Source organism: Haliotis asinina, chromosome 12 (genome assembly GCF_037392515.1).
Source record: "Haliotis asinina isolate JCU_RB_2024 chromosome 12, JCU_Hal_asi_v2, whole genome shotgun sequence".
Classification (NCBI taxonomy): Eukaryota; Metazoa; Mollusca; class Gastropoda; order Lepetellida; family Haliotidae; genus Haliotis; species Haliotis asinina.
The window spans coordinates 6,008,229-6,080,317 of NC_090291.1; the positions used below are offsets into that span (position 1 = coordinate 6,008,229).

The 72,089-nt window shown below is 39.9% G+C and overlaps 5 protein-coding genes across 5 annotated transcripts; 4 read left to right on the forward strand and 1 right to left on the reverse strand.

Moving 5' to 3' along the window:
* Positions 1–2,158: 2,158 nt before the first annotated feature.
* LOC137258780 (gamma-glutamylcyclotransferase-like) lies at positions 2,159–5,464 on the forward strand. Its single transcript, XM_067796467.1, has 3 exons — positions 2,159–2,300; positions 4,549–4,691; positions 5,075–5,464. The coding sequence occupies exons 1-3, from the start codon at positions 2,187–2,189 to the stop codon at positions 5,340–5,342; spliced, it is 525 nt and encodes a 174-aa protein (XP_067652568.1). The 5' UTR covers positions 2,159–2,186; the 3' UTR covers positions 5,343–5,464.
* Positions 5,465–12,364: 6,900 nt separating this feature from the next.
* Positions 12,365–25,301, forward strand: LOC137258231 (gamma-glutamylcyclotransferase-like). The gene is made up of 3 exons (XM_067795824.1): positions 12,365–12,516; positions 21,620–21,765; positions 23,972–25,301. Exons 1-3 carry the CDS (start codon positions 12,412–12,414, stop codon positions 24,267–24,269), a joined length of 549 nt encoding a protein of 182 aa, XP_067651925.1. The 5' UTR covers positions 12,365–12,411; the 3' UTR covers positions 24,270–25,301.
* A 2,829-nt stretch (positions 25,302–28,130) lies between these two features.
* On the forward strand, positions 28,131–36,219 carry LOC137258696 (gamma-glutamylcyclotransferase-like). Its single transcript, XM_067796389.1, has 3 exons — positions 28,131–28,228; positions 30,629–30,781; positions 35,937–36,219. Exons 1-3 carry the CDS (start codon positions 28,131–28,133, stop codon positions 36,217–36,219), a joined length of 534 nt encoding a protein of 177 aa, XP_067652490.1.
* Positions 36,220–39,603: 3,384 nt separating this feature from the next.
* On the reverse strand, positions 39,604–50,443 carry LOC137258314 (AN1-type zinc finger protein 1-like). Its single transcript, XM_067795949.1, has 8 exons — positions 50,351–50,443; positions 49,226–49,268; positions 47,046–47,085; positions 45,557–45,684; positions 44,609–44,697; positions 42,408–42,598; positions 41,893–41,973; positions 39,604–39,798 (listed from the first exon to the last, which is right to left on the reverse strand). Exons 1-8 carry the CDS (start codon positions 50,406–50,408, stop codon positions 39,640–39,642), a joined length of 789 nt encoding a protein of 262 aa, XP_067652050.1. The 5' UTR covers positions 50,409–50,443; the 3' UTR covers positions 39,604–39,639.
* Positions 50,444–54,216: 3,773 nt separating this feature from the next.
* Positions 54,217–70,247, forward strand: LOC137258391 (mRNA (2'-O-methyladenosine-N(6)-)-methyltransferase-like). The gene is made up of 14 exons (XM_067796054.1): positions 54,217–54,411; positions 55,439–55,793; positions 56,122–56,333; positions 57,979–58,133; positions 58,315–58,546; positions 60,271–60,370; positions 61,052–61,214; positions 61,826–62,001; positions 63,353–63,439; positions 63,971–64,155; positions 66,904–66,997; positions 67,846–67,946; positions 68,765–68,839; positions 69,431–70,247. Exons 2-14 carry the CDS (start codon positions 55,497–55,499, stop codon positions 69,567–69,569), a joined length of 2,016 nt encoding a protein of 671 aa, XP_067652155.1. The 5' UTR covers positions 54,217–54,411; positions 55,439–55,496; the 3' UTR covers positions 69,570–70,247.
* The last annotated feature ends 1,842 nt before the right edge of the window (positions 70,248–72,089 follow it).

Here is a 72,089-nt window from a genome sequence, read left to right on the forward strand (position 1 = left end):
AACATGCCAGGTGAGAGCACCAGGAGCGGCTTGAGATGGTCGAGGACGACAGTCCTGAAGCTTGTTAACATGCCAGGTGAGAGCATCAGGAGCGGCTGAAGGTAGTTGAGGACAACAGCCCTGTTGTCCTGTGATATGCCAGGTGAGGTTTTGATGCTGTGGCAAAACAAAACGACGTGGTGGTGGGATCTTCTCTAAATCCTCGCAGTAGTGAGTGAATGAGTGAGTTTGGTTTGACGCCGCTTTTAGCCATATTCAAGCGATATCACGGCGGGGGACACCAGATAAATGGGCCTCACACATTGCTTTAACCACTAGGCTACCCCACCGCCCCCAGTCCTCGCAGTAACCGGAAGAGGTGTAGCCGAGGCGGTGGAGGTTGTTGGAGACGCAGTCTTTAAGACGATGTGCGGGTTTAAACAGACCGGTATGAGCATCTTGCTTGCTTGACATTACTGGTCCGGTGGACGAATGCATTGCTTTTAGCACGCACACACAGACACACTTACCCCCTCGAGCGCTCGAGATCTCACTCTTTAACCCGTGATAATCCTAGTTAGGACTGATCTTCAGTAACCCATGCTTGTTACGGTTAATAAATTGTCGTGACAAAAAGTATAAGAATTCCCTTTGAATCAGCAAAATATACCACAGGCAAGTCTGAAACATTCAATAATATATTGAGCAAACAATAAGTAAGTTACAATGAATCACAATACCGATTTCTAGTACAATGCAGTTGAGCCACAAGTGTAAGGTAATGAGTCACAAATATCAAATATTAATTCACCATTTTGGCATGTACTGCGACAGCAGATATATTAACTGAAGTTTGTTTCCACAGTGAGCAGTCAGGCACGGAGTGTCAGTCTTGAATGTAGATTATGTTGTTGACAATCACACGCTGGCACACAACCCCAGTATAATTGCGAGTGTAAGTCCATGTGTGCACGTCAACACAACAACCAGCCTTTATAGACACTGAGACAGTGTTTGAGGCATTCGAGCAAATCGTGGCTGCAACACTATTCAATTAGAACTTTCAATCAGAACTTTCAGTTAGAACATTCAATTAGAAGTAAACAATAGATTGCCAAGGGCAGGTCACTTGAGCGCTATCAAAAAGGCCTGCTGCTACTATTAAACATATATGATACGAAATGTGATCCTCTCAAGACATTAACAGGATCGAGTGGTCCGTATTGCTGACTTAGTTGACACATATTATCGTATCCTAGTTGCGCAGATCGATGCGCATGCTGTTGATCACTAGATTGTCTGGTCCGGATTCGATTATTTACAGACCACCGTCTATATATTGCTGAGTGCGACGTAAAACTGATTTCTCCTCCTCCCCGTCCCCGTCTCTCTCTCTTTCTCTCTCTCTCTCTCTCACACACACACACACAACACACGCACAAAGTGAAGTTTTGTGTAACACTGTTATCACCCTGCTTATATGTGGTAGATCATAAACTGCTAAGACGTGAAAATGTTGCAGGGGCATTATACGAGTCATGTCTTACATGTGGGTCAAGCTGTCTTAAATGTGGGTCAAGCTGTAAACAGCTATCTCGGAAGGAGCTATAAGTGCATGCTTTGAATTCCAACTATAACCGAATCTTAGAGCGTTTTGTCAACCAGTCTATACCAAAAACACGCACAATGGACGCTGTCATAAATCGCGAACGTTGGGAATACTAACAGAAGATGAGACTATTTAATATCATGACAAAAATATCTTAGCAAAACCCACATTATCACAGCGATCGTGAAAACAGGATTGTTGGGGACCGAACACATAAATAATCCGGCTATATCACGGAGGTTAATAAACAAAAGCGTTATAGAAAAGGGTTATGCTTTTGCTTATTTGAAATATTTTTATAAATGTAAAATATGAATGAAATAATTTTCGGCGATCATTTCTTTACACCCAATTCCATAATAAAACTTAAGTCACAATCTGCCCATTCAGTGATCCTCAGATGTATGTCCATAGGATATCTTATCTTATGTTGACCCATATTATAAGAAAGGGCTCACATGTTTCATACATGCTTTAGGGCGAACGAAATCGTTCTCATCACTGTAAGGAGGCGTAGAAACCCAACACACGCCGCCAGGTGGCTCCCGCATAGTACGTCTTGATAGTGTCGACAGTGCAGTCTGGGACGGACGCTGTCATGTCGACCGGGAGATTCCTGCACTTCGCCTACGCCAGCAATATGCTGAAGGAACGCATGCTATGCTACAACCCCACAGCCCTAAAGATATTTCGAGGTCCAGCCAAGCTAGAGGTAAGAACCAAGTTCTGTACGAAATAATATTACGGTATATGCTTTTGAAGACATGTAGGACGCATTCCTTTCCATTGTTTAATTAACAAAGCTTTCAGAAATTCATGTAAACGCTCCGATTTTGTGCTAATACTTTCCATGAAAGGGGAGGTGGGGGTGTTGGGGGTGGGTTGGGGTGGGGGTGGGGGTGGGGGCGCAAAATTCGAAATTTACAGAGGAAAAAATTGTGTTGCCGTACATTCCATTGAGAAAACCGGATTGTAAGTTGTTCTAATCATCTTAAACGATTGGTCACCTTAGGAAAGGCAACGTGCACATGGCAGGATGGTACAACACAGATCGATTCAAAATTCAGTAATTAGCAGAGTAGAAGTTTCACACTTTCAGAACGACTACGAAATTGTGGTCAAAATGCCTCTCAAACTGACATTAGTTTCGGAGAGCTACAGGTTTTGGAATGAGTTGTACACCGTTTGTCTTCAGATAACAAGAAACACCCTCGCGGCATTCCTCAAAATTCACAAACACGAATGAATCTTGCTAGCTTGTCTATCTCTCCAATACGAGAGAGTGGGGCGAGCATAACGTTTTCCAGATGTGTCAAGGCAAAATGAATGGATTTGTCTCGGTGTTGTAGTGTATTCGACAGAGCCATACACAGAATGTCGGCAAAACCCGCCACTCTATGTGTGGGACTTTATTTGTAGGTTTGTAATGACCATTTATTGCTGGGGTAGAACTTTGCTTGTAGGTTTGTGCTGACCTTAGGTTGCTGGGATGGGACTCTAGGTGTTGGTTTGCGATGACCTTAGGATGCTGGGATGGGACTTTAGGAGTGGGTTTGGGAAGAGTATTTATTGCTGGGATGGGACTTCATTTGTAGGTTTGTGATGACCTTAGGATGCTGGAATGGGACTTTAGGAGTGGGTTTATGATGACCTTAGGATGCTGGGATGGGACTTTAGGAGTGGGTTTGGGAAGAGTATTTATTGCTGGGATGGGACTTCATTTGTAGGTTTGTGATGACCTTAGGATGCTGGAATGGGACTTTAGGAGTGGGTTTATGATGACCTTAGGATGCTGGGGTGGGACTTTAGGAGTGGGTTTGTGATGACCTTAGGATGCTGGGATGGGACTTTAGGAGTGGGTTTGTGATGACCTTAGGATGCTGGGATGGGACTTTAGGAGTGGGTTTGGGATGAGTATTTATTGCTGGGATGGGACTTCATTTGTAGGTTTGTGATGACCTTAGGATGCTGGAATGGGACTTTAGGAGTGGGTTTATGATGACCTTAGGATGCTGGGGTGGGACTTTAGGAGTGGGTTTGTGATGACCTTAGGATGCTGGGATGGGACTTTAGGAGTGGGTTTGTGATGACCTTAGGATGCTGGGATGGGACTTTAGGAGTGGGTTTGTGATGACCTTAGTATGCTGGGGTGGGACTTTAGGAGTGGGTTTGTGATGACCTTAGGATGCTGGGATGGGACTTTAGGAGTGGGTTTGGGATGAGTATTTATTATTGGGGTAGGACTTAAGATGTAGGTTTGTGATGACCTTTGCTTGCTGGGATGGGTTTGGGATGACCTGAGATGACCTTTCTATAGGCATAACTTTCTGATGTCTTTTGGTTGCTCAGGCCGGAAATTGGGACATTAGCTTTGTGATGGATGTTTGTTGCTGTTGTTTGCCTTTAGCTGTTGATAGACAATCACTGTCAGTTTGAAATGAAGTTCAGACAGGTTCAAGTGTGTACCACTTCAAACGAATGAGTCTGTAGGTCATGCAACTTACTTTCAGGGATTTATTCCCAATTGTTCAGATCTCACTTGCCTCACTTGTATTGTTAAATTTGCGTACTATAGTCCGTGTCCACATCAGGACGCTTTTGGTAGATTTATTGTATCGACTGATCCCGTTTTGAAACATCCAAAAAGCAATGCAGATGAGTCGCAATTCTTTATGCACTCAGTAAAGTGTATATGTTAGTTCAACATATAGCGGTGTAGTTTTTCATTCAGAGATGTTCACAAATAGTTGACATTATTAGCAATGTGAGTGATATCCCCATTTATTCTCTATTGTATTACTGATCACTACATTCCGGGGCACCCGCACAATAAGTGAACTAGGTAGATAATTTTATAGATATACAACTGATAATTCTATGGATATGCGGTTTCAGGTCCTTTGCTCGCATTGTTTGTAACAGAAAAAAGTACAGACTTTTGAAATGTTCCAAAATTCCAGAATTACCGTCTTGCGTTTTGCCGTGATTGGCCTTTACCAGGAGTTTGGCATGGACCAACTGCTAATCTCCGAAAGTCGCCGGGCAGCCATGTTTGGGGGGTGATCTGGGAGCTGGAAGACAAGGTCAAGGCCGAGTTGGACAGGTAATCAGCATGTCTAAAATTAAATGTTCATCAAACGTCAATAAATACGGTCAACATAAAACCTGACGCACATGTGGGATATTTCCGTAAATCTTTACATCAAAGAATAGAAACTTTTAAACAAAAATCGTCACTTTTGTAGCTTCTGATACAGTGACATAGTAGTATATTTGGCGTAGGAGAAGATGTCTCTCTTCATTTCTTGAAGGTGGCCTTGTTCTTCTCAGGCATTACGCAAATTGACAGCATCACGGGTGAATTCCGTATCGCACAGACAAGTACTCATTTACTAAAGTTATGATATCTTTAGCAAAAACACGTTTTGAAATCTTATTTAGTCGACTGTAATTTCCTCACGTGTTACCCATTCGTATTTTCCCCAGCCAGGAACATACTCACCAAGGCCTTGACCTTGAGGTGACTGACCTTCGGGGTAACAAGTTCACCTGCTACGCGTTTGCTATGCGTGAAAGTCAAGGTCAGGAGGAGCCTCCTTCGCCGCAGTATAAGGACGTGATAGTGCGTGGGGGTCAACAGAGCGAACTTCCGGGGGAGTATATTCAGACTTTAAAGGATCTGCCAGACAACGGGTTTACGGGGCGTGTTGCCGTGTATGAAGACGTCCTAGCGATTCTCAAAGGGAAGTTTTGACTGTATTCAAATGCAGACTCCGCAATAGATTTAGTAAACGTTTGTTTAAGGCTTTATACTAATAAAACGGAGAATGACAACTGTAAAAATCTTTGGAATAGGTCAATATATAGTCTTAGACAGGTGTATTGTCCTTTTCTTTGTACAGACCTCGGACTGAAATGTCCCGCTTTCATACCAAATTGCCCTTGGTTTGGTACCTCCTGATTTCTTGGCGCAGATCAGAAGAGTGCCCGGGTTATCCATCGGGAGCACAGCCCTTCTGGAACTCACTTTGGATAATGCAGAAGACTGCAGTATTGTGAAGTCTCCATATGCTTCGGAGTGTTCGTAGATGATTCGACTTGACAGCACTCACATTCGCTGTCTGGACTGGATGAAGAGGGAGAAAGAGCAACGGTCTGATGATGAACCTAACTAGCCAGGATCACCCGGATCCTCTCTGTGGCATTATATTTTGACATTAACTCGATGCGCCTAGTGGCTGCAAGAGCTGTATGATCCCCAGGGAGTTGAGAGTTATAAGAATGACATCCAATGATCCAGGGAAAAACAAAGCGCTTTTGCGCGGCTGAGCTGGGTATTGAAGAACAATGCAAAGTCGGCCAAATATTAGCATGTTAAATGATAAAATAATAATTAATACGTAAACTAATACAAATGAGATAAAATGATAAATGTATTATTACTCTCGTGCATACACAAGCAGTAATATGCAAAACTTGTGTATTATGTACTCTTAAAATGCTATCAAATGTATGAAAAACTCAAATAGACCATTACTCATACAAAACGTGTGACGAATTCAGGCAACAGAAAAAAATATCTGGTAGTCATGACTACGGCAGCTAATGGCGGCTACACACTGTCGCCCATACAAGTCAACTTGAATAGTAATGACAAGTGTATACAGATCCATGTCACCTATATTGGTCCACTTGATAAAATTTCCATAGACTTACATGCTATTTCACAGTAACATAAATAATTTTCATGAAGTGACTTTAGGACGGATCTTAGTAAAATTTGTCAGGCAAATGTAAATTAAATCATCTCTGCTTTGAACACATAAGTTTCAATTCACGTTTCCGACCACCATCTAAGCATTCACATCACATCTATCAACCTACATTTTGTTCCCCAATGCACAATCCTGTTGGCTGCCATGTTAAATGAGTTCTCGCCACTGTGCACATATTGTTTAACTTGTTGCCATTCGAGAAATAAGCAACGGAAAATTAAACAGATACAATACAACTAGATATTTGTATAGCGCCGCCATCCAGTTACTTCAACTGCTCAAGGGCGCTTTTTTCCTCTCGATCATTGAATGTCCATAACAACGGCACACCGTATTTTCAATCTCAACTTCCTGGGGATCATACAAGTCTTGCAGCCTCGCCAGGTGCACCGAGTTAATGTGGCTTCCCCATCCTTACGAGGTACCCATTCACAGCTGGGTGGACTGGGACACATAGTCACAACACTTTGTCCATGTTTACTGCACGTTGCTGTACCCGCAACTAGGTGTTTGTACGTATTCGTGTGGCCACCATCTGGTCATCTACCAACATATTCGTGGGTTCGTTTGGGTGCACAGGGTTGTGTACGGCACACTAGGGGTTGTGACAATACTGAAAGAGTCTGCACACAAAGTTGACTCCAAGGTTTTTACACTCGGTCACAGGTGGGCTGGATCCCGACACTTCAACCTCGCTGTATCACTAGCCTGGTGCCTTAGCCCACCCCGCTCCCCTCAATACAATCAGTCACTGGATTGTCTACTCCATACACGATAATTTACAGACCGCAGTCATACCGTTGGAATATTGAACAGTAAGACATTCTAAACGCAATCTCAAAATATTAAAAAAGCTAAAAATATTAACACTACGGAGTGCACCGTATTGCCATCGCGTCGTACCCTTGCTTAAGAAAAATGGTATCACCCATGTAACGAGTCTTGACAATATCGCCAATATCCTCTGCTTCATCAATATCTGTTTAAGCAATAATATTTAAAAGTTGTAAAATAGTGTTCATCTAAGTGATCTGATAAGAATATTTTACCAGAAAGATGGCATACATAAAATTTATTTTAAAGATTTATTAAATTTTGTATCACGTGATGACTGTAACCACTAGCGGGATGCTTCTATTGGAAACTAGTTTATTGAACATAGTGTACATTGCACTGATTGTGTAAAGGATGAACTGTCTTATGCTACAAGAACCGCAGAAATCATATCTGCAGTAGACAATGCTGAACTAAATATGTCACCAGCCGACGACGGTATCTCCACCGAATTTTATAAAAACTTAAGGATATGAAAGCACCCTTCCTTGGTTAATCCTTTTACAAATATTGTGTTTATGTCATTCCCAGGCGCATGGACTACTACTGCTATCATAAATAATACCTACATGAAAAGACAACAGGCCCCCCTAAGTAACTGAAGGAATTACAGCAAATTTGAAGGTGCGTTTTGTTTTTAGTTTAGTTTTAGTTTTTAGTTGTTTTTAGATATAACATCATTTTTTTGTAAAATGTGTTTAAATTTGTCAATTGCACTTCAAAGCAAGAAAGATTATGGCTCATAAACTTCTTCATGGCGCACGTTCATGATGTTCGTAATCATCGGCACGACTTCGATGTTCAGATGTAAACAATCTCCAGGGGCATGACTTGTGACACTCTTCTGCAGTGACAATCTTTTCCTAAAAACATAAGCTATTGCCCCGACAACACATCATACCTAAACGCATTCAACAAGGGTGGTCAAAGATGGATAAGTATAAAAACGTAATAGTAGGAACTAAAAACAAAACGCACCGAGACGGGTGCTTCTTCCAACGACGCCATGTTTTGCTGCGTGAGTTTCCGCTTGCGACCGAAAAATCTCCGGAGATGGCCGAGCATGTTTCCAGTATTACCGACATTGCTTCCGATAGGGCCGATGGGTTTCTGTTATTACCGTTAAACTACCGATATCGCTGCAATTGTTTCGCGAGTGGGCTGCGTTTGTTTACATTTGAGATGCAATTCCTTCAAATTTGCTGTAATTCCTTCAATTACTTAGGGGGGCCTGGACAAGTAATCATGAAAATGGTAACTATAGGGACAGGGAAGGAAGGAATTATAAATCGTCATTTAGCAGTTGACAACATATTTTCATTCTTCAGTCTATTCTTCAAAAGCATATAATTACCAAAAGCAAATGGCATATTCTTCTGTGCTTTCGTACATTTTAGGAAGCGTCCGACATAACTTACGTTATCTTCTTTTAAGGAATGGTTTGAATGGAAAAATGTTTCGTGTTCTTCAACATTTACATGACAACATGAAGTCTGCTGTATTTGTCAGTGAAGGGAGAGAACTATCTGATTATTTTGATTGTTCAACTGGTGTTAGACAAGGATGTATAGTATTCCCAGAAATTATTGAGAATCATGTTGCGTCATGTAACTCATTACGTTTATTAACTTCTGGCGTTTTACTTACATAAACATGTTAAAACATCATCCTTTTACAGTCTCAGTCTTGTTTTAGTACTTTGTTAGACCTCCTCGCTCAGCAATGCAAGCCTGAATACACCTAGGCACACTACCCATCAAAGTTTTTAGGTAATCGTGTGACAGGGTATCCCAATATTTGACAACCTCGGCCTTCATATCTTCAATATTTCTCAGTCCCTTTTGGTTCATGCTGTCCTTCATGACTCCCCACACATTCTCAATTGGGTTTAGGTCTGGGCTGTAACTGGGCCAGTCTAAAACTTGAACATTTTCGCCCGACAACCACTGTTTTGTGTAGCGCGCAGTGTGTTTTGGGTCATTATCATGCTGGAAAATCCAATCATCTTCATACAATGTTTGTGCTGTCGGAAGAAGGTGACCATTTAGAATGTCAACGTATCTTTCTTTTGTCAAGTTTCCCGTGAAAACACACAATGGCGTCACTCCGCGAGCCGATATGCCACCCCACATGTGAAACTTCGGGCTATGTTTTGGTCGCTGGTAGATAGGTTTGACAGTATCTTTGGTCCAAATTTTCACACAATTAGGGAAAAGCCAAACAGAACTTTCATCCGAAAAGAAAACATTATCCCAATCTTGATTTTCATGAGCCCGACACCAGTTTAAACGTTTTTCCTTTTGTGCATCTTTCATCAACGGCGAGGGAATTCCACGTTTTTTCACCCAATTAAGTCTCTGTAATTCCTGCCTAACTGTTTCATTGCATACCTGAGGACTTCCTCTGCTAATCATTTCATTTCTGATGTTCTCAACACTTTTCAATTTGCCCCTACTCACAATCTGCCCAAGTCTTCGGCGATCCACAACACTGAATTTCCTAGGCCGACCTGCCCCTGCTTTGTGCTCTATCCCGGTTCCTGTGTGAATATTCTTCAAAGTTCTGTATACTGTAGACAGAGGAATACCATGTCTACAAGCTAACACTTTAGCATCAGCCTCACCCCTTTCAAAATCATCTAGAATGAGCTTTCTTTTCTCTCTTGCTGTAAATTCTGCCATGTCAACACAGGATGCCGTCTGCTCAGACAAGGGAGATAACTCTTGACGTAATGAGCTGCCTTTTAAGCCTTCAAGAGTTGTCTCCCTTATTTAGTATGCTTAGTGCATAGTGAAAGCCCTTTTTCCAATCTTAGCATCATTAGAAAAAAACCCAAAGATTTTCTCAATAATTTCTGGGAACACTGTACACTTAGTTCCATGTTGTTCAGCATATTAATCAAAGTATGGGCCAAGCCGTTCATTCATTAGGGGTGACAAGCATGCCTCAGTTAATTAGTGGGCTATTTTTATCTGCATTTTGGGAGGTCTGCGTTTTGGGAGTAAATCAACCCTGCTTGGAGATGAATGGGACATAAATATACAGTTAATATGACATGAGATGTATATTTTTCACCCGATTTGTTCCATTGCCCATCCCATTCGAATCCCAAATCTGAATTGTATGTATGTATGTATGTATGTATGTATGTATGTATGTATGTATGTACGTATGTATGTATGTATGTATGTATGTATGTATGTATGTATGTATGTATGTATGTATGTATGTGTGTATGTGCTTGCAGGTAGGTAGGTACGTAGGAACGTAACTATGCTCTTTGCACCTTCACCTGTCAAACGATTCTATCCTCACGATGCCGTGACACACACACACTGTGGATTCAACAGTCAAAAATCGATTAGGTCACAAAAACAAGATGGCCGAACACAGTCTGCTCAACACCCAAACCCCCACTATACAACAAGTAACAAACTAACCCATATCATTTCAAAAGGAGCCCAAGGGAGACTAGAGACCTGAAATCTTGACTTGCTTCATTTAAGGTCCATTGCAGGTAAGTATAAGACTTGCTGCCTACACAACAACACAAGCTCGAACATACTTGCAGCACTGGAGTGTACACACCGATCAACGTTATCCGCCCGTCTGTTCGTATACCGTAAATCTTACACTAGACCCCTGTGTACTTGGTTTTCATCTGATTCAGCTGGAGGTAGTGTTTTTTCTCTGACTGTCCAGCAGAAACAAGAAAGGAGAAACACACACTTAAGTGTCGCACATTCCATTGTTTACATTACAACAATAAATAACACTTGACAGGCTGTGTCCAACACGTAATGCCAGACCTTACAATATATACCATTGGTAACGACCTAACGTCAAAGCCAGATGTCAGGCCAAGCATGACTTGCATTACCACTCACCAACATTGCGTAAACTTAATCTCCGAAAGTATGTGCTGTTGCCTATTCTACTTGTTTGCAAACAATACAAGCTGTATCGAAACGTCGCTTCACCTGAATAAAGTTGCTCATCCATAACGTTTGCCCTTATCTATATTCTTTTATGTTATTTTAACATTTACCGTTACTGAATCCAACATTCGACTTCACCCAAATGTATTACTCATTTACATCTTCACAATTTCTATAACTTGGGCTTACGTGTAAAGGCGTGTATCGCCTTTGTATGGACTTGCAGAAATATCAGGTATTTGTGTAGCAAATATACAGGAAATATACAGGACTTATCTATTCTGATGTCTATTCGAGTTTAGATTTTGGTGTTTGTATTTTAGTATGTTAGAAAATATAATGGGCATCATATAAAGTTGGATTCTTCACTGTAAACCTTTTTGATGAGGTTGTAATTACAAGTGAAAAGCACGCACTATCCAGTCAAATTAGCTGACCTACGCAACACCAGAATCTACTTCTTTCCTGTTAAAACAAGCTGGCACTTTTTATAGTCAACATAAATCATTTATTACGAGATAAAGACAAAAACCGGGGTTAATCATCCACGATAGAGACTATCCTTTATTCCAGCACACATGCTAAGTCTTTTGTGTGAACGTTCTGATGAAGGCATTCGATAATGAGGGGTCCTACAATCCTCACCGGAGTCTGATTACAAGGTAGTCACGTCACAGCAGTGAGTGAGTTTGTTTCTAAGCCGAATTTAACAACATTCAAGCAAAATCACGGCATGGAACACCAGAAATAGGGCTTCACACATTATACCAAGTGGGAATCGAACCCTGGGTTCGGTGTGACGAGCGAACGTTTTAACTGCTAGGCTGCACCACCACCCCCAAACCAAGAGCGATTTGCTTATAACAAATGTCTGTCGAACTCAGTGAACGCAAATCCGCACAGCGGAAAGTGACACCGTTTCGTTCAGAAAGGGTTTTCTTAATTTACAGACTGTATCGTCGTCAAATGGATAGAAACTCAGCCGAAATTGTCATGCTTGATTTTACCGGCCTGGTACCCGTGAAGATCAATTCCATCTAACTCATGAGTGCGTGGTCATGATATTTTCACCTTCAGCACGGGTATTTAAGTCATCTGGACCTTTTACAATAGTTAGCTGTATATTCCAGTCACACCCCCGTTAGTTCCAAGACGGACTCTCTGTCACGTCGGACTATAAACACAACTGGATTCGTCATCACTCGCTCCTTTCCGTAACTCGCATTCGGCTTGTGTCGGATTGACACGAGTCACGATAAAGCCCTGCCATGTAAACATGGCTCTCACATTCAAGTATTTCGCGTATGGCAGCAACCTTCTGAAAGAACGATTACTTTTGGGAAATCCGACAGCACAGTACTTTGGTGTGGCCCGATTAGATGTAAGTATTGCTTGAAATGAAACTGTGTCACACATTACATTCACCCTTTCCAAGCTTTGACAAAACAGGGGCGTACTGAATCAATAGTGAGCGTCATCCAGTCCGTGGTGTTTCGCAATCTGTCGTACTGCCTCTAATAAATGTGAGGGGTTATACTGACTTGGTGGTATACTCCCTACGTCTACAGGTACGCATTTCTATAGCACCTTTACATGTTACGTCTATGGTTTTGTTGATTTGGGTACATGCATGTATCCCTGATCTTGAACCCTAATTGTACACAAATTAAACCCTAGCTCCTATCCTAAAACCCGAATAGCATTCATTGTTAAAGGGGATTGTCAGTGAATGTCAATTTTCATCCCTCACTGAAAAATACTTAACCGAAATCTCCAATGGGCTATGAAAGGGGAGCGTTTTGAAGCTCAGTTAACTGACATATACTTGTATATAGTGCCCGCGTGTGGCCTTGTGGCTAAAACATTCACTTGTCACACCGTAGATTCGGATTCGATTCGACACGTGTACAATGTGTGAAGCCCATTTCTGGTGTTCACACGTATATTATTGCTGCAATATTGCTAAAAGACGAGCAGAACTGCAACCAAAAGCTGCATAAATTACAGCTCCATAAATGTGTTAGCTTAGTTACCCAAGCAGAGCAACAGCTCACTCGCTTGGAAATAACCACCCGAATTAGAAAGCAGACAACATTACTGTCGGTAGACGAAGGACACCACGTACCAACACCAACACCTGTAATGTGAGAATAAGTTACATATATTACGACCTTTAACAGAGCGAGTGAGTATGTTTTACGCCGCTTTTAGCAATATTCCGGCAATATCACGGTGGGTGACACCAAGAGGTCTTCACATACTGAACCCCCACGGGGAATCGAACCCTGGTCTTCGGCTTGACGAGCGAACGCTTTAACCACTAGGCTACCTGGCCGACCGGCTTTACAAGAGACTGACAAGGCCTGGACAAGATAATTCCTCAGTAAATGGAATCTAAGGTTTGACAGTACAGCATAATGACAGCCACGGGGACTGGGCCACTAGATGGATATGAACATAACCCAGGCAGAAACAGAACGAACCATTATCATCTCAAACATTCTGTTGACGTTTTCCTTGACTGGACGCCAGGTTGGCAGTAAAGATTCGACCCACTGTCATGGCTTGCTCTCTTCATATGTGAAGATTATAAGGGTCCTGTTTCGTACTCGGTTGTTTAGCCAGATTTGACCTGGGTTTGACAGAGACCCCAACCTGACAGAAACCAGGTATTGAAAATACCTGACTAATTAGTGAAAGCAGCATCCTTTGTTTTCAAAGTTCGTTTAGGAGTTTATCAAGGCTGATCCACATACCGTTGAAGTAAGATATCACAATGTTCCTCTCCGCTGGATCCCTACATCAAACTTTCATTCCATATAAGCGGACTAGAGTCTATCGATTAAAACATTTCCGGTTTCGAGATGAAGCGAATGCTGGAGGAAATACGGTACACACGATATTCCGTCCAGCTGCCTACAGTTTCATTCATGCAGATTATGCATCTCTGTTACGTACTTCTTTCCCGCAATGAATTACACTGTAGATATTTACTACTGTTATTAATATCATACTATACGCGATTTATGAACCTTTCATATTCTTCTCTTCGTTGGACTACTATTTCAGAATCTACAAGAAAATTTGACAAATTTGCAAAGGTTTCATATGCACTTCTCAGAGGATGAAATGTAAATTCACTCGTAAATTCAGCCGGACAACTTCTACGTATCACTCCATACCAATTTTGCGCCAGAAAATAGTTCGGTATCCAGAAAATTAAATCAGGGTAGATATTATTAACGACTCCCTGTACAGGAAGAATACGAATGGTTACGACCGATCGCAATTCAATAGTTTAGAACGGTCTTACGGATGTTGTGGAGCATGTACGATTAGTGAATCGGAATCTTTTAAACCAGAATCAATCGTTTGCTTGACGTCATATCTTATTGATCTTCTAAAATTGATAAGGAGACCTGTCAAAATTTTGTTACGATATATTTGTGAAATTCTTTGGCAAAACTCAAGACAGACAGGCACGGATCTGACGGGAAAAGGAACACTATATATGATGCCGTCAAGAAACAAGAAGACGTGGCCGTTCAGTGACGATGCATCGGCTGTGACCCCTTCCTCGTAGCGCTACGGCAATCGTAAGTTACGATCACCTTAGCGCTACGACAGTCGTAAGGCTGTACTTAAGTATGGAGTTTCGATCACCTTAGCGCTACGACAATCGTAAGTCTGTGTTAAGGTATGGTGTTACGATCACCTTAGCGCTACGACAGTCGTACGTCTATCTTAAAGTATGGGAGTTACGATCATCTTACCTCTACGATAAGGAAAAGGGCCCTGTCGGCGCCATCTCGGCAAAGTCAAGATAAGTCGATGAAGTCGCTCTGGCGGAATTCTCCACTCCTCTTCCAGCAATGAGATGGCCAGTTGTGGAAGAGTCTGAGGCGTGTTTTGACGTTGACGTACACGTCGATCGAGACAATCCCGTAGGTGATCAATCGGGATTTTTATCTGGTGATCGGGAAGGCAATTGAAAGACATTGGTGTTAGTAGGTAGCGGACCGTGGTGCGTGCTGTATAGGAAGTAGCGTTGCCATTCTTAAACATCTCCTTCTGTCCGTCCATAATTAGAAGTATCTGGCATTGATGTTGATATACCAATTCGCTTTCAAATTCCCATGAACCAACACTAAATGAGATCTTTGTCTGTGCTTGATATCAACACCATGATACTTCCCTCACCGAATCTGTCGACCTGGTGAATGTAAATAAGGGGAAAACGTTCATTATTCCGACGGTAAACACGCCGTCTTCCATCTCACCGGTGAAGAAGCCATCGTGATTCATCACTGAACTAGACTCCTTTCTAAAGATACAGTTGAGAACTCTACGATACCACCGCAAGCAATTGCAGCAATGGAAGTCTCTCAAAACAGGGGCGACAGCTGGTCCTGTTGTCTCCAGAGATCTGTTGTCTCCAAGGCTGTGCCAAGACAATGACATAAGTGAACAACCCGGATGTAGCGGTCCAAAGCTGGGGTGGTAACTCTTGGACGGCCGCTTTTCGGGCGTCCTTGCGGGGAATTGTCGGGACTGCAACTCCTAAGCTTGAATGCGGCTTATGGCGACGTTTCAATTGGCGGCACTCTGATGATTTCATCTTTTCCCGGCAAAAACGACGGACAAAATTAAACACAACATTTCTTCTAGAATAGGGAAAAGGTTAATATTGTCGCGTTCTGGCGCTGAACTATTTACAATCACTCAAAGATAACAACTTTGAAAGAAATAGTATATTTGTATTGTTTTTGCCGAAGATACATGAATTCAATATTCTCAGTCTTTCTAACGATGTGGTGGTGCTTGTATGGTAATTTCTATGCGCTTGTTATCGTTTGATATCGGCAGTTTTATTTTTCGAGCTGACACGATAGGCTTATAATGGTTCTTCCCACATGGGGTCACATGAAAGGAAAATTGTTCCTTTATGTTTTTTTCTCCAAGTTTTTTCACAAGGTTTGTATCGCATAGTCTGTAAAGAAACCTAGAACTAAGGGAACACTTGTACATTTGCGTGATCTCTTACTTTTCCCCCTTGGGCTGCATACTGATATACAGCAGGTGTTATAGCAATTTGTCGATCATAAGACATGGCATGTTTAACGTATTGTCCATTAAACTGTCTACACGGTAAAGTAAATAATCGTTGTATTATACAGTGGAACAGTCTAAACCGGCACTCATTGGGACTGACGAAATAATCCGCTTTAAACACAGTACCGGATTGTAGAACTGATGATAAATGTACAAGCCGCGAACGGAACAGATTTTACGCCAATGTTGACAACTTGCCGGATTGGACAGATGACGGTTTTAACAGCTTTCATTTTATTTTGCGAATGTGTGACGAATTATTCTAAATGATAACTGGTTTATTTCCTCAAATGTGAGCACACAAACACTATGACATAAACTTAGGAGAGACACATATGGCGCCCAGGCACGTAAAGCGTTTAACAAAATGATACTCGCGCATCAGTCGTACGTCATCTGAAACATAAGCACAGATACATTCACACAATGGAATTATGCAAATAGACTTAATACAGTTATACGAATAGGTATACAAGTATATGGAGTAGAACGCTTCGGTGTATAAACCAGAAAATTCGTGTAGATGAGAACTAATACATATCCATGAAACACGCGGTTTCGTACTTTGGAATTCATTCTGTGACGTTACAGCGGAAACGTTCTGCTAGTCACTGCCTTGGCATCATGCCATGTGTTCTGTGTAAAGCATGATCGTGTAACTTCTTGGATGGGTTCAGTAAGATTAAATGTTTGTTGGACTCATGTAACCAGTGTACTTTGTGTTTTTCATTACTGAGTCTTCATCTTTGAATGTCTGTTGTTGATTGATCTGGTTGTGTCTATTTGGGTTGATTAACATCGTATGATGAGATATATTTGGTCTCTGATAATCCGGTGCTTGTGTAATGGTCTTTTGAACTGTTTTAGGCGGTTTTCCTTTTGTCGACTATTGGAGATTTTTTATATTTCTACATTGACCCACACGGTTTGGACAGTTGATGACGTGGTATGGATATCGCTGATTCTTTGATCTTTGATTCTAATGTTTATGGGCCCTACACAGACCTCGCCATAGTGACTGTTAATTTTAACAATATCTAGACAATACCTTTAGGTTCTTGTCGTTTGGACGTGTTCCTGCCATGGGTGTTCAGTAGGATTTCCAGTGGTGTAGAGCTGATGAAGTCGGTTTCGACGCCAGCTTCTTGCTTCAGGAGACGACGATGGTGGGAGGTTTTTGCCATGAAAGGGAGAGAGATACGGGTGTGTGCTGGTCCGGATGGCAGGTTTACTTGCCGGATGAAGGGTGGTGCTGGTAATGTTGTCGACTTGCTTAGATGGGTAATGGTTACACTGAGTGAAAACATGGCGAATGTGTCGGAGTGATGGCTCGTCAGGCACTAAGGGTTCGTCTAAGAAAAGCAACAACGGGAAATATATTCGACGCGAGGTTTATTCAGATGCGACTATTCCTCAATAATCCTCATTCTGCCCACACAGAGGCGTCAAATGTACAAATAGACACAAACCTATATATGTAGATGATATGTAACGACTAGCGATAACGTTGTTCCTCCTGTCAGTTGTTCAATTGAGTTGCGTCCTGCTTATTTCGAAACAGGTACGAGTTCTTTTAAAATGTATAAAACGCATAATATACACGTAACGTGTATCATGTCCCTTAATTGAATATGCGGTCTGGTATGAAGGTAGTGAAGTCACGTTCGCAGTGCATAAGTTTATCTGATCATAGCGTATCTCTAGTCACATTCTCAGTCGGGCGTTGTACGCGAAACATGGCTAGAACCTTCCTATACTTTGCGTACGGCAGCAACCTTCTCACAGAGAGGCTCTTGATAAATAACCCCACGGCGAAGTTCTTACATACAGCCAGGCTGGTTGTGAGTATTAGATTCAGACCATAGTGTAAAACTACACAAGAAGTCCTTCATCGCCAGTCATACTCATTGGTGGTGATACATTTGCTCTTGTTTGCGTGCATGCACTACACGCACGGTGGGGTGTGGCCGTGACGACCTGACTATCACATTGCAAAGCCCTGGGCCCCTTTAACTTCCTATGTTATGGTATAGGAGGTACGAATGCTACGAGAAAAGTTACGAGATCTTAGGCTTACGAGAGTTTTGTGAAAGGGGCCCCAGGTCATTATCGGTGAGGATTCTTTACCATGTGTTTTGGTTAACTCTTTGGTGATGCCACTATTTGTTTGTTTTTCTTACCATCTTTCTCGTGTATTGTCTCGGAGCTGCTGTTGGTGTTTCCTTTCTGTTTCCTACTGCAAATATTTCACTCGGAGTTAATGGTGGAATATTCGTCCCTTTCCTGCGTTTTTAAGCTCACTTATAGCCGTAGTAATGTTAATTTCTCTTACACATAAGTTCTGCTTCTGAATAGCATAAATAGTTAAACCACATAAACATCAAATGTTTATGTTTATTTATGAAAATAATAATGTATAGTGTGATCAACAGGAGCCAGTAATGCTAGAATATTCATACAAATGTGACATGTTTCAGTTTCAAATATTTCAAGCTGTCAGGCATTACTTACTGGTGACATGTGTTCGAGAACTTTATAATAAATGCGATCCGAACTGAAAGTATGGCAGCGTAAAATATCAACAGTCAAAAACGTTTTTCGCATCTCCGTAGAACGTGAGTACACAATACGTAAAACTCGTAGAATTCCAGTGATTTCAAGTAATTCAGCGTTAATAATCGTACAAAATCAGTTAAGTAAAGCTTGAATTCGTTTAAGGCAAGAGTTACTTTATTGCATTTTCTGATATTTCCTCAACAAAGACACATCAAAGTTGAAACTATAAGCATGAACATTATTTATTTAGCCAACATACCGAAACATAAGTCTCATTAACTTATTCAGACAATGACCTACTTTCAGACGATCCGAATTTTCTCGTGTGAAAGTGTAAATTGACACCACAAACAACTCTGCTTAAACTTAATTCCAGTTCCTTGTTTCATAAGAAAATGGTATTTACAAATGAATTTTAATTTTAAACTTTAATTGCACCGTCATTCTCTACTTTATGTCGAGGTTGAGGCAGCATACCTTAACTATGGAATCACAGATTGCCCCTGTCTGATGAGGTCGCAAAACGATTTACAATGCATCTAGCTCACTGGTTAAACCTGTTATGTGTTGTTTTGCGCTTATTGAGCGTAGTTCTGTAACGCGCAATGAGGTTGATGTAATATCAGTTCCGTCAGAGACCGCTAAACTTTTCTAGCGGCAGAGCCTCGTTTTGATATTTCCACGATTTCCAGGTTTCCGTTTATCAGAGCTCTACGACATAGCACGCCGTGCGACGTATTTACTAGGATTAGAAGGAGCTTAGTGTTGCAATATGCAACTGCGTAGACTTATCAAATCACACTGATTAATATTTATGTATCCAGTTAAATGACATAGTCTAAAAATACATGACTGGTTATCGCATTAAGCTGCGCAATAGGACAGAACCAAGTTAAAAGGAAACGAGATTGTTCTGTAATCAATGTTTTGACATACATCATATAACTGGGTAATTGCTGGGTGCACCGTTAAACAACAGAATTAAGATTGAGAGAGAAGTTACACTGAGACACAAAAGAGACAGGAAGAACATACGGTTGCAACGTCGTTGATTCGATGGTACCTTTTCCAAAGTATAATATTATCTACGAATCTAGTGATATATGTAGATCCATGTATCATATCCGTTTCTGTCATAATTATTGCATGGCCTATATAACGCTTGCACCTGCACACTTTTAATGTCTAACTAGACAATTCTAAACTATGTTGGATTAGACTCTAGTTATTCTGGAAGATTCAGAATTGGAGCCGACTCCCACAGCATCAAAGCATAGCATCTCCCACGACCACTACATGGCTGCATCAAACAGTGATAGATGATTGCTAGATGGTATCTTCTCCAAAGTACACTGTAATGTCATCTACATAGATATACTTGTCATCTACGTGATGCGAGTATTACCTTATTATGCATAATGTATATCATGTATTATCCGCGTTGATGTAAGCATTATCTAAGATGGTGCAAATACGTGTTATCTACGTTGATGCAATTATTGTCTAAGTTGGTGTAATTATTATCTGCTTTGGTACGCGTATTATCTACGTAACTTTAAGGATTACGTAAGTTGATGTAAGGATTATCTACTTTGATGTAAGGATTATTTGCTTTGATGTAAGGATTATCTACTTTGATGTAAGGATTATCTACTTTGATGTAAGGATATCTACTTTGATGTAAGGATTATCTGCTTTGATGTATGGATTATCTACTTTGATGTAAGGATATCTACTTTGATGTAAGGATATCTACTTTGATGTATGGATTATCTACTTTGATGTAAGGATATCTACTTTGATGTAAGGATTATCTGCTTTGATGTAAGGATTATCTGCTTTGATGTATGGATTATCTACTTTGATGTAAGGATATCTACTTTGATGTAAGGATTATCTGCTTTGATGTATGGATTATCTACTTTGATGTAAGGATATCTACTTTGATGTAAGGGTTATCTACTTTGATGTATGGATTATCTACTTTGATGTAAGGATTATTATTTCGATTATTATTTTCGTAGATGCTATTATTATGTAGGTACGTTGGTGTAATTATTATCTACCATGATGTTATATTTGGAACTAGCTCCATTACGTTTCCATAAGAAACGACAGCATGTATTTATTTGTGGGATGACAGCTTGTGCGTAATTAATCGAGACGTCAGATGGCACAACCCGATCTATATGCTGGTATTTCAGTAAAGATTCTCTTTCTAAATATGATTCGACCAGATATCCTACTCCCATCTTCTGCTACAATAATCTGCGTTTATCCCATCTCGGCGATACATTCTATATCACATTTAAACTGTTAATGTTTTGTTGTTTGTTTTGGGGTTTTTTCACAGCCTGGCAATACTTTAGAAATATATATCATAGCGGTATGTGACAAAACTCTTTCTATAATGATAACAGAAAACCTCCAGTATACGATTTAGACTACATCGTGATCGATATCAGTAACGAAAATCATTAGCATGATCGTATGGCATCTTGGCTAACAACACTAAGGACTATAACTTAGAAATGTGATGCTAACTGTTCGCTAAAAGGTCTCATCCAGTCCATCGATGGCCGTGGTCACAAACACACTCAAAGGCAAATCAAGTGTACAGCTGACACTAAAAGATAGTAAAGTCCACAGCAAGGTTTACATCAGATAGTAATTCAATCCTGACAGCTGATCACTGTTACAACACACCTGAAGGACGGAATCTTAACAGAAAAAATGTAACTTTAATACAGTTTCCACATTCTTTAGCCATATGAGATAAATGAAATATTTAGTCATTAATTTTTGTGACATTACAGGACTACCGCCTGACGTTTGACTCGCCGCTAGACACCAAGACGACGCTGTGGGCGGGAGCGCCCGCCACCATCAGGAGATGTCCCGGAAGTAGTGTCTGGGGTGTTATATGGCAGCTTGATATGGCAGATAGCGATAGTCTGGACAGGTGAGTACCAGATGTCATTCATTGAAAATAAAACTCTGCCTTGTAATAAGTATGAAACATAATGGTTTTGACTTACCATCAGAGGTGAGATCAGCTTTGGAAAATGTATGCCAGAGGCAAGACGTTGTTGGAACCAAAGACAAAACCCAACGCTTCCGAAACATAGCAGGTGCGCCAAGCAGGTCCTTCCAGCACTTAGATAGACACTTCTGAGAAACCCCCCAGTCGCCCTCAGCTATTGGTGGGTTTTCAATAATCTTGGCAGTACATCACTGGACCATATGCAGTGTCGATCTGGCAGTGTCGTTCCAGCAGTGTCATTCTAGTACATGTAGTTTCGTTCTAGGCAGTGTCGTTCCAGGCAGTGTCGTCAAGCATTGTCGTTCAAGCAGTGCCCTGACAGTGTCATTCCACCAGTGTCCCTCTAGCAATGTCTTCTAGACAGTGTCGTTCCAGGTGTGTCCTTCTAGCAGTGTCGTTCCAGCATTGTCGTTCTAGACAGTGTCCCTTCAGCAGTGTCGTTCCAGCAGTGTCGCTCTAGACAGTGTCCCTTCAGCAGTGTCGTTCCAACAGTGTCCTTCTAGCAGTCATAGTGATCCTGTTCCATATTGATCTCATAGTCATGTCTGTAATTTGACCTCCGATAGTCGGGTCAGGCTAACAGACCGCTTATACTTGGGAATGATGTTTGGCTGTTAGCTTATGGTACCACATAACGTCCACCAAACATTCCTCTGACAACCGATCACAACGGTTGGTTTTACTTCCCACCTGCAGTCCGTGGCACTATAACCAAGATGGCATAAGCGAGATGACATTGCTTATGTTCTATAATCAAATCAGTCTTTAGGATAAATGCTGTCATTCAAATCAGTTTCATTTTTTATTTTTTTTCACATTGATATAATATTTGATATTATAGCGCTTCAGATAGCAGTGGTGATGAGCTGTTCATCAAGGCTTACATGATGAGTTCCTAGTTCCTGGGTTTTGCGTGATTATAGCGTATCCATGTTATAGACATTTTAACGTATTGAATTCGATCGATATTTAGTGTGACAAAATCAAAATTATTCGTAGAAAAAACGGACTATAATTATATGCTAGTATACAACACAAAGAATGAAGGGTAAGACGGTTACTCACAGACACTGTCAGACGGGTGCGGTTAATTTTTATTTGTTAATTTCCCCATTGGTATGATGTCATGTTTCTGCCAATTGCCCCGTGTGTATGACGCGCTAACTGAACATTGTACCACGAACATACATACCTGTGATATGGATGATAGTTTTTAATTCTCACACCTAAATGAAGCGATGCTTGAGATAAAGAAACGTTGTTATACACATCACACGATCTACCGATCTGTTTTTCATCCATATTGTTTGCGTTCTCATGTTAACAAGTTATATTTCGGGTCAAATATGAATACTTTCGGAGCGTCTCTGAAGAAAGACACGCTGACCCTTTACGTGAACACCAGATGTCAAATAGGAGTCCAGCACATAATATTCGCATTTGTTTTGACCTTCGCATTGAATGGCTGTGGTCGAGAATATTACAGCTTGTTCAGCTTAACCTGAGCTACTCTGCATATGCAAGACCCAAGAGGTCAAATGGCACAAACGGCAGGTCGAGTTAACTTCATTACATAGCAGAGAAGTGAATGTTATATATGTTGCTTTCGTGCAAAACTTGCATACAGCGGAAACATGAAACCACCCGTAGCCTTTTTTAAAGAAAGTTAAAACATTGCTGACAGTTTCTCGATACTGAGATGTCAGACGGCAACCCTATCTCTGCTGCTAACAATCTACTGACAAAGGTGCACCCCTTCACAAAAATACACCCAACCAGTTGTGACACAGTCGCCAAATTCATTAGTATTCATTTGATCAGGTCAAGCTGAACAAACTGCAGTAGTTATTCATTCTCATTGAATCTTATACTTATATGTAACGTAAAGGTTCTTGAAGCTTTGCATTCATTTATCCTAGAGGGCTTTGAAGATACCTTGTGAAATTTACTACAGGTGTAAAAGGCGGATTTGTATTTGGTATTCATGCTGTGTGGTCCAGCTGATTGTGTAATCACATCGTAGAACGATGTTCATAAGGTCAGTCATTGGGTTTCTGATCCAGACTCGTTTACAGCCATTATATAGCTTCATATCACTAATATTCACGTTTGTTTCACTCGTCAGACAGGAGAAAAGATATAAACGCCGGATGGTGACAGTAACGACGCCCGACGGCACGACGTACACGTGTCGGACGTATGAACTCGACGGGGAATTTGATATTTCACATACCCCCTCCCCTCAATACAAGGACGTGATCGTGAGGGGGGCGAAACAAAATGGCTTACCCGAGGCTTATATCTCCCAGCTGGAGGCTATAGAGGACAATGGATTCCAAGGAGAGATTCCGTTCTACAACAAACTTATATGTCAACTGGAAAAACAGCAGCAGCAGCAACAACAACATCAGCAACAGCATTGACACAGATTCGTTCTGTGTACCTGTGCATCATGACTGAAAGTGACTGAATGCTACGTATTGTGTCTACCTTTAGTGATAAATCCGTCTGAATGTTCTGTTAGCGTTTCCCCAGTATCGATATCGTGATAAATATCCGGAAAAGACGAGTGCGTTTTCTCCTCAGTATTCAATTCATGTGAAGAGTTTCTGCTGAATAAACGTACTCCCCAGACACATACAGGAAGATAAAGATGTAAAGACTTGTTCGTTATTCTGAGTGCTTGTATTTAACGTGATGTTATGCAAGACTTTAACACAAGCTCACCCGGTGCAGACTGTGTCACAATATTATCCATAAAGCGAATTAGGTTCTACTTCAGCTTTACCTTACGGTTATGATGCTATATCCGTATGTTCTGAGTGAGTGAGTGAGTGAGTTTAGTTTTACGCCGCGCTCAGCAATATTCCAGCTGTATGGCGGCGGTCTGTAAATAATCGAGTCTGGATGAGACAATCCAGTGACCAACAACATGAGCACCGATCTGGACAATTGGGAACCGATGACATGTGTCAACCAAGTCGGTGAGCCTGACCACCCGATCCCGTTAGTCACCTCTCACGACAAGCATAGTCGCCCTTTATGGCAAGCATGGGTTGCTGAAGGCCTATTCTACCCCGGGACCTTCACGGGTCGATACCCCAAGGGTTGCCAGCTATGATTACAGTGTATCTTAGACTGCGTTCATTTTCTACGTTAGTGTCTTGAATTGTTTTGCCCATGCAAAATTAACAGATAAAGTATGGTGTTCAGTATTTTATTTTCAGGTAAACACTTGCTTTGCCTTTGCACGTGTTCATGACAAGTGCCACCATTGGGACAGTATATCATCAGTCATGATATTATACACAAAGATGCTCTTTGACATCGGAATCCTACTTTGTTGTTATCACATGCTGATGGAGAGCGTTTTGTCAAGTTACTCATCTGAGCTTAATATCCGACTGGTTAAAATAAAGCAACATTTAATAAGCACCTTTGTGAAGTTGCCTGGACACAGTTGTTTCATTCTATTACTTGGTGGTATAAGCACCGAGCGTCGGGAACGACGACATGCACGCCATCAACCAATCACGTGTCAAAAAGCTGCTTGGAATCATTATTTAGTTACGTTTATAAATATATGTACATGCTCATTTTAAAGTGTCTCAAAGGATGCCTTGCTGTGTGGGTTTTTTAATACAACTAATATGGATGGAAAGGTTTTTACGTACGCATTGTTTTTTTTTTCCCTGTTAACTCAAAAGGAGCAATTTAATGTCGTGTTCACAAATCAGTCAGTTAACGAAGTAAATTAAGAAACTTTTCAGTCCAAGTGAAGACAGAATATTTACATGAGAACTAATGTCGTAGACTGTAATTTGGTGCATCATAAGCATCAGTGGCAAGGCAATATCACCACAGCAAACAATGACGGTCGTTACATCGGGTTCCTTCACCTTCGAATGAGGAACGTAACACAAATTCCAGGATTTCGTCCTAAAACAGTTCAGGTCAAGAACTGCCAGATTTCGCTGAACCGACAATCTTCGGTTGAGTGGGAGTTAGATGGGTTTTACACCGACGTCATCGATTTCCCTGACAACGACGTTGCGTTGGACCTCGTGGCGTCCTGTTCTGTTTCCTTATCAACGCGTCAGCGTTTTCAACGACTTTGTACCGGAAGTTGTGGACAAAACGTCGACAGATTCGACATCGCTAGAGGAAGACGTTGTCGTACGGGTACAGGCTCAACAAGTGTCGATCCCCAATACCGCAGTATCATTTTTGCCATGACCACATACTGAGTACAGGGAACACTCCACAGATGCAGTCGAAGTGAACACGGAGTCAAACAAACTCAACAGCAGAAGGTCACGTCATGTAACCATTTCTGCGACCTATGACCGTCCAATCAAATGTGAGACGGCTGAACGGATTTAACCAATCACACAATAGCTACTGTTAAGGATTCGGCGGGACTTACAAAATTCCCCGGTCACTGGCACTGATGTCTCAACAATCGAAAATCCTGATAAAACACATGTATTTGACCAGAAGTATGTACACTTTTGGGTTCTGTTGACTTGGTTGCCATGGTTAGCTGATATTTCCTCAAGTTGACATCCTTGAATATTGCCCAAACACTAGTTTCAGCCACTGTTTGCTCACTGTTGTGGCGTTCTCCGTGTGTTTCACCCGTAAGCAATAGTACGAAAAATAGCATTCGAAATCTTTCGAGAACAAACCTATTCCAGGTAAAAGGTCAGTATGTTAGCGTGAATGTCACCTTTCGCGATTTGGGTAAGCTGTGTTCCGATTGGTCAGTTTCAAAGGTTACCTGGTGCGACGTTATACAAATGTTTGTTAGACTCGGCATGAGCGTAACGAATAATACTGAGACTAAGTTAACTCAGACTGTCCACAGATGGTCCGTGAGAAGCAGCTCCACCTCCAGTGCACACTAGAATTGCCCGTAGCGTTACGGTGAAAGTCTTATATACGAATGTGTTTCATAATGGATCCTTGGTAAACCAAACCGGTTAACTTTTGAAAATCAAAGTAACTGTAGAAGCTACAATAATTAAAGGGGAATACGGGAATTCACCCCACCACCTAATATGTGATTGACCATTCTATTGAGAACTCCAATTCATCTTAATAAACACGAAAACACCTATATATTACACGGCAGTTGAACGTAAGTCCACAAGTCCTTGTGAATCGCTGAGCGCGTTTCTGTCTGCACATTAAGTCATGCAGATGGCTGATTCATCACCTGCGAATGTATTCTGTATAAGACTGGTGTGTAATAGAAAGTTGCCGCTTCACTTATGCTGATGTTGTTGTTTTTTCTTTTTGTCTTTTGGGTTCCTTTTTAATAGTTTTATTCAGTTGATTGGAGCATGAACAAAAGTATACGAACCTGGTTCGATGTAAGAACAATGTTGGCGTAACAAACAATATCGATTGGCATAACACGTACAGTAGATAGTGCGTAATACACTTATAAGAGCAAGTCAGTCAGTCAGTCAGTCAATCAGTCAAGTTACGTGTTATTATTTTTGTGGCCAGTGTGGTACAGTTCAATAACAATGTTGGTATAGCAAACCATATAGCCTAACACAAAAAAAACACGATAGGTAGTACATAGTACACTTAAGATAGAAAGCATATTCAGGCTAAGAATATAATTTCAGTTTCTTGGGCCATTTCGGCTGGAACTTTGCCATGTTGTAATTTTTTCCCGACTAAGCAACTTATAAGATTTTTAGCGCATTTATACTGGCTAGGTATATGAACCGTTTTGGAACAAGAATAATATTGTTAACAATTATACAGATGTTGACCCTGGAAATGATCATTCTCAACTCACCATAACAAACACAGTGCTCCAGTTGATGGTACTTTTTGGTTGAGTCCCATTTGGGATTCGAACCTGCACCCTCGGAGTCAGGCACCTAATCGCCAGGACACAAAGTCCATTTCGTGGAAGTCGCGGTGGCTGAGCGGGTTAGGCGGCTTACTTTGTGTGCTGGCGATTAGGTGCCACAGGGTGCATGTTCTACTGGGCAATCATTTCCCGTGAGTTCATGCTAAATATGTACACAAGTGGTCACATACATGCCTCCATAAATTCGAACCAGTCATGAAATATGTCAGAACATATGGATTCACACACCGCTCGCCTTCACAATTATCTGTTGACATGATGTTAGTGAGTTAAACCGTCCGCGCAATGAAATGAAATGAGGTGACATTTGTAGAATTGCGGGTCTTGAATCGGCCGACATAAGGGAGACAACTCTGCGATGACATTCTGTGTTCAAAGTTGAACGGGCAAGATGGCTAGAACCTTCATGTACTTTGCGTATGGCAGCAATCTTCTGGCGGAGAGGCTCCTGATAAATAACCCTACAGCGCAGTTTCTGTGTACAGCCAGGCTGGATGTGAGTATTTGTATAGACTGAATAATTTTATCAAGCTTCGAGAAGAAGACGTGAATGTAGTGGGGAGGGGCGGGGGTGGGTTATTGCCTAAAATTCAAATTGTACATGCTACGCGATAAAAAACACCATCACAACCCAGCATCCTTGCCACCCACCTTCCAGCTCATTCACATTCTACTCCCCTGCCCGCCCCCCACCCCCGGTCATTTCTTCTAGGGGTTTAACCTCCATTGGATACCCTATATATATCGAACACAATTACTTATGCTGAGATACTTGTAGGTTAATTGTTTGACAGACCTGTAAGGCTCTGGTGAACAGTTTTAACATGGCGCCCATCAGTATATCACTGCTGATTGAAACGTTGCTCTACGTTTCCTTATTTACTCACTATCAAACATTATTTATAGACTGACGCCATATGGCTAGAATGATCCCGTCACATGCTAGCAGGTGCCAAGTGTTGTGTTAAACACCACGGCATTCCGCACTAACACAGCACTGAACTGTGACAGGTGTGACAAGTGTGGGCCTGTAATTTCACGTCGAGTACACATTGCTAATTGCAAATACATACGCAATATACATAATACATGAATAAATTAGAATTACGCCCTTGCATTTTGATCATCAGAAACACGAACAGAAGTTTAGCTTAATAAAATCGAGCTGTAGTGTTTAGCCTTGAGGTTAAAGTGTTCGCTCGTCACACAGAAGACCGGCTTCGAACCCATGCATGACTACAGTGTGCAAAGTTCATTTCTGATTACCCAACGTGATATCGCTGCTCTGGTGCCTTTGTGATAGCATTACTGATATCCACAATGCTCGGTTTAGATAGTTAACAGACATACATGTACAGCATTACTTGATAGAGCGAGGACGTAGGAATGCGAATCACCTGGGTCTTGCTTTTTGGTTGTTTGTTTTTGTGTAGTATTTTTTATAATTACAACCATGAACATCTGTGTACTGTTGACGAGATTGTTAAATATTTATACCGATCAGTCAGGCAAGGTCCGCAGCGTGTTGAGTCTATGGGCTCTGACGCCAAAGGTGATAATCCTGTAATATAATAAACTGTTTGTGTACAATGAAAGGGTGTGCCAATGAATGTCAGTCTGCCAGACACAAAAGATGCAAAGGGTATATATTCATATTTGTCAGGTTCTCCGAATATTTAAATAAACACCACTTAAGGAGGAACAACTTACGTTTTACGGTACCCCTAAGTTACAAAGGAAGTGTAGGTATAATCTCTGATGGCCATTCAAACTTGCGGCTTTAGATGAAATATGTTTGAATATATGCCTGAAAGAACTGTACAGTAGGGGGAAATGATCAGAAAACCTGCCAAATATATTAAGTACTGATCCGTTTCAAACATGATTACAATGCAGCCATGTATTGAGCGTTCGAAATTTACGACGGTCCTTAGGCCCGAAGCCAGCTAAAAACACTTGAACCCACAGCTTTTTTCTGCGGGTCCTTATGGCCAACAGCGTTTTCATACAAATTCCATATTGAAGCATATGGACATGGCCTACTCGTGATTCTGTAGAGAACCCACAAGTTCTCTTGTTTTCACGTTCCCATTGCCTGCAGCTATTCAGGGTCAAGGGCAAACACTGCATATATTGTTGAGCCAGTAAAGGCACAGAATAATCTTTCCGAAAAGAAAGGCAGCAGTTTCCATGATAATTTGGTTAATGAACATTAACAAAGAAAGACCACACAAGCATATAAACTTTATCCAGCGGTATACCTAGACAAGATTTATCTGACTTTTTCGAATTTGATGTGGGTGTGCTGATTTAATTGGTGATAATGTTGATACCATCTACTAACTTGTTTTTATTTTTACTTTTGAATATTAATGTAGTGTGCATTTACTATATAAAATTCATTTTATGAAAAATATCTTGTTATTATAAAAATATATTTTTCATTGATGAATCAGTATTTTATTCTAAATTTCTGGTATTTTAGATGTGAATTAATGTGTAAAATCCTACCTACTGCTTCGGAAATTATTTTCCTGCTTTATTTCATCTCAGTACTGAAATATCTTTACAAAAATACATACTACAATAATAAAGGTAAACAATTTACTTTCAAGAGAACTTTAACTGACTTTTTGCGCTACTTGTCAAACAAGTGACTTATTTCATTACATAGTTAGATTCGGGACACAGTTAGCTTCAAAATGATACAAAATGTGGCTATTTCTTGACATTTTGATATTTTGTATCCAATCTTCTTAATACAATGACAGCAAGCTTTAGCAATACTCTGCTCTGCTATATAATATTTACAAGTTATAAATGAATCTTTGTCATTCATATTCTTTCTACTTTCTGTTTTTATTGTTTGTTTGTTTGTTTTTTCGTGACACTGCACGATTACCGCCTGACGTTTGACTCGCCGCGAGACACCAAGACGATGCCGTGGGCGGGAGCGCCCGCCACCATCAGGAAATGTCCCGGATGTAGTGTCTGGGGTGTTATATGGCAGCTTGATATTGCAGACAGTGACAGTCTGGACCGGTGAGTGCCAGATGGCGACATTCACTACATTCTCAGAGAATCGATATCCGATAACTTCATCTATCAACCCAGTAACACCATTTTAGAAGAAATCAGCGATAATCCTTGCTTAAGAGTAGTCATCAGCAACTTCCTCAAGTGGAGTACACATATCAATAAAACTGTCAATAAAGCAAACCCAAACCTCGGCTTCATTCACATTTAATGTCATAATTCAGTTTGTTTGTTTGTTTTATTTCATTCTGGTGAATACCCGTTCGAAATTATGTATTCATTTATAATATATACTGAGGGGCAATAAAAACGTAATCATCATTTTCGATCGTATGATGGTTCCATAAGAAAATAAACAACATTAGTTAATGAAAACGATAATGATCAAATACCACTGTGTGTAAAGAAAGGTAGGGTTCTGTGCATAACTATGGTGGCTGATTTTGGGCCACCGCTCTCTCGCCTTATAGTTTGGAGGCGAGAAAGCGATATCACAAGACGAGAAAGCGATATCACAAGACGAGAAAGCGATAGCACTAGACGAGGAAGCGATAGAGCGAGAAAGCGATAAAACAAGGCAAGAAAGCGACAGAGCGAGAAAGCGATACAGCCAGTCGAGAGAGCGATAAAGCGAGAAAGCGAGGAGGCGATATTTACCTTAATTCTGCCCTGTCTGTGCGTGTCGCCTTGCCTGCGTATGACTTAATCCAACAGGCTCACTGACTCACCATGTGTTTTAGTCGCATAGAATAAAATGGGTATGCTTTCAAATTCTATGGCAGTTTTGTCATTAATCTTTTAACTTGTCTAGCCAATAATCCAACGGTGTGTTCTCTTTTTGTCGGCAGGTATTGTTATGGGATTAAAAGTGGTGGACCGTTCTAATCCTTAAAACAAACAGATTAGGCAGGGTTCTCACACTTCACACCATACTTTAACAGTTACATTTAAATCTACACATACAAAGAAAATTTACTTAAAGACTTCCCAGTCACATTTCAAAATGCAACATATCACTGACAATTTCATGAACTTTACATCACTCACACATAAATTTACATATATAACACTTATTATGTAGTCGCATTTCAATTTACAATCCCACCAGATGGGACATTGCGTCACCATAAACAAGTGGTGAGATGGTGCCAGTTCAAAGTCTAATTTCTGGATGTCGATCCTCCCGTGGAGTTGTCGATATTTTCTGCTTTTTGGTCGAAGGGAAGCACCGGCTTCCAGCTTCAGAATGGTCACGTCAGTATGGTATTGTTCAGATTTGATGATGTTAATCAACTAGAACATATTTTGGTGACTGGCAGCTGAAAATATCAATATCTACAATGATGATTACAAGACTTACTGTTTCTCTCTTCTTGGAAGATGGTTGGCACTGGTCTATGATCTACTGTCACGAGTTCCTTCAAGCCATTGATAAATGAATCCACCTTTAGTTTGGCATTGTCAGGTAGATGCAACATTGAAAGTCAGAATTCTCTCTGATAGCTGGTCTCGCCGCGTCATATTTGATTACTGGTGATTACTGATGATAACTGAGTTCACTAATTATTATGAACTGTGTTCAGAGTACGTGGCATGTGAGCGAACTCAGGTGTGTGAGACGACACCCGGACAGCCTCTGCTGACCTTTAATCCTAATCTACTCATAGCCAATGAAGGTGCAGGCAAAAAGAGAATAAACCAATCCAACAATAACTCCAGAAACCAAGAGTGTTTTTATTAAAATAAATGAGTGTTTTGAAAGCATGTGAAAAGTTTAACAAGGATTAATTCATGGTTAACATTTCTCTATTGTCATTTCCCTTGTTAAATGCCACCACTGTTATCTCATCACTCATGCCTGGATGAACAATCCCTGGCTTCCATTTGCCCATCCACCCTACCGCTAATTAACAATCGGATTCCCTTGTTATCTTATCACGGTTGTTTCAAATGTTCGCATATAGCTTTCCGTTTCATAGTTTCTTCATACACCTGATGAAAGCAATACAAATATCCCGTAACATCGTGTTCCACAAATACAGAAATATTTCTCTTTACGTCTTTTACTAGGATTTTTTATGCCCTATCCTAAAGCTACACCTTTGCAGTTACGCCATAAAGAAGAGTATGAGGAAATGAGATAATACCCCGCAAAGCCTTAGCAATCAATACCTTCTATACTTACCGGGGAACAAGATCGGGGTTACATTAGTCTTCAGCAACTTGTGCTTGTTGTAAGAAGTGTCAAACGGGATCAGGTAGTCAGGCTCGCTGACACATGTCATTGTAACCCAGTCACGTAGATCGATGCTCATGATGTTGATCACTGGATTGTCTTATCCAGACAGATTATTTACAGACCGCCGCCAACCCTGTGAATGTCATATGTTGCTGTCATTAGATTCGAATAGTTTTGACATAAAGTGACCAAATTATAAATACGAGGATAATACAGGTAGATCATTGCATATATTGAACGAGTTTCAAGTCCTCGTCTGACAACGAAAATGTTACAGACTGGATACACGCGTCACCATTCAGCTTATCAAAGACTACGCGACCACGAGCAGCTGTGCCCTTTGAGATATATACATGTAATACATGTATACAGAGATATAAACATATTTAAACTGTCTCAATAATATATTCATAACGTACTCTAAGTGATGATATGTATGATATCCGATAAACGTGATACAGAGCAAAGAGTTGTTATTTACATGGGCACTTGGCTTCATCATGCATCATTGTTAATGGTTCCAGTTGGTTGGATTTTTGCTAAGAGCGACATAAATCGATCGAATCTCACTCACTTAAGCGTTTCCTGCAGTATCGTACATAACGTCTACACCAAAACGTTGCTTATATTATAATAAAGAAGCTGCATATCCACAGAACTGTCCCCACTGTTCAGCATACCAGCTGCTAAATACCTCTCGAAGTTCACTATGGTTAGTTAGCCCAGCGTTTAACTGTGTAGTCTATACTGTATATTTTCAGCTTTGACTGGACGAACGTTGGACTGCATCCTTTTGCCTAGGTTAGACCACTGACTGTGGAATGGTTCTGTTTCTACATTTAGGTACCAATTTAAGGTGCTTTACTGTCAAGCGCGCCTCTTCGTTTCTTGGGTAAGAGCGATTTAGGTAGGGTTCATAAAGGTGAAGATCGTCAGTTAATAACTTTCATCTTGAAGAAATCAAATAAAGTACAGCTGTAATTTTTGATAACCATGAAAAACATAAATGGTTCCAGTTTTTTTATTATTGCTAGGAGCGACGTAAATCGAATCTTACTCACTTAATAGGGTTGCTGCTGTGATTTTATTTTAGGATGAATGTTTGGATGTGGTTGAATACACCGTTTTAGGTTGCGCTAGTGCTATCACAATGCCTTATTTGTCATTACTCCCCTCCCCACTAATAATAATTGGTTGATGTCATTAAGTTGGTTAAGACAATTCTGGTGCAGTGATGGCATAACATATGTAATTCCTTCAGTCACTTCACAAAATGAATATTTCCGGTACATGTATTTCACATTCAAATAGTATGCCAAAGGAAGGTCTACGTCTATCTTAAATTTCTCTAAATGTCAAGTCAAACAATGCCAAGAACGTTACTGAAAACCATTTTATACTATTGAGAAACAACGAATGGCGATTAAACTCCAGTTTGTGGTCATTCATGCCAAGACAGGACTGAATTGTGAGCAATATCGCTTTCTCGCTCTCTCACTCTCTCGCTTTCTCGCACAATGATATCGCTTTCTCGTCTTGTGCTATCGCTTTCTCGTGGTCCGCCATGCACGTGCACGAGATGTATTCTGATGCACATTGCATTTTGCATGCTAACAGTCCATGTTTGTCTCTTATAAAACACAGTGTGACCTGTCACTGGCACCCATATGAACCATTAGGCAAGATCAGATGAACACCGACGTCAAGGTGAACGTTCTGTGCGACCCGTGTTGTTGAGAGAAATCGTTTAGGTTGAGAAGGAGTAATGTTTTGGGGTGCCATACATGCTCATTTTCGTGCACAGCTTCACCGGGGATTTCTTCTTTTTCTTTGGAGAAAGCGTCGTGGTAACTGAGTTGTCTTTCAGCATGACAATGCCCGGCCACATACTGTCATCCTAACATGGGATTTCCTTTGAAGCAATAATGTGGAAGTCGTATAAGGACCAGCTTTATGGATTAACGACTTCATATGATGCGGAACAAGCTTGACAACGATACAAGAATCTGTATAGAAACGTCGCATCATCGGATTACAGAAGTAGTTGATCCGTAAAGCTTGTCCTTATATTACTCCCCAACTTCTAAATAATGGCACTCAAAGAAGTTAATGGTGAAGTCAAGCAGTGGCCCGCCAGGTCACCAGACATGGACCCAATAGAGCACATGTCAGATATCAGAAGATTCCTCCCCGAATCATTTCATCAGTGGTTGTTTGTGTCATTCCATGCCAGGACGTTTGCAAGCTTGTGTCCGTGCCCAAGGTAGTTACACCAAGTACTGATAGTGCTCAGTCACGTCTAGTGAGTGTTTAGTTTTATACCGCACTCAGCAATATTCCAGCTATATGGCGGCGGTCTGTAAATAATCGAGTCTGGACCAGACAACCCAGGAATCAACAGCATTAGCATCGATCTGCTCAATTGGGAACCGACGACATCTGTCAACCAAGTCAGCGAGCCTGACCACCCGATACCGTTAGTCGCCTCTTACGACAATCATAGTCGCCTTTTATGGCAAGCATGGGTTGCTGAAGGCCTATTATACCCCGGGTAGACCTTCGAGGGTCCAGTCACGTGTACATGTATTGAAACAGCTGATAGTGGACACTGGTTTGGTCAGAATGTCTCTACTTTGATTGGACTTTGCTAACTTTCATATGTCAATACAGCTGACCTTCGAAAATGGAAGTGCGTTTTCATGGCCTCTCAGTATAGATACTTCTATTTATAATCATGGTATGTATCTATATATATCTTCACATTCAATGACTATATCCAGTTTACTTTTCAAGTAAATCCAACATCACGTTCAGGAGAGGAGAGACATTTTGGAACACTATTGGTATTATGTAGGTACGTGTTTGAATATCACACGGAGATATCAAGGGAATGGCATATTGACATATTTGTTTGTTTGACAGTCAGGAAGTATTTTACCAACGCCGGATGGTGACAGTAACGACGCCCGACGGCACGACGTACACGTGTCGGACGTATGAACTCGACGGGGAATTTGATATTTCACATACCCCCTCACCTCAATACAAGGACGTGATCGTGAGGGGGGCGAAACAAAATGGCTTACCCGAGGCTTATATCTCCCAGCTGGAGGCTATAGAGGACAATGGATTCCAAGGAAAGATTCCGGTCTACAACAAACTTATATGTCAACTGGAAAAACAGCAGCAGCAACCACCACAATGACACGGGTTCATTCAGTGATATGACTTCATTGTACCATATCTGAATATTAATGAAGAAAGGTTACTGAGCAATGCTTTTTGTGTCTTAAGTAAGTGAGAGTTCAACCTGAATATTTTATTTATTCCATTAACCGTCTGGGTATTCGGTACCACAAACAAAAAGTATGGGAACACTCGAGAGTTTGATAGTCATGTGTAAACTTAAACGTGTTGATGCCATTTGTATTCTTAGGTAAATGCAACTTTTTGTGTGCTTAATTGACATTTTAAACGAAACATTAGAACCCGCAGTGAAGCATCTGAATCAATATTCGTTGAGTTTGAGTGAAATGAAACATGGTCAAAAACAGCGAAATACACGGGTGATAAAAGACATCAACACCATGTTTGATTCAAACGCCCAAGCAGCATAGCGCATGTGAAAGACAGACGTCAGTGCAGCTTGAAAGGCAGGAAGGATTCATCATTCTTTAATAAATCATTTATAAATTTTACATTTGCTTTTAAGAAGCCTTCATACAATATATCTTTGTTTATGTTATTATTTGCCCAAATATACTGTTTGCACAATCAGGTTTCTTATAAGGGTATTTTTCTTGCAAAATCAGCCTAAGCCCCCAGAGCATCTTTCCAGAAAAGATTTTTAAGTTTTGGAATGACGTATGTTTTCACATAATTCGAACCCATTTCGATTGGGGTTATGTTATTTTCAGTGTTAATTAAGACGTTGAATTTTTAGTTTGTTGTAAATAACCTTCTTATCCATGTGCACAGCCTCCTTATGTCTAATATTAACCGCAACAATAAATGAAGTACCAAAACAAAGTCCTGAGATGTTTCTTTTCCCGAACATGCAGATGTTAAATACTAAAATATGTGAATGAAACCTGTTATGATCGCATACTGGATGCGTTTTGGCGCCCACCGTTGTTACCAGAAACAAGTGAAAATTTGTTGCAGAGGAAGCATGCATATTGATATCGTGGAGTGAGTGTATCTACCACGGCCCAAAACGCACACTGGTGCATTATATGATTCTTGAGGAACAGCTGCGCTTTGGGAATAAAATGCCGGCAGATGCTTGCAGAGGAATTGTCAGATGCCTGCAGAGGAATTGTCAGATGCCCGTAGAGGAATTGCCAGATGCCTGCAGAGGTTGGGAACTATGTCATGTAACTGGACGGGTGCAATCCGCTACCCTCATGCAGACCAAGATCCACGTCACGTCATGACTACCAGTAGGCTGCTGTGAGGACTCTACATGAGAGGTTCATCGCTGTTACTGGCAAACATGGATAAGTTGAGCATCGACCTGACAACTGACCCACATTAGCATTTAAGGGTAACGTCCTCTGGTGCCTGCCATTGTGGACCAGTGGGCCCAGGTTGTCCAAATATTCCCGACGTGCTACAACGACCACGTGAGAGTCTTACGAGCAAGAATCAATTTCGATCGTGTACTGCACGCGCACTAGCCTCTACCTGCTCTACCTTTCACAAACCAGATGTGTTTGCTCATTGCCGTGCACCGCCTACTTCTCGAAAACTCGTTCTCTGCGCCTGTCCAACTTACCCTTGCTTGCCAGAAATACCTTTTGACGATGTCTCCGACATGCCACACATGTGAACGTCAGTGCACAGACAGTTCGGAACCGTCTTCGTCCTGTGGTAAGATTTATGTCCAGTTTTCTTCAAAGTCACATGGTTTCAAGTCTATATGTTATGGTGTCGTCATAGTTGGTCTCAAGTTTTGTTCACGGACAAACTTCAGTTAAGTGTTCCAGGATGGCCACATAAGTGTTTTCTAAAGGCGCGGTGAATGGTTCCGGAATGCCACAGTCCGTGAGCAGAACAGGTTCGGAGGAGGGTCTGTAATGGTCTGGGGTGGCTTCAGCTTGCATCACAGGACTTTTCTCTATCACGTTGAAGGCAATCTGGAAGGTATTCATTACAGGGACGAGATTGTGATTCACTGAGCTCTCAGCGCTATTGGACCAAGCACTGTACTCCAAGATGACGACGCCAGACCTCATCGTGCACTTGTTGTAAAGAGATGTTCAGAAAATGCAGTGACCAGATTATTGCCAGGCTTCTCTTCAACTTAATGAGTCTGGAACATTTTGGGACGACGTGTTCGTGAAAACCAACCGTCAATATCTGTTTGGATTTCTTCAGCAAGAGTGGCAAGCATTGCCTCAAGTATCACTAAGGACACTTGTCAGGTCCAAGAGATCCAGCTGTGAAGAATGCATTTATAGTGAGTGGGTTTAGTTTTACGCCGCATTCAGCAATATTTCAGTTATATGGTGGCGGTCTATAAATAATCCAGTCTTGACCAGACAATCCAGTGATCAACTGCATCGATCTGCCCAATTAGGAAACCATGACGTGTCAACCAAGTCAGCGAGCCTGACCACCCGATTCCGTTAGTCGCCATGCTTTTATGGCAAGCATGGCTTGTTGAAGGCCTATTCTACCCCGGACCTTTACGGGTCAAATGTATTTTGAATCATGGTGGTCACACTCATTATTATCAGGGCATCGTGACTTTTGAAAATGACTCCAAAATCAATGTACGGAAATATGGCTGGAAACTTTACATTGAACCACCTCTTACACTTTATTTTCCAAATCAAGGAGATGTTTTAGAAATATTGGGTGTTCCTATACTTGCAGTAGTATCGGAATCTGTGTACTATTAAAGCAATTAAGAAAAGTTTATAATCAACCTACTTGTTCGTGTTCGTCAACGTACAATTCTGAGCAAACTCTCACATCGACACAAATACGCGTTGGAAAGGAGATACAGTTGAAAAGAGTCCTTCACATGGTTTTCAGCGTGACGAGCTAACGCTTTCACAACAAGACCACCCCAAATTTCTGTTTCGTGTTACGTGAGAGCCCACAGTGATGCTTGCCTTCGGTCACTCATTATTATGGAACTCAGGTTAGTGCACTGATACAATACTTAGCGCTGCGGTTGTTTTATTCAAGGGCACCAAAGAATATTTAATCAACAGCTGACATTAGCTTGAATCATTCACTCTTTAACGTGCCGCATAAGGGCAAGGTGTGGGATTTTAAGGGTCTGCCAAGGGCGTAGAGTTACCATTATGAAAAAAGCCTATGCTTACATATGATTGTTACCAAAAAGGTTTGGCAAGCCCTAAATATTGTCTCACTCAATACAAAGCTTCACAACCTATCTGTCTTACACGAAAATATTGGCTTGCTGTGTGCCTGTCTGCAGGTGTGGGGCGCACGTTCATCACATAAATTCTCTTTCTTTTAATGATTTGGTTTCCCAGCTTCCGCTTTTTTCCACTTCCAGTGTGATTTAATGCCACAGAGTCAACATACTAGCGCTGACCACACAACAAATGCATAATGTGAAATATTTATTTACAAGTGTACAACAGTGCTATGAGTGTAGGTCGTATATATTTTGACAGTCAGAAGTTACATTCTCCAGCATAACCGATGAACCATTATACAACTTAACTTCACCATCCAGGAGTGTCTCCAAGGATACCTCCACAGGAAGTAGTGCCCCAGAGTCTGACACGAACAGCCGCAGCTTCTGAAACAGAGTAAATGTGTCACACTGGTTAGCTTCACTTTCAACTGTCGCTCAGTTCACAATCTCATTAAAAGGTCACATGCAACCAAAAAATCGCATTCAAAACAGAGTTATCACGCATGCAAGCTGTACAAAATGCTGATTAAGAAACAACAAATAAACAAAATTATGAGCTTATAGTCCCAAATCAAAAGTGCAATATTTTGTAGTTGGGTTTAACTCCCCTGAAACCACTGAAGCCGCGATACCGAACACAGTCAGGGCTGGTGGCTGTGCACTCAAGTGTAAAGAAGCCTTTTCATTGGTCACTTGTTCATTTACTGATATGCTTAGCCAGTTCTCAGTTTATGGCGTATAGGCCTGATAGGTGTTAATTGCATGTGGTCAATTATTGCAGTTGTGCATTGCATATTGTCATTAGCAGACAGGGAGGCTGACATACAGGTGTCAATACATCAGACATTGAGTTTTCTCTGTGACAAGAGTCTGCTTTTCACAATCATGTTCTGTTGGGGCTTTCTTATGTAATGAGTTGATTATTAACTTGTTTGTATACACAACCATTGTTAGACTACTGCTCATGACCTCATACTCCAGGGCAGGCAATCTGTTTCAAGCGCCACGAACCTATTCATTGTGATTTGGTTATGAGCACAATGCAGCACAGCTGCTGAAACCACTTTTTTTCCCCTGCACTGCAGGAAAATTAGGGAATCATTTGAACTCCAATTTTGATTTGCCTTTTTCTCATCGCATTTTTCTTTCAACTTTATAGGTTGCATTGGCATTTTTGATGATTTGTATGTGCATACTGAGAGGTATTAGAATCTTCAAAGTTGTGTCTTGCGTTGCATGTGACCTTTAACATCATCAGCTTATGAGGGTGTGAAAGGAGAATATGGATATAAGCGGTGTGTGGAGACATTCCTGTGACAGTAGTCAGCAAAACCACAAAAGGTGATATAGTGTGAAATCAACACTGGTCTCAGTAAGACAAGTGGACGCCTTCTCCACTGGGCTACGCTTGTTACATGTTCAAGTGTACTGAACAGCAAAAGAAACACAAGTTTCTAACAATAGGTATTTATGTTTTCTATATAAAAATTTGACAAAAACAACAGAGCTGTGTTTCTTTTGCTGTTCAGTATATATTCATTAATCAGGTGATCTTGCTCCGATGTATACAAAGTATATGGATAACAACTTCTATTCATGAGTGCGATGTTTAAGAGATTCTTGTACCACTGTCAAGCTTGATTCTGTGTAAAAAAAAACAGTACAAGAATCTAGAATGAGGACTAGAATGAGGATACACAACTTCTTCATTGTGTTTTGACACAGATTCTAATGATGTTGTCAAGCAAGTGATGGATATACAACTTCTTTATTCTGTATATGCGACGTTTCGACATAGATTCTTATGTCACTGTCAAGCAAGTGATCACTTATTCGACAACTACATTACAATCTACAGTCAAATCCCAATGAGTCGAATCGCTGGGGACCAAGCAACTATTTTGACTTGTCGATGTATTTGAGACATAAATATGTCTATGAGGGCAGAAGACATGCTCGGGACCACTCGGCTACTTCGAGTTGTGCATAATATACGAGACCCAGAATTTGTATTTCCATAAATATAGTCCTATTTCTTCATCTACTCAATTTCTAGAATGCCATTCAAAACAAGTGCAAGTCAGGTGTGTGCGAGAAAGCATGGAGACAGCACAGGTTAATGAATAAATAGCTTTCTCGGCAATTGTGCACATGCTTCTCGAGCACCTGGCTGTGCCTTTCTCTGCACTCCTCCCTTGTAATAAACACTGAACTTTGTCAATATTTTAATGATAGTTTGTTCAAAAACATTTTTATTATTAGGACAAAAATTCTGCAAAAACCTCACAGAGTTGGTATGATGTTTTGATTATGATTGTCTCACTGAGTAGTATGTTATGCTTATTAGTTTACGAGTTATGTTGCAATTCATTGGTCCGCTTTTGAGCCAAACGGATTATAGAAGTTGTTATCCATAAAATTTGTCTGCATTGTACATGCAGCTCAAAGAAGTAACCCTGCCCCTATTATGACAGTCACCTTCTCGGCTCCGGTATTGTTGAGATTAGTGATACCAGCAGTTGATGCTGCAAAGTCAATCATTCTGCCTATTGTCCACTTCTGCCAACATAAAAAGCCACAATAAACAGAAATAGATGGAACAATAATTTGTAAAAGTGCAAAAGTAATATTTCAAGCCACTGTCATGAGTCCATTGTTCAAGGATTGTCCTGACCTCACCGGTTCAGTGATGACAGCTCTGATCCACTGCAATACAGCAATCAACCTGGGACGTCAGACACGTGTAGTGAACAAAAATAGTTTACAATCAAAGATAATTTTTTATTTTCATAAACTAACAACCAGCATCTTTTGTGAAATCCCAATCAGCTTGAGAACCTGAAGATTGATGCCACTTGATCCTGACATTAATGTAGTAAAGTCAGTCATTCTGACATAGCGCTCTACAACACAATGCACTGTCATATAACTTGAGGAAGGCTGATTTGAATTCCAAATCAGATTAGAACAACATGTGTGGTTGAGCAACAGACCTTGGAGAAGTACATGGCCTTGTGTGTCTGTGATGCCGGCAGCTGTACAGATAGGTGGATCTTCTCACTCTCCGGGATCCCCTTTTCACCCACTGCATGCTGCTTCAACTTCATTAACGCAACTTTAGCTGCCATCTTTGGATTCTTGGAACCTCGATGTTTGGGAGGGCCAATTTTGCCCTTCTTTGATTCTGCAACAAAGACGTTCATCAGTACTAGAGTTATAGGTCTGTGGAAGCATGAAGGTTCTAGATGTTGGTATCAGGTTAACTGCCCCCCGGACAACTGCCCCACGACAACTGCCCCCTGGCTATCTGCCCCCCCGGACAGCTTCCCCCCATGTTAGTAGCCCCCTGGACAACTGCCCCCACATCATAACAAAACACACAAACTAAATGTTATGACGTTATTTTATTTATAGCACTATATAATACAACACATGATCTTTAGATTCAATATTAGTATCAATTCATTTAAAAGGACAGATTGTGGGGTGTGGCTCTTAAAAATTCCAAAATGTGCATGGAGCCATATACCTCAACAACACGTGCAAGTCTGTTGGCACTGTCACGGTAGGTTTTTCGTTTGCGGGGCCAGTCACCATCTGGGTTATCTGTTATCTGTATCAACATGTATTAGTTGGTGTGTTGTTATTATGTGGGGCACTTGTCCCAGGGGGCAATTAGCCTAGGGGGCAGTTGTCCAGGGGGCACAATGGATGGGGGCACATAGCCAGGGGGCAGTTGGCGGGGGGCAGTTGTCCAGGGGGCACTAGTCCAGGGGGGCAGTTAGTCTAAACCCCTAGATGTTGTATGTGATCCTGACAAAACTCGAATCGAAGTTCAGATTGAAGGTGGAATTCATCACATCATCAGACTGTGGACACTCATGACAGGCACCTGCAACCGCTGCCTCTGATCATCACATCAGTGCAGCACAGATCCAAGCTCGGATGTACAACTCCAGCTACTGCTGCCTCTAATTATCACATCCATCCATATAGGACCAATACTTCAGTTAAAGTCAATGTTGTTGCCATGGAAACACAAGGAAATACTTTAATGAGAATTCCAAAACTACCAAAAAGCACCAGTTCACCCCTGGATATGTGTGTTTACGAAATTTGGTGAAGAAACAGTGAACGGTTTGATGGTTCTGCTCCAGAAAAGTGCTCTACCACCAATTTGAGTCAAAGTCAAAGCGACCCGTGAAGGTCCCGGGGTAGAATAGGCCTTCAGCAACCCATGCTTGCCATAAAAGGCGACTATGCTTGTCGTAAGATGTGCAGATGTGCATGAATGCATGGATGGACAGACGGAGTCCATTCTAATACCTCCCGTAAAATGCATTGCGGAGAGTAACAAGAGAAGAACATCAATGTATCCCGTTTTGTGAGCAGTGAGAATTTTACCAACCACATGCTGACATCTGAAACATTGAGGTTTTCTGCAATTCTGTAATGTTACTTTGCCCATATGAGATGATCATTTATTTGAAAAGTTTCAAGCCTCTTTGAAATAATTATAAACATCTTACCAACACTCTGACAAATGTATAACTGTTTCTTAATAACTGACTCAGAAACATTCTGGTTATATGATGGTGGTCTGTAAATAATGATGTCTGGACCACACAATCTACTGCTGGAAACCACGAGCATCAACCTACACAACTGAGATGTGATGACATGCATCGATCTATTCTCCAATCTGGTGACCTGGCACCATTAGACATCTCTAACTCAGACCTTCATAGCTTACCCTCATAAATACACACTTATGAGAAGGTGCAAATCACAGGGCATTCTGTCCAGGAAAAGATGCCAGCTAATTAAGATTGTTAAAAACGATGACTTTGTGAACTGTATGAACTTGATGACACCTGATACCCTGTGAGTGATAGATGCAAAATACCAATCACAGGTTTATCTGGAATGAGTGAGTCAGTTTAGTTATACAGAATACTCAACAATATTCCAGTTATATGGCAGCAGTCTGTAAGTAATCAAATCTGGACCAGACAATACAGTGACCGATGGCATAAGCATGAATCTGTGCAACTGGGTTATGATTAAAATGTCTCAAATGAGTCTTTGTTTATCTGGATCAGACTTGATTATGCATAGGCCACTCTCATGAATATTACTAAATGTGGCATCAAAAAATAAAATAAAAACAAAATAAAAATGAATTACAACACACCAAGTATTTGTTTGACATGTTCTGCTGTCTTGGACACCTTCACAGACAGATCCAGTTTCTCACATTGGTGATCCTGCTGGTGCCGGTGGCTATAACAGAAAAGCGAGTGAGTGAGTTTGGTTTTATGCCATTTTTAGCAAGATTTAAGTAATATCATAACGGAAAACCAGAAATGGGCTTCACATTGTACCCATGTGAGGAATCGAACCCAGGTCTTCAGAGTGATGAGTGGACACTAGAACCACTATACTACCCCACTGTGTCTGTAACAAGAATTGGTACACTTCAGGCTTCACAGCATAGGCCTTGACTAGGAACCTGAAATGACCTTACCCAACAGTTAAAGTATACCATCATAAACCAAACAAATCCCACTTCTCTGGAGGCTGGTTATACTATGTGAATTTGTTATTTGTTTTCCAATGTATGGCCCAAATGTCACAAAACAGCTTTCTAATAAATTAAATTGCTAGAATGAACCTTTCACATACAAAAGGAGATTTGCCACATGCATCTTCAATAAACTTTGCTTCTAAGTATATGTCAAGAGAGACTAAACAATTTCACAGTTGTGTCTTTTCTATTTCTCCTACCAACATATCTGTACATATGTAATCTCACATAAACATTTTTTAAACATTTGGGCTTCCTTATTTCATACTTTCCCTCCTCCATCCAACAAATTTATTTAAATGAATGTATAGTTCAACACAAAATACTGGACCAGCCGTTTTCAAATAGAGAAGTGCCAGGAAAAGTTTACCTGGGATATTGTGAAAGAGCATGGTTTTAGGACGCTTTTAGCAATAGTCCAGCAATATCACCACAGGGGACACCAGAAAGGGGTTTCACACATTGTACCCATGTGGAGAATTGAACCTGTGTCTTTGTCATGACCAGCGGACGTCTTAACCATAGGACTACACTAGACTACACCACCACCCATACCTGAGGCAGAAGCTCTGGCTGCAGTGAGGACACAGGACAGGGGTGAGTTCCCGTTTGTGGCAGTTCTCCAGCATACAGGTAAAGCCCTTCTCACCTGTGTACTCCACAGTGTTGTCTTTAACACAACTCTACAAGCAAATATAAAAAAATTGGTATTTCTTTTGTAATTGTCTCTGCATAAAGTTTTTAAATTTTCAAACTGCCCAGAACAAAGATTGATGTTATCATTGGAGGAAACAAATTTGGCAAGTTTAATTTTCATAGGAGAAGACATATTAGAAAAGTAAGTGTTTACAGATAATGCATGATGTACAACTGACAACTCTGCAAGCATATACAAACCAATTACCTGTAGTATTTCTTTTACAATTAAATCTGCATAAATTTTCAAATGTTTCAAAATGGATAGGACAAGGTTTGATGTCATCATTGGAGATAAAAAAAATTGGAAAATTTCAGCTTCACAGGGGCTGACGTTTTTGAAAAGTCAGTGTTTACAGATAATGCATGATGTACAACTGAAAAAACAGATCATGGCATAATCCCACTTCAAACAGACTGTAACTGATCACCACTTATAACATAGAAAAGCATGAAACAGAATCTGACAACAGTTTCTGTGACACAGACTGAAGTAATAAAGTGATAAGATTCATTAAGAGAGAATAACTTATTATCTTTAAGACCTTGCCACTTAAATGTTGTGGAATGTCAGCTGTTTTTATGACCGAATGTGCAGGTGACCTTTTCTGGGACCATGACCTTGTGTGTAGGTCACTCTAAACTCTTGCTGAGACTATGGCAGTAAGAACAAATTTTATTTTACCTTCAGAAAATGCTCTTTATGTAAGTGTTAGCCCTCTAGAATTGACAAATGTTGAAGTAAACATATTATTAACATGTTTAAGCGAAAATTATGTTGTATCAGGTACCCCATAAAATAATGGTAAGTTATCGATCTGGTTAAAAGCCAATAGATGCTTGGGTTATGTCTCTTTTATAGTCATAAATAGTTGTCTTAGCTAGCATCACAAAATATGACATTACAGAATGAAGTCAGATGTCTTTGTCATCTACACCATCTTGTACATCATTAAAAGCTGATGGTCGACTGAACAACTTACAGTTATTTTTCACTGTTTCTGGTATGTAATCAAATGAAACACCAGACACATTTCCCTTGAAGTCCTCTAGATCATAATTATTTACATGACTATTTTATTTGTATAAACACTAGTGAGTGCAACATAAGCATGGAAAAAAGACTTTTGTGACAAAGATCTTGAGGAACTTTGATCTTCACCTGACATACTCTGTGCAATAACAGAAGACAATCATCACTTTTCTGTCACCAACTAAACAGGAAACAGTACTGTGCTATATGAAGTCACTAAGCGTCACACAATCTCTTGATGTATCATTTAAAAATGGATGCCAGGAAACTGCCCATAACTACTAAATGACAAAATGTACAAGATCATAAACTTACACGAGAGCAGTTATGTCCATCCTTCGTTCGGTGGAGCAGGCTGGAACATTTAATGAATGCCATATACATGTAGTTGTGAATGTAAATTTTGACAAGACATTGCACTATATCTCCCCTCATGTGATAATCATTCATAATGTATGAAGGCAGCTACTGAGTTCAGTATAATGCTGTTTTCAGTGGCACCCAGAGTACTATTGACATATATATTCAAAAGGTAATCCAGTGAGTGTGAAAATTTTCAGCTGGTCCTGTGGTCCCTGGCTAGTAAAAAATCATCAGGACCACAAAATGATAAGTTTGTGGTGACCAGTGAATTTTGTATGAATAGTTTAGTAAATCTACAAACGTTATTTTGGTCCAGTGAAGTAAAGACACGACCACTAATTGGTGGTCATGTACTTTTGTGGGGTTGAGTTCGATCTGTAATTTGAACCAACATCCTTGGAGTCAGGCACATATTCGCCAGCATACAAAGTCAGACGCCTAACTGATTCAGCCACCACTGTGACTTCCAATAGGTTAGTAGTGGCTGAGTGGGATAAATCGCTGACTGTGTGCTGACACTGAGACTGTGGGTTTGAATCCCTTTTGCAGTATATTGCTGATTGCACTGTCGTGAACACAATGCAAGAAATGTGCCACCATTTTTTTTTTAATTCCCATCAATACAAGGTTTGAGGGTGTTAATACATGAAGTAATGTGTGAGTATACAATGCTGAAACATTAAATATAAATGTAGGTATATTGCACATGGTAGTTCAGCGGTTAACACTGGTCGTTCTAAATCAAAGAGTGGGAATAGAGGAGACCATTTTGGGAAGAAATTTTATCAAAAACATTGTTTCTTTTGGAAATAATTTTTTCCACCATGAACACGTCTTTTAAAATCTTTATAAAGTTTTCTAAGTTAGGTATTATGTTTTTCAGGGTGCAAATATAGATGTATCTTTTAGCAGAAAGTATCATGTGATAAAGTAGTGGGGTCAGTTGTCAGTTGTTGTTCCTGTATGTTTGGATTAATCCAAATTTGAAGTTCATTCCAAACTTTTTTGGTTTCCTCACATTCCCAGTATATATGACAAATGTTTTCTTCCGCTTCATTACAGAAAGTACATTTCAAATTGTCAACCAATTTTTATCTTAAAAAGTTCTCTTTTGGAATAAATAATTCCATGCGAAAATTTAAATTGAAAATCTAAACGTTTAACATCTTTTACATTTTTCTAACATAGACTAAAGATCAAGGGCCATTCAAAATCAATATCTTTGAATATATTTTCCCATTTATGGCAACTATGTTGTAAAACACTATCAGACAGCAGTTTATAATAGAATGTTCTTGAACCATCAGTTGAAATCATGAAATCCCTTTGTAGAGTTTATATTGAGGTCATTTCCATACCTATTTTTGTAGCCTTTTAAGGTCTTTTTCCATGATTCTGGTAAAATATATAGAATATATTCAAGATCTAAATATGTACCCCTTATCCCATATGTATTTCTCAATTCTTCTGATGAAACCAGACCTTGTTCATCACACAAGTCCTTAATAGTTAAAATTCCTTTGTTGGCCCAGTGTCTGATAAAGTGGTTTGGGTTTCTAAAGTTATGATTGAGCCATATTGGTAGGGATAAGAGTTCACTTATGTTATTATATTCAATAGTGTTTTTAATACAAAAGCTATTCCATGCTTTCAACACATATCTCCAAAACGGATTTTCGATTTTAACATCATTATGAAAGTTAGCACCATATTTTAGTATATCCTTTAATGGAAAGTTGCATGGATTTCTTACATTTGCTTTTCTGATATACAGTCTGAGTATGGAGAGTTTCAGGGCATTAGCAAATGTTTTGATATCAGTCACACATCACTTTATAATCTTTTCTTAAAACGCTCCGTTTGATTTTGACATTATTATCCCAGACATATCTGAATATATTCTTTCAAGGGAAGTAATAAATTCATCTGGTGGGTTAGGTAAAGTATTAAAGATATGTACCAGATTTGAAAGAGCTAATGTTTTAATCACAGTAATTTTGCCAAGCAATGTCAGTTTTCTTTTTCACCATGACGCTCCTAATCTGTTAGTATCTTCTAGTCTTTTTCTTGTGTTGATAACCCATAGATACGAATGATACAGTTATATTGTCTGAGAAAAGCATATTACTCACCAGTATATCTTTTCACATCCATCACACTCAAATGGAAGAAAATCTGGGAAAGGAAAGGAGAAAAATTACAAGAGTACTCCAAACCATAAAAACACTGTGCAAAAGTCATCAGTAGTTTCAAACTTTACTCTAAATATAGATAATGTGCATATATGCATGTGTATGACGGCTTGAACTACACCACTTAAATACTGGTTTTATAGTGTTTGTCCACTGAACAAAAATATCAGATAAAACCAACACACATGACCAGTCCTTGTATATCATCCAATACTGTGGGCCAGAAAGTGACACATAATGTTATACATGAGATGGCCAGTCATGCATGCATGCTATCAACAATATGGGATACTCAAACATATTCTGATGATCTTATCTGACCTGATACCCATGTATACTCTCAATGGGAGAATGATAAAATCTGCAAATGGTTCATGGGGTTTTGCAGTAGATTAAATATCAAATGGGAGGTAAAATGGGGGGCACCCAATTTTCTCTCTCAAGGCAGCACTCTCTCCATCAGACTACTGAGGCAGATTGCCTGTAGTGGCCTTGTGTTATACAATACTAAGAGCTTATTTTCCCAGCTAGTTTGATCGACTGGGCACCTGTAGATTACTAAGTCTGCTACTCTGTCACTGTCATGCCCCTTATATTGTCAGTTAGGTACGAATCCTATTAGATTATTAAATTCGTTTAAGATTGCATAGTTAAATTAAAGGTTTTATTTTTGTACTTAAATGTAAACAAAACGTAGTGATGGTTTTCCAGTGAATATCCGTATAACTGTCCGTGACTTCTACTCTAAACTGACATGAAGGTGTGGAAAAACATAAACCTAACCATGCAGCAGTACCTGTATCAAGAATGCTTTCTTTCGAAGTTCGTGGTTATAGATATCTTGTTACTAAATTAAACAACAGACGAACACGAACATGGCAATTAGTTATGTTACGACGAGACAACTTTATAATATTCTGTTCCACCAGTCTTCGCGGCTCTTAGTATCAATGAAATTTCTTGTCTTTCTCGCTCCTTTAGTCAAAATTAAGATCAACTGGTATTCCCCCACATATGGTGTTACAGAATATGGCTTTGTTCGTTGAAATTTAAAGATTTGGTTACCTAACTGTTTACAAGTATCAACACTGCATTGCTTCCCAATGTTAGGAAATTCAGCCATGTTGTTTATGGTGTTTCAAGCTCCCTACGCACTCTGGGATGTGTAGAGCTTACGACCAACTGAAACGAAATAAGATTCAATGTGCATGTAATTTTAGTTTAGTTTAGCATGTAGTTTTAGTTTTTAGCAATATTCCAGCAATATCAGCAGAAAATTGGCACACCAGAGATGGACCCCACATAACATCCCCATATTGGCAATTGAATCCGGGTCTTCGGCTTGACAAGCGAACGCTTTCACCGCTTGCATGGCTACCCCATTCTCAGTAATTATTATCTGAATTATTATATTGACTGGAACACCTTTTATAACTAACATTTACCACGTGATTAATGTGTTTGATCAGGGACCATATGTAATTCGATAGAGTCATCGTGAACTTGAATTTCAAACAGACTAATTCTTAGTCCTGCACACATGTATATATTGCAAAGGATCCCAATGTAGTGACTTTCGAAATTCATAGCCTGTGTACTCTATTATTATTGGATAATGATGTTAATATCTCATTCTGCCATGATTTCGGAGAATACCAAATTCAGGCTGATTGTAGCCAACCAAAATTGCCTCAACTTCGAGTTACAGTAAAACTGTAGCTTAGACCGATATCTTTTATTTTGATTATGGTCCGATATGAAAAGCTGAAAATAGATATACAGTATGGTTCAAAATTATTGAGAATAGCTAAAGCATTTCATATTATTAAACGAGAACAAATCAGATAAAATTGAATGTATTGTGAAAGTGAACTGACCTTTTCATGTTGTGTAGGTAACAATTTAATATTTTATCAAGTCTCCTTGAGCTTCACGGCACAGTCTAAGACGGGTAGGCATACTTCCTATCAGAGAGGTTAGTGTCTCGTGAGTTATGCTGTCCCAGTATCGGACCACTTCTCTCTTCATGTCTTCAATTTTTGCCAACCCCTTTTGATTCACACATTCCTTCATCATCCCCCAAATGTTCTCAATGGGATTTAAGTCAGGACTATATGCAGGAAATGGTAATGCAGTCACATTTTTCTCCTGAAACCACTGCTTGGCATGTTTTGCGGTGTGTTTAAGATCATTATCTTGCTGCAAAATCCAGTCATTTCCATAAAACACATGTGCACTTGGAAGGAGAAAATTATCTAATATGTTAGTGTAGCGTTGACTTGTCAGATTTCCCTCAAACACACACAGCGGGGTCGTTCCTAATAAGGATATCCCTCCCCATACATGAAACTTTGGGCTGTATTTAGGTCGTCGATACAACGGTGCTGACGCAGACTTTGTCCATATTTTCACATTATTGGGATATACCCATATTGAGCTTTCATCAGTAAAAATCACATTTTCCCAGTCAAAGTTTTCATGTGCCAAACACCACTCAACACGCCTGTCTTTATGTTCTTGTTTCATGAGAGGAGAAGGAATTCCAGTCTTTTTCGCCCATCCAAGATCAATCAAATTTCTTCTAACTGTAGATTTTGATACAACTGTTGATCCCCTTTCTATCATTACATACCTGATGTTGGAGATGCTTGCCCTTTGCTTTTTAGACGCTAAAATTCCCAGCCGGACGCGATCTGAGAAGTCCAATTTTCTGGGTCTCCCTGCTCCTTTCTGGTGCCCAAAATCCTTTCCCTCTTTAAAATTCTTCCTAATCCTATACACAGTAGAAAGAGGAGTTCCTGTTCTCTCTGCCAATGTATTTACATCATCAATTCTTTGATTACACAACTCAAAAATCAACCTTCTTTTATCTTCAGCAGACATTGTTGACAGTGCTGAGGAAAATGACGTCTGCTACAAATTCAGGGGAGGTAACTCTAATTGTACTATACTCAGTAGGCCAAGATGAGTTACCTCCCTTATACCATTACTTAGTGTTAAGTATCAGTGAATCAGTTGAGGTGTTAGGACAGCTCAAAGTAAGAAGAAAAATTCTCAATAATTATGAACCAGACTATAAGTGCGTTGGAAGCAGTTGACGAGAACATCGATGTATTGATGTTTTCATTTACAAATTTACAATTACAAATTTACAAGTTCCTTTTTCAGATTTGGAATTCCTCACCTCGTTTTAGTCCTGTTTTAATTTGTCAGTGAAGCATTCTTACGCACTTGGCAGAATCCCAATTCACTGACGACTAAATAGGTTTGTAGTTGGGAAATACTTTCCTTCTCGTCCATACTTCTGCAGACTCTTCACCTTTTTTGTCAAATTCATAAAAGCATTGAGAGTATAATGAAGCTGTTTATTTTAAGTACATTTAATCCGTTGAAATTCACAGTTAGGCAACAAAGATCGCCATGTTTGTGGAAGATAATGCTTATGTTGCTATAGAAAGTACTTAGTGCTCTAACGAAATTCAAAGTTTCACAGAACTACACACTTGAAGATCTGGGTAAATTCCCATGCTTGTGTAAGAGACAAATACCATTGGTGGACCCATGGGAACGGTCCACGCACGCGCGCGCACACGCACACACACACACTCACCTTTTGTTCGGGTGGTCAGAAGAGCAATATAGGCCAAAATATGTCATATCGTATGACAACTGACCAATGTTCATGGTGATCGGGTCTGGACTTTATTATTCAATGGTCATCGACACGTGCGTACTTAATTAATTGTAATGGTGGTGGGGGCACCTTCAAACAGTATACAGTCAGTATTTTCACACACTGGCAGCATGTAATTTGCAGTATTTTAATAAAACCTCGCACCATCTCATTGTTCAAACCGAGTAAACGATCGTGAGTTCTACAAGAAAGCCAGCAAACATTAACATATGCACACGTTATCCAAGGTCGGTGAAAGAATTGGTGAAATGTTGCTGCGTTAAAAAACAAACAACTTCAATCAGAAGTAATTATTTTATTTTAAAAACAAAGCAGTTATGGAACATGAAAGAACATTTACATCCTCAGTGACTGCGCAGTTTAGTGGCTAAGATATATTTCAGAATTCTTTCCATATAGGGTACTCATACTCATATATGGTTGTTTGGAAACTATTGCTTTGTTGGATACATGTGGCAATACAGGTGTTATACATGATGTATATTTTTGTACAGTTCTTTTCAGCGTAGATATTATTTAATTCTGCTGCCCCCCAACAGTTTTAAGTGACTAAGAATCGGGGAAAGGGTTTCCTTGTGTGATAATTGCATATTCAAGTTTTAGACGTATATATGACACCTCAGATTTTTTTGTCATAAAGTTGGCTTTGTGTATTGAACTTAGATGCTAAGTAAACTCGAAGAACGTGTAACCAATTTCGTGTGGTAAATTTAAATTTGCTCGGTCTGTGAGCTTCAGGCAAATACAGTTTAGAGGTTCAATTAAGGATTTGTGGATAATCTACTATTATTCACATAACTGTTGAGATAAATTGTTTTGATCACAGGTATGTGATGACGTATATCCAGTACAGATTTCATAGGAATCGCTCATCGATGCGTCGCTTCTTATTCATTATGGTGATTTTCAAATGGGACTTAAAGAAATATACCTCAATAGTGCCCCACATACTTATATGGACGCTTTAGCCTCAGTGCAGAACATCCGGGCATTTTGGATGCATTTCAAATGTTAACGTAATTGTTAGACTTTGGACGAAACGAATATAATAACTTCTAGCTTAAAATCTGGAGACGTTTTGGTTGTATTTGTATGACTTAAGTTTAAGAATGGATATAATCGAATTCAATACAATTGTGACTCGGAAATAAGTAATATCGTGTACATAGAAACTGTTTAGGAATCTTTAAATATGTAATCGTGCGTCGTCGGATCCCAGTTTTACATTAGGCCAGCTGTTCTCACAAATGGCGGCCGAGAAGGAGGCTACGCAATTTCTTTGAGAACGTTTCATCACTGGAACCTCACTCTTAACGGTTTTGCACCTGACATTCAGTAGATATTAATTAGTAAGGTCCAGTTCGTCATATGCACCTAATTTGGGATGCAGTGTGATCGACGTTTAGACGTGGAGAGTGACAAAAGTCAAAAGGTGCTTTTGATGAGTTCTCCTCTGAGGAGCTTCAATGCATAACGACATTTGCAACATTTTATCCCCTGTTCAAATATTCTGATTGCATACTTTCTCCTGCATATACACAAAACCATACCGCGACATACTGACACCAGAGTCATGAATTTTACAACCACGTCTTTTTCTGATTATAACATAAATTACAGTTTGAAATACAAGGAAGCCACTTACACATAACTTGGTCAGCGTCACAGGATGTTTTTTTTTCGTTTTCACCACATAGTGTTATTATCGTATCTCCATGTGAATAGACTATTATGGCTCTTACAATAATACCAGTTCTGCTTAGTTACATGTGAAATAATTCTGAAAGAAATTTTGATAACTGAATATTGTGTAAGACGATACCACGAGAATAAGACCTCACACAAGTCTGTAGTTGATATGTTGTTACATTATCTTGTCTAGAATTACACAGTTGAATATAAAGCATGATCTGCAGTAGAAATATGTTCATCTGTTATTTATTATGACTTCATTCAAATTCTTAATTTTGAAACTTAAGTGTAGTATGCATGTATCTTTCATATAAATTAGTTTGGTGAATCTGGCATGAATCAAGATAACTCATTAGTGTATTGTGATGCTAAGATTTGTTTGCATCATTCATCTTGTCGACAAAACATGCTTGTCATACAGTTAAATGTAGAGTAGCTAAGTTTTTAGTTTATGCAAAACGTAAACATCTATCAGTTCCATTGGTATGTCATTGATTCTCACTCCCATACGGTTACACTTTCTCCAGATCATCAAAAACTTGTATAAATTGTCCCAGTGGTAATTGTGTACTTAAAAAATTGTGGTACTTAATGTTAAGAGAAATTGTTGTCTGAGAACAAGGCGCCAGTTGATTAAAGTTATATGTCATTGTGAAATTTATAGCAGTGTTATAGATTTTGTGTGCTGATGAATTATTTGACCTCTTTTATGTAAAGTTACCAAAGCTAACACTGTTCTTATTGTGTTTATGTATTTCGATTTCCAGGTTCCTTAATGCCTCCATAATTTCTAGTGTCAGTCGTCCTCAAGTTTGTGGAACAATTATGGCTTCCAGTGAAATAGCAGGCCAGGCTGTTCCAGCTCCTGTGATTGGCCATGGAGAGCCAAGTGAAGGACAGGGGATTGAAGCGTCTGGTCATCCAGAACTTGAAAGACAGAACTCACAGAATTCCTCTGGAGGCTTTTCATCACCTGGATCACCTGACCCTGTACATGATTTGCCCTTGGAGTTACTGCAAATTGGCTGGCGTAAATTCTGGAGCAAGCGGGAGAACCGTCCATATTACTTCAACAAACTTACAAACCAATCACTTTGGGAGATGCCACCACTTCCATCACAGGTAAGGTCATCAGACAATTGTAATGGTAATTTTCTGTCTGAGAATGTATTGTAATTAATGGTTTTATTTGAGAATTTAGAATATCAATATCATTGACCCTGCTGCTTTTCTTTCAGACAAGCTTAAGTACAACTTTAATGGTAATTCTCTATATGAGAATGTATTGTGATTAGTGGTTTTATATGAGGATTTAGAATATCAATATCATTGACTCTGCTGGTTTTGTTTGCAAGTAACAAAAGTACAACAAACTAAACTGACATTTGATTTCATGTATCTTGGGTAAAGTCTTGTTGTTATAGCGATAAATATTGTCCTTGTTCAACAGCAGTTACCAGATTTAAGTGACCCGCTTGGAATCAACAGCCCTGGCGTGGGTGGAGGAGGGGGCCTTGCCCCAGCTCCTATCCCTGCCCACTCAGACACGCGAATTAGTCGACCAAGCATTGAAATACCATCTGCCGCAGTCGGAGAGAAGAGGAGGGCCAGTTCTGACTTCGGGATGGGAAGCCCAGCAAAGAGAGCGGCTTTTAACTATAGGTACACCACTCTTACCATGATCACAGTAATGTGTCTTGTTTGAAAGACGATGTTAACATTAACTTGACACGGACAGAGAAACATTAGCAGGTTTCTATCTTTTTTCAATTTAAATTGTTTGCTTTGTTTGAAAACATCAAAGAAATTAATATTGTCAAGAGGGCTGTGTTGTAGCCAAGTGGTTACTGTGTTCGCTTATGACCTGGGTTCACCCACCACTTGGGCACTATGTGTGGAGCCCATTTCAGATGAAATATTGCCAAAAGCAGCATAAAACTTAACTCTCTCACTATTAGTTACATCAGTCATGGAACAGCATTTAGAAGTAATGCACCTAATGGTGAGAATCTGTGGATGTGAACTTCTTTGTTTGAGGAACCTAATCTTTCGGAGAATATTTGTACTCCTTCATCAGGAGAATGTGTATGCATTTTGCAAGCAGTGAGTGAAAACTATTTGAATTTGTGTATATATCCTTTGTTTGGTTTGGAGCTTCTGTGGTTGTCCATGAAGCATGGCAGACTGCAATACAGACACTTTAGTGCACATACAACTATTTTGTCACTGATGAAATAGCAGTAGTATAACTATAAGACTGAGTAAAACAGTATGTAGAGCCAACAGAATGCCAATAAGCCAGGGCTTGCAGGAAGAGGTGGTAACCTACTTGCACCAGGTGCAACCTAAGATACAGTCTATGTAAACTTATCCTCAGTACTTTTCGTTACACTCCACCACTGAGTTTAACAAAACCTTATGGGAGGTCGCGTCAGGTAACCTTTGAGATTGACCAATCAGAACACAGCTTACCAAATCGCGAAAGTGCACATTCGCACATCCTTTATGAACTTTTTATCTCGAAAAGGTTCGTACCCGAACGATTCCGAATGCTATTTAGCGTACGATCGCTTCCGGGTGATGCACACGGTGTACGTACTGCCATGACAAAGGTGAGTAAACAGTCTCTGAAAATAGTGTTTTTGACAATATTCAAGGATGTTATCTTGCGGAAATATTAGCTAATGGTAACCATGTCAACAGAAACCCCAAAGCGTATATACCGCAGGTCAAATAGCTGTGTTATATGCTGATTTTTGTTTGTGGAGAGATCGGTGTTGGTGACCTGAATATTTTGAAAGCCCCTCCGATCACTAAATAGTAGGCGTTGTCTAATTGGTTAAATCTATTTAACCTTCTCGCATTTGATTGGACTGTCATTGATTGCTCAAAGGTTACCTGACGCGACCTTCTACTAGGTTTTGTTACACTCAGTGGTGTAGTATAACGAAATACACTGAGACGAAGTTTACTTAGACTCACCTAAGATAAAACATAGTTGCACCAGCTAAATTCCAGTTGTGACATAATTATGCATATGTTAAATTTATTGTTGATTTATTTCTCAAAACGTGATGTGCATCTGGTGCAAGTTAGGCAGATAACTAGGGCGCACTTTGTAGTGTTGGGTTGCACCAGTGAAAGTAACAAAGCACTAAATCAAGCCCTGTAAGGGCATGGGATATCAGGTATTTGTGGCCGATGCCACAGAAGTTTGGATACTCTGTTCCTTTATGTATATTTTAGAACTGGAAACTTGTTGAAAGAATCTAGATATTATGCATTTTAAGCATGCTATTTGTTTCAGTCCATTTTGGAACTTTGATGTCCCAACAAATGTCATCTTTCATGAACGTCCTCCATCAGTCTCTCCACCCCCATTGCCAGAGATAGAGATCCTCCGACATCAGAATGTTGTCAAGTTGCGGCGGGTCTACCAGGAGCTGTGCCAGAGCAGGGAAGGTGAGTCAGGAATCACCCCATGGGCATTATGCTCACATTTATTTGTATGCTGTCATTATAAAGCTTGAATATTGCTGAATGAGATGTTGCAATAGATAAATGTGGCCACACATAGGCTCATGCACATATTTACATGTTTTGTTCTATGGATTATTCGGTTCATGTTTCTATATTCTTTCAGGCATTGATGCACCAGTCGAATCCTTCAATCGCTGGTTGCTTGAAAGAAAAGTTGTCGACACAGGAATTGATGCGATGTTGCCGTCCAAATGTACACCCGAGATCTCCCAGTCAATGTACCGAGAGATCATGAATGATATTCCCGTGAAGCTGTTTAAACCGAAGTACACAGGAGATGCCCGCAAACAGTTGTTCAAGTATGCAGAGGCTGCCAAGAAGATGATAGAATCAAGGTAGATGAGATTTAGAATAATCTGCATAGAGTAAACTATGGTCGTGACAATCTTAATGGGAGCACAAACATTTGTTCCTTTTTAAATGTGTCCTGTTATTTGGTGTTATCAGAAAGCCAGAGTTCTTTCCCTTGATGAGGTTGAACTATCCTTCAATCTTAGTAATGGCTTAGCTTAGTTTGAAATAGTTAGAGTTCAGATCCCCTGTATTTAAGTTCATAAATGGCACAGTTTTAATAAGTTCCAATGGCCCCTAAATTCCAGAGAGAGGCTTTTTGATGCTGCGCCAGGCTGTCATGCATGCCAAATAACAATCAAACTATTTCTGTGTGGACTGAGACAAGTTAAACGTTGTGAAATGACAACTGTAGGCTCAAACAGTATCATACCATGACTCCTATTGCCAGCTAGACATGGCATCAATACAGTTTTAACATTCCCTCCACAACAATGGCAAAGGAATATTGAGAGTTAGACTTTTCTTCTCATAAGACCATGACAAGGTATGTTATTTATTGCAACTTCTTCATGAAATATTGTCCCTGCATTTACAGTGTTCGCGGTTTGCAAAAAGGCTTTGCGTTCCTCAATCGCATAGCCCCTGGACTCTTTCATGTGCATGCACCACAGGTGTATGCCCGAGACAGAGAGCCCCTGTAAATGTGTTAGATTTAGGCGTCTTTTTTCCTTGCATTTCATAGCATGTGGTCATTATTTGCAAGTCAAATTCGCTGAGAGAAACTTTATTGGTCCCTGCGGCAACAAGGAATAGAGGCCTATGTATTCAGCTGTGTTAGTATGTATGCATGTCCAGATTCTTGTTGACGCGATATTTCATGCACTGTTGTACCCAGTTTTTTCAAAATTACTGTCAGCCTACGTTGAAGGATTACACAGACAGTTGGTTTGGATGACCTTGACCTTACTGGCCACTTTTAAAACTCTTGTTAATGCGATATCCAATGAACTGTTTTACCTAATGTCTTTGGTGACAGGGTACATTTGGGGGTGACGCAGACACCGGCCGAATTGGGTGACCTTGACCATATCTTGAAGGTCACCACTACACTTTGAACATTCTTCAAACTCTTGATAACCTGATATCTTATGCACTGTTGTACCCAATGTCTTCAAATCTGGAGACAGCCTACATTTGGAGATTACACAGACATCTGATGATATGGGTAATTTTGACCCTATTTTCAAGGTGACCATGACACTTTGACCACTTCTCAAAGTTATGTTAATGCCATATGTCATAAAAATAGCACCCAGTGTCTTCAGTTTTGTCAACAGCCTACACTTGGTGATTATGCAGACACCAGTTGTTTTAGGCATCTTTTGTGTGACTAAGTAATGAATATCTAGTAAATATTTCATTGCTCTTTAGTGACACGTGACATTGCCATGTTAGTGGCAAACACTTGTATTGTTTTGCTGTTTCCTTGGGGAAAATATGTTTTTGCGTTACTTGTTCTCGGAACACAAAATGTTTTGCAGAACACATCTGTAGGTAGGAAATATTATGTGCGAAATGTGTATATATTTGTGTGACACGTGCATGTTTTTGTGTTAACATGGACACTGCATCTAGAAGTAGGATGTAGGATCTAGGATGTAATTACAAGAAGGAATATCATTGATGATACTGAATATCAGGTAAACAGTGCCAATCATTGATGATACTGAATATCAGGTAAACAGTGCCATTGTATATTTTCCAGAGGCACCATATCAGAAAGCCGTAAGATTGTCAAATGGAATGTGGAGGACACATTCTCCTGGTTGAGGAAACAACAGAATGCTTCGTATGAAGATTTGTTGGTAAGAAAGTCTCCTGGCCCCCCCCCTCAAAACATTCTTAGACACTGATACCATACCACACATTCACTGCAGTAAAACTAAGTGATAACATGTTACCAGCTCAGATGGCATGTTACAAATGAGACTGGGTACATGTCATTGCTAGGAATATAGACAGATAGTATCAAACTACGAACCAGTGGTAGGGGTTAGTAACCAGACATTAGAATTGTCCACAGATCTGCAGATTTCCGGAAGTTTTGTTTCATTTTGAATGCTTTTGAGATCGATGTAAATCTGCAGTAAAAGACTCCCGAGAACCCTGGCTAAATTTTCATTGTTTTTCATACTTTACTGTTTTCATGTCTGACAAACTTGAGTTTTTCATATTTTCCCTTATGACTCATACTTTTTTGCTTTCTTATTCCTCTCTTTCGAACGGTTAAGTAGAAACTTGAATCCTTTCAATTCCTTTGAAGTGAACATACAGTGAGTCACTTTGAAATTTTCACTGTCTTTGTGCTTTGCCATTCTCATGGCTGACTAGCTCACGTTTTTATCTTTGGCTGAGACGTAAGTGAAATCTTCTTCCTCAGTGTTAAGCTGGCAAGCCTTGTTCTCGTAGCGTTAAGCAGCTAGGACCTGCTGTGAGTGAGTTAGATTGTTAGGCCGGTTGATAATGAAGGTATGCAATTGGTACAGGAACGCCTAGCCCATCTGAAGCGTCAGTGTCAGCCTCATCTGACAGAAGCAGCCAAGAGTTCCGTGGAAGGTATCTGTAGCAAGGTCTACAACATGTCCATTGAGTTTGTCAAGAGGCTGCATGAAAAGCACTGGGAGGTCTTGAAGGAGCATAATATTCAAGGTATGAAGTTCCTTTGTGGACAGAAGTCGTGAAAATCAGGGTTAGCATTTGTCTTTAGCAGCCCATGCTTGTCATAAGAGGTGCCTCACTGGATTGGACGGTCAGAGACTCTGACTTGGCTGACTCGTCATCATATACCATTTGAGCAGATTGATGCACATGCTGTTGATCACTGGATTGTTTGGTCCAAACTCGATTATTTTCACACTGCTGCCATGTAGGTGGAATATTGCTGAGTGCAGCGGTAAACAACAAACCAACTAATTTAGTGGAAAGTGTACCGCTGATCTCCCAATCATTTCATACCTCTCGTACATGATGATTACTCCTTCATTATATTTCTGTATAGATAATTATGAATTGGAAATAGTATTGGTCTTTTTTTGTATGTTTGAAATGCAGCTGGTCATATTCCATGCATCAATGTATGTAAAACTACTGAAATATTGGTGTTTTTGTTATAGACATTCAGGTCATTGTCACAGTACTAAAGCCAGAACCAGGGAAAGTTTTACATTTGCTGCAGTAAAGGGGCAATGTTATTGTAAATATTGTTGACTTGTAATCATACTGAGTCAGCAAAAACTTAGTTAGTCTTTCTTGTTTTTCAGAAAAGGATCCTTTCCCAGAACTGCCTGTTCCACGGAAAGTTCCTTGCTATTCTGTGCAAATGGCAATTCCGTCACCACGGATACAGCCGATCGAACATCAAACTGAAAATGAGATGACGTTTATTCGATATAAAGGAGAAACTGTAAATTTGAACAGCTCACACTTTCACAAACTGGTAGGTGTATATCTGGCGTTTCAGGGTGACACACACAGAAAGTCCTGTGTCCCGTTGTTCAAAACAGCCTTAGCTAAGGTCAGCCTTAAGCACTAAGGTTAGAGTTACGATCACTTTAAGAAAAAGATACGCCTGTTGCACAAAACAACCTTAGGGCAACCTCAACTCAGACTCCAACCTTAGCCGTAACCTTAACCCGTAGATGCCGAGTTTTTTTCAGGCGCACATTTTCGTAAGGTTTGAAATAGTGAACGTTGTGCGAGAATTGCACTAACATGGTCCTTGATCTGCTTACGGCTATAAAATTACACAGAAATATAGAATATGTAATTGCCTATCTGTTGGTATAAATATAATTGCGACAACCTCAGGGGTTTGAGAAATAGATATTGCTAAATGTTGTCCAACACTTTCGTGTGCGTTGAAAATCAGTAAATTTCTCCGTTTTTCATTGTGCACCAATAAAAGCACTCTGCTTTGATTTTTTAAATTTATCATCTTTACAGCCTGATGTCCGAACGACATAAGTGTATATGAAATGGATTTATGTGCAAATGCACAATGTTATATGCTCAACGTTAAAAATGACCTGCAATTAATGTTAAAAATGGATTAAGGTTGACCTTAAGAGATAAGGTTGTTTTGAACAATGTTGCACTGGCCTACAGCATAGTTGTAAGAGATGACTAACAGGATCGGTCAGGCTCTCTGACTTGGTTGACACATGTCATCTTTCCCAATTGTGCAGATTGATGCTCATGTTGTTAGTCACTGGATTGTCTGGTCCAGACTCGATTATTTACAGACCACAGCCATATAGCTGGAATATTGCTGAGTGTGGTGTAAAATTAAACTCACTCACTCACTCACTCACTCACTCACTCACTCACTCACTCACTCACTCACTCACTCACTCACTCACTCACTCACTACAGCATAGTGGAAACAGTTGAGACACTGAAATAGTCTATGTTGCTTATTTGCATCAGATCAAGGGGCTCAAGATGTGATCCTCTCTGAGCCTTTGGTGTTATTGACTCTTGGTACTCGTACATATACAAACATTCATCATTTTAGTGCAAACTAATTCACTTGAAGCATCAATTCATCATTTATTGAATGACATGAAAAGTCTGAACAACATTATCAAATTGAAAGCAGAGTTGCCAGAGAAGTCAATGTAGTTTGTAATTTTGAGAGAGCTTGAAATTAGTATTGCAGTAATACAGTACTGGATATATCCATTTGAATTTACTGAAGATTTGAACTGAACAGTACATATACACTGATTCTGGTTGATGAAACAGTGTATTTGACATGATCAATCATTGTTTGTCTAATTTGTTCCCAGGAACAGCTGTACAAGCTGAACTGCAGGGATGATGTGAGGTTTGATAACTTCCTGGGCCGTGTTTGGTGTTTGTTAAAGAGATACCAGGTACACAAGTATTTCAAATACAGCATTTGTGTTTCATAATTCTCCAGTATAATGGTTATTGTTTAGGTAGAGATTCAAGGAATTGAGTCAAAGTCTGAGGAATCAATACGAAGCAAAACAAGCTTGTTTGGATCTTATCAACTTGTTGACCTGACTTTGACGATGAATGTCACCTACATAACTTTGATAATGAATCTTGGTAACATGCTTTTGGTGATAAAGGTCGGTAACATGCCTTTGGTTATGTATGTCGGTAACATGACTTTAGAGATGAATAGTGGTAGCATGACTTTGGTGATCAATATCTGTAACATGACTTTAGTGATGAATATTGGTAACATGACTTTGGTGATGAGTGCTAGTAACATGACTTTGCGATGAATGCCAGTAGCTTGACTTAGGTGATTAATGTTGGTAACATGACATTGGAATGACATGACACTTTATCACCAGAGAAAACATCCCTGTCCAGTGCAGCATTGAATATGTTTCTTTTATATCACCTGACAAAGGATACTCGTTCACTTTCAGACCTGTTTCGGCTTGCATTCTCAAGAAGGTGCCTGTCTCCAGGGAGCGTTGCCAGTGTCTGTGTTTGAGTGTTTACATCGTGTGTTCGGCGTCACATTTGAATGTTTCGCCTCACCTTTGAACTGTTATTTCCGCCAGTATTGCTCAGCATTTCACGATACAGATGGCTACTTTGGCTCAAGAGGGTGAGACATAATATTTTTCATTTGCAGATATCTTGTAAAAAGTAGCTTTTAAGAAGTCTAGAACCTTGTGATGTGTTATTTCTATGTCATTTGCATATGTAGACAGTGATGTTGAGAGCCTGAGCCAGAGGGTTGTTAAAAGATGCTACTATTTGTTACCCTGGCTGATGCTTCACATTCAGAGGTAAAAACCTGGACGAGTCAACTTACACTGCTCTATACAATGAGAGCTCAGGTACCCGGACCCCAGATATCTGGAAACCTCACTTTCCGGTCAATTTTTAGAAGAAAACAATCTCTTACGTAATAAAAGTGACTGTCTATAACAGATATTTGGTTTCTGTCTCCGGACGGTATATTTTTCAAACCAACCGACCAAATCAACACAAAATTGACTTACATATACGGACACAGCTTTGACTTACGGTTGACCATGTGAGGTGAAGTGCTTGAGTCCCACGTGTTTTGACACGAGACATGGTCTGCTCATCCGGATTAATGACTGGTTCACAAGGTGAACTGACAGCTAACACTGAGTTAACCACCGAGTTCTGACTGTTAAGGTATTTATTCAGTGAAAGCAATAAAAGTGCTGTGTGTCTATTCAAGTCAGATGGTGTCAACAATGGCTAGTCAACCTACTAAACACAAGCTTTATGCAGTGACAGTCAAGAAAGGGAAAGGGATTTGTCTTCACAAAGAACAGAATCCCAAAGTATTGTTATTGGCAAATCAAGACCACGTTATTTCAGAAGTGATTTCAATCCTGAGGTGTATGCTCACTACAGGTTCAACATTAAGCCTGGATGACACCAGACCTGTTCAGCAAATGGTTGCTCTACTTTGATAGGCAGCTGAGGTCACGCAGATAGGAGTGTCATATTGCTTACAGACAATGCCGCTAGTCATAACTGTGCAAATGTGAGATTAACAAATGTCAGGTTATGATGGTTTGTTATGTTGTGATGTTGTTTTTAATGTCTATACATGTGCAATAAATAATGATTATAAACCATTTGGGTTTTCCTTGAAATGGATGAAAAGCTAAAATCCGTCGTCCGGATAATTGAATATCCGGATGATTTACGTAAAAATGTGTCCGAATATCTGAGGTGTCACTGTATAAGGCTAATAATCATAACTGTTTTTCACCTCCGCTCATACCCTTGTGGTGCAGATAATAGTTATTGTCTTTACTGGTTTCTGTTGGTTCAGACCGTTACAGATGATGATGCTGTTAACACACTAAACATCATTCATTCTTGTTTCCATCAGGGTTTATGTGCTGTCACAGAATAGTTCGTCGTGGAAGGAATCACTGTGTGGGGATGATTCATGGTGGATTTGATCCTCTACATCATATGTCCGTTATAATCAGTTATCACCATTTCTGCTGATTTTCTTTGAAATTGATCAATTATTTGCATCATCTGAACCAGCATTAAGTTTTCAGCTGAAAATATACTGACCAACAGAAGAAACGCAATTCAAGAAATCCAAACAAATTATTTCCTTGATCAAAACTAAACTCGTGCTGAAAAAATATAATTTTCATTAATTCTGAGTTGCGTTTTTATTGTTGGTCAGTCTAGATGTTTACATCCATATGTAATAGGCAACATAAATCTCAGTGTAATCTTGCTCAGTGACTTGATTAAAATTATGTCATATGCTGGCACCAGTGGCAGTGTGGATATTTATGTTCATGTTGCTGGGCAAGGTCTGATACTTGTTACTGCTAGACACATATTAGATGATCCTGCGCACTAAACGCATTTGTGACAAGAGAGGCGGTACAACCAATGGGGCGAGTACATTTGGCTGCTACAGGTAGCTTGACGATTTTGCATGTACAATACATGCCAACCGTGACATGAAATCAACACCGCTACTGATTAACACCTGTCTCGCTGTCTCAATACTGTTAAACAGATATCAGTTGTAGTAAAAAGTTAATAGTCCAAGTTAGGAAAACATGGGCAAATAGTTCATTCTCAGGCAAGGGAGATAACATACAATGTTATCATGTATATGGACAAAAATTGTGAAACCAAAGCAGATTATCTTTTACGAAGTAGCCTTGCTACTGGACTTTCAACGGCAACTTTAAAGCGCATTAAGGCAGAAGGTGGTAGGAGTGCGAGTGGACCTACATTTATCGGTCCCACCAAGTAGTGCAAACCCAAAATTTGCAGTTACAAACTTAATGATTTCGACCGGTGTGCAGTCCGTCAATTTGTACAAAGTTTATGTGGCGTAAAAAAACAACTACCCACTCAGGATGCGATGTATGATATGGCAAAGTGCCAGTTGTACTACAAGGGTTCTAACTAAGACAAATATATGATTGGGGCATTTACAAGCATTTTAGATATTCAACAATTTTGTGAAAAAAACCCCAGGAAAATGTCATTAGCTTTGTGAAATGGATCGGTGGTCCTAAACATATTTGCTCAGTATATTGTGTTGATTCATTTCGTTGGGATTGTACCTATTCCCAAATCGAGTGTACTATAACAATTCATGCGTGAAACGCACGGGGAAAATGAACTACTCGATATTTATCAGACAACCTGTCCTCTCTTGTTTCTGTGGGGCGTTCCCAAGTGTGCAAATTGGGGTCATTTGTCAGGTCATGGATCATCTTTTATGTGTTTACCAGTAATTACATGTAGCAGGAATGTGTGTCTTTACAAAAATCCCGAAACATGCCATACTTCAATTTCTGTTCTTTTCAATTGTTTTTAGCCCAGTGTTGAATTTTTACCCACTAAGTGGTTCTTTTGAGGCAAATCCACCGTTCAGTGAAGAGTTAATGGAAGCTATGGTGGATCATTTTGAGGTTAGTGAAATAAAGACGTCTGTTAATATATACCCAGTAGTGTGCATGATGATGAGCTATGTCAGTTTTTTGCTTGAACATAACTGTACAATCAAACCTCGGGAATCTTTCGACCATGCTTGTCGTAAGAGGCAACTAACGGAATTGGGTGGTCAGGCTGGCTGATTTGATTGACACGTCAACAGCTGGCAATTGTGCAGATCGATGCCGTTTGTTGTTGATCACTGGATTGTCTGGTACAGACTCGATTATTTACAGACCGCCGCTATGTAGCTGGAATATAGTTGAATGCGGCATAAAACTAAACTCAGTCACTCACTCTGGAATCTTTCTGTTTAAATTTCTGTAGTCATTATGTTTGGTGGCCTATGTCAGATCAAAGCTGGAATTGGTCTTCGGCTATATACAACATACTTGTATTAGGTGGCGAGACTCGCTGATATGGTTAATATGTATCACTGTATCGCTGTACTGTAGATTGGTAGTCTCTATGGCAGTCAGTGGATTGCTTAGTCAAGACTTGATTATTTACAGACTCTAGATATAAAACTGCATTTCAGCTGACTATGGAGCTAAACAACAATCGAAACAAGCAGTGTCTTTTCATAATGATTTAAGGGAAGTATAACAAGATATTTCTGACAAGTACTTAACATGCATAGGATTTGTGTGTCCTCAGTCACCGAAGAATAAGTTGAAATTTGCAAGAGGAGTATCAGCACAGTGTTATAGCAAGATGGCTGCTGAGTCAGTCGCTTGACATGGTTTCTTGGCTTTGTCGCTATTAAGGACAGTAATAGTTCATGCATATTTGGAATTAGTAAGCAATATTTCCTGTTTCTCTTTAGAATCTCCTTGTGGAATCTCATGAGCCTCTGTCTTTCATCGTGTTCATCCCTGAATGGAGAGATCCACCCACAGAAGCCCTCATGAGGCTGGAGTCTAGCAGGTAAACATGTCTGTGTAGTGATGCTTTGTTGGTCAGGCTGACGGATTTGGATGACATGTATTATGATATCCCAGTTGCATAAATCAATGCTTATAATGTCAGTCACTGGATTGGCCAGTCCAGTTTATTTACAGCTAAAATACTGCTGAGTACGGGTTTAAAAAACATCCTATCCTAACCATGTTGCAACATATGTCATATTTGGGATTTCACTTTATTAGTAAATTACAAATCCTAGTACTTTTGGACAGTGAAAGTGAAATCCCAAATATGACATATGTTGCATTTGACCACTTTCTAAATGGCATCATGTAAACCTAACCTTGTTGCTTTGGACTCTTAGAATACCGAAACCAAATCACTGGTCTGCCTCTGACAGCGGATTTTGGAATCCTTAGAAATTCAGAGATGTTGTTAGTCATATACTGTTTATGCACCTTTTAACCCTGGAAATAGAAATTTCCCAAAATTTGAGTTTCAAGTGAACTTTTCTTGTATTTTACAAAATGCTGGACATTGTTTTTCAGTGCTAGATATATCTCATGTATGCCCTTGCCCATATGAATATAATATAAGTGCTGTAACACATTCCTTACATGGGCACACATTTCTGAAAAGAGGACCAATTTTCCTCCTTCATAAGGGTCATGTCTTTCATTTGTTTGTGTCAGACTTATACTAAAGACCCTAACTGTGACTTGAATCATGATGTCCATCTTGATTTCTTTACCTGTCTGAATAGGGTGTCAGATTGGTTCATTTGTATTAAACGAGCAAGCAGACATTGTACCTGCAACACATGTATTGTTACTTTGCAGATTCAAGAGGCGTCAGATCACATTTCCTGCATTTGAACATCAGTACAGAGATGGATTTCAGCATGTTTGTCCAAAGTAAGAAACAATTTGGACTCAAAAGTCTCAAAACGAAGAGAGATGAGCTTCCTTCCTGAGCACAACTCAAAACCTTTCAATACCTTTCAACCAAACATGGCAGATATATGAGACCGATCCCAAAGTGGTGCCATTTGCTATTTGTAGATAATTTACGTTTATATTTTTTACGGTTTCCATGCAAAGAATGGAGAGGAGTGCTTTGTTTCGCAAAAAAAAAACATTCAAGATCTTCCTTTAAGACTTATATCAGAGATATATCAAACTGATCTTGAACTGGTGCATTTTGCTATTTGCAAATTAATTTCATTTATGTTTTTAATGATTTCCATGGATATAATTGGGATTTTGCCGAAGAAATCAATTTGGACTTAAGTTACAGTCAGATGATTTGTTTTTCTTTCAAATTTGTGGTGGCAAGAGGGATTCTGCAAATTTCATCTGTTGAAATTAATGGTTGTCATGGTATCCTTGAAATATTCTCCAATGATAACTGAATCTGAAGTATAAGGAATATTAGGACTGACTTGCCTTACTCACTGTGATCTGTTATTGGATGTCTATTTCTAACAATATTTTCTGTTTTTGCAGGCAAGATATGAACTACAAGTCAGCCCACGGCACGTTAGTAATTTTCTTGCAGAACGATGCAGGGTTTGCTAAATGGGGTCCAACGCCGGAGAGGATAAAGGAGTTGATGTTGTCCTCGAAACCAAGGGACACTGTGTGATCTGTGGACACTTATCAGTGCCAGTGTGTTGACTAGTAGTGACCCATACAGATGGAGTGAAAGGGAAGATTCAGAGTAAAAACAATCAAAGTACTTCACGTTGGGTTGACCTGCCAGCACACTCACAGAAAGATGCTTCAGTGTACCCAGCTCTGTGTTCCTGCAGGAGGTTTATATATATAAATATATATATTACACTGTGAAGAGGATGTCTTAGCTTTGCTTGGAGTCCTGGAATTATTTTAAATTGGTTTGTAATTTCATCTGCTCATCAAGTTATTGTAAATATGAAGGATGCTGCCTATATGTTCATTAATCATCACTTTTGAAAGTATCATCCAGAAACAACCACAAGCATTTGTTAATGGTCACTTGTTTTTGGACTACACTGTGCTTGTTAGGAGGCATTTTAATTGTTATGGCTTTTGCGTTTAAAGAGGATATATATTTTATGTTCATCTTGTCATGCCATGTAGATTCATATGTGCTGGATAATCCTGTGTGATGCGTCATGCCCTGATTTTAGCATGAATATTTTCATGGTCAAAGTGCAATATTGCTGTTCAGAAGTGTAGCATTCATCTGTTTGTGTTATAGTATCAGACAAAAGCACATGATGAAATGACTTAGAATATCAAGATAGGAGCAGTCATTTCCATGGTAATTTATTCACAATAATTTTAAAAGAAAATATATTTGGAGGTATGTATTAAGATTTAATTTTAGTGGTTTTTTTCACATCACATTAAAGTACCCGCATGTGATAATATGTGTTACGGATACAGTGTGCATTTTATTTCATGACTAGATATCTTATAATGCCACGTATTACATTCATCATGCTTGTGAAATCTTATTATTTTATAAAAGTACAGATATTTGAAAAGTATAGTTCAAATACAACCATAAGCTGTTTGAATAGTTCTGACTGTGAAGGGGCAGTGTAGCCTAGTGATTAAGGTGTTTGCTCAGCATGCTTCAATTCCTCACATGGGTTCAGTATGTGAAGCCCATTTCTGGCGTCCCCTGCCATGAAATTGCTGGAATATTGTTAAAAGTGGTGTAATGGACTTACAGTTCGTGATACAAAAGATTTCAGCTACATGTACTTGTGAACTTAACCAAACATGAGTTAAACAGGAACACTCAAACTCAACAGTGCTCTCTTGTAGCTGCTTGCTGGTCCTTGCATAGATGGCAGATTGTACGTCCGCGTGTCACTGTTGCAATTTCTTGCCTTGGGAGGGGTAGCCTAGAGTTCATGTGTTACGTGTTTAATTCCCCACAGGTGTGAAGTCCATCACTGGTGTCAACTGCATCGATATTTCTGAAAGCATCATAAAACACTCCTTCACTCACTCAACTTTCTTGCCAGTGGAAGCGAGAAGCAGACAGGTATCCACAAGGTTCTGTGGTTTTCATGCAATTCTTGACATGTATACTTGTTTGGGTTTTTGATTTGATTCTTAGGCTGGTACATGACACACTATGTGATCTGCATATGTAGATTAGGTTATTGTGACTAAGGATACATCTAATGGGAATCATTGAGACATATGATGATCCAGTATTTTCAATAAGCTTGAAAGTCTTGCTTCCAGTTTCATTGCCTTTGATGGTAAGAGTTTAGTAATCAGGATGCCTAAATTCACATACCATAGGACACAGCTGATATAGCTCCAGAAATCCTGTGGTATATAAATGGTGGTCTTTGGAATGATAGTGGTGTCATTGAAGAGCATGATGCTTTTGACATCACATCCTTTTTTGACAGGATCCAGTGTAAACAGTGGTGTCATTTCCATGCCTGTGGGTCATGGGTTACACCAAACTAGTTTCCGATATGCATCAGACATTAAAGCGTTCGCCCATCACACTGGAGACCTGGTTTCGATTTCACATATGGGTACAGTCTGAAGCCCATTTCTAGTGTCTCCTGCCGGGATACATCCTCGATATCTCCAGGGTATACGTTCCGATAAGTCTCCACTATACCCTGGATGCATCTACGGCTCTGCCCAATAAATTTATTACCTCTCTTGACTGTCTTTTGATCCAGTCAGGTGTCTACACTGGGATGTTGAGCGAACCAATGACAACTCACTTTCGTTTTTTGAATTAACTAACCGATTATACTTGGCAATAGTAAACATGCAGAGGTTCTCTGGAAGAGGTAGAAGGCGTTCTTGTATATGTTGTTTTAAAGTTTCGGACCTGTCAATTTGTTTGTATGATTTCCCTAAAATCTGGGACGCACTGCGAGCAAATCTTCGCAGTTGCGACCGCTACCTTTGTTGACACTGGCAAGCTCGGTTGTAACGGCGGCCTAGCTGACTGGCTACTGTGAGAAGGCGGAGCCAGCAAAGGCAGGTAATAAATTTATCTGGCAGATCCGTGGATGCGTCCAGGGTATAGTGGAGACTTGTCGGAACGTATACCCTGGAGATATCGAGGATGGCCGGGATATTGCTGGAATATTGCTAAGAATGGCGTAAAACCCAACTTACTCACTCACTTACT

Coding starts and splice junctions, on each gene's coding strand:
- LOC137258314 (XM_067795949.1), bottom strand. CDS start 50,408: ATGGCTGAATTTCCTAACATTGGGAAGCAATGCAGTGTTGATACTTGT. Junction 45,685..47,045: donor ATGGACATAACTGCTCTCGT/GTAAGTTTATGA, acceptor ATTTGCTTGTAG/AGTTGTGTTAAAGACAACAC. Junction 39,799..41,892: donor ACAATACCGGAGCCGAGAAG/GTGACTGTCATA, acceptor ACTCTGTTTCAG/AAGCTGCGGCTGTTCGTGTC.
- LOC137258231 (XM_067795824.1), top strand. CDS start 12,412: ATGGCTCTCACATTCAAGTATTTCGCGTATGGCAGCAACCTTCTGAAA. Junction 12,517..21,619: donor TTGGTGTGGCCCGATTAGAT/GTAAGTATTGCT, acceptor GTGACATTACAG/GACTACCGCCTGACGTTTGA. Junction 21,766..23,971: donor GATAGCGATAGTCTGGACAG/GTGAGTACCAGA, acceptor TTCACTCGTCAG/ACAGGAGAAAAGATATAAAC.
- LOC137258780 (XM_067796467.1), top strand. CDS start 2,187: ATGTCGACCGGGAGATTCCTGCACTTCGCCTACGCCAGCAATATGCTG. Junction 2,301..4,548: donor GAGGTCCAGCCAAGCTAGAG/GTAAGAACCAAG, acceptor CCAAAATTCCAG/AATTACCGTCTTGCGTTTTG. Junction 4,692..5,074: donor GTCAAGGCCGAGTTGGACAG/GTAATCAGCATG, acceptor TATTTTCCCCAG/CCAGGAACATACTCACCAAG.
- LOC137258391 (XM_067796054.1), top strand. CDS start 55,497: ATGGCTTCCAGTGAAATAGCAGGCCAGGCTGTTCCAGCTCCTGTGATT. Junction 56,334..57,978: donor AGAGCGGCTTTTAACTATAG/GTACACCACTCT, acceptor TATTTGTTTCAG/TCCATTTTGGAACTTTGATG. Junction 62,002..63,352: donor GCTCACACTTTCACAAACTG/GTAGGTGTATAT, acceptor ATTTGTTCCCAG/GAACAGCTGTACAAGCTGAA.
- LOC137258696 (XM_067796389.1), top strand. CDS start 28,131: ATGGCTAGAACCTTCATGTACTTTGCGTATGGCAGCAATCTTCTGGCG. Junction 28,229..30,628: donor CAGTTTCTGTGTACAGCCAG/GCTGGATGTGAG, acceptor TTTTTTCGTGAC/ACTGCACGATTACCGCCTGA. Junction 30,782..35,936: donor GACAGTGACAGTCTGGACCG/GTGAGTGCCAGA, acceptor TTTGTTTGACAG/TCAGGAAGTATTTTACCAAC.